The sequence below is a fragment of the Hoplias malabaricus genome, chromosome 17, assembly GCF_029633855.1.
Source record: "Hoplias malabaricus isolate fHopMal1 chromosome 17, fHopMal1.hap1, whole genome shotgun sequence".
NCBI classification, from domain to species: domain Eukaryota; kingdom Metazoa; phylum Chordata; class Actinopteri; order Characiformes; family Erythrinidae; genus Hoplias; species Hoplias malabaricus.
Window position 1 is genome coordinate 23,972,865 of NC_089816.1, and position 71,179 is coordinate 24,044,043.

A 71,179-nucleotide genomic window follows, 5' to 3' on the forward strand; every position below is an offset into this window, starting at 1 on the left:
GTCATTAGCCATGGCTTGGTTTTCCCAACATTTTGTAAAGATTAGGAGTAAACAATATCAGTGCAAATTTATTTATTTGTCAGTAATTTCAAAACTTTCAATTTCAACTTATACCTTTCCCAAAATTCTAGCTTTAGCTGGGGCTTCAGTTCGTAAAATTTTCAACAGAAAATAATCTAGTCAAGGTGTTTATCTCCATGGCATCAAAGTAGAAATAAGCAATCAAGCAAACTCTCCCATTGATTAGGACCTCAGGAGCTGAACTAAAGCCTAACACACATTAATGACCAGAATTAAAGGCCTTCCTTTAATAGCTATTATTTTCCAATGCTTTTAATTTTCTGAAATACCAATTCATGCTTGTAGTTTGTGAATATTTGTAACTTACTAGTTATCAATGATCGCAGTGTGGATGAAATGGCCATTTAAAATAATCAAAAGTTTGTAGAGAGACATGTGCTTGTAGCTCTCGGTCATAAAGGGAGATGAGCTCTGTTTCTGCTCAGCTCTGTGCTCAGAAGAGGAATAAAATGTTTGGGACAATGCTGGCTCTTGTTCAGAACGACTCTCAAAGAGGCCATGATTACCAGGCAACTGAGCAACACCATTCCAAGCACTCCGAGCACCTTGTTCACAACATTACATTTTGGGCCATCTTCCCAGATTAGGCCTGGGCAGAAAAAAGTAAGTTAACTGTAATACTTTCTAAAGAATACCAAGAGCCTACATCTATAAAAATAATAAAGTCTTAATTTATTCTTTAATAAATTCAGAAGTAAAAGGAATTTTAATTAACTAAGTACAAAGGGTAGGCACAATAAGCTTATGCTTCAGCCTATACATTTTCGGTTTGTTATTGTTTTGTTTTGACTGTCATGTCTATTAATTTAATATTTGTTACCATTATTATTGTTGTCTTCTTTTTAGGTAATTATTATTATTATTATTATTATTATTTATTATTATTTTTTTTTTGTATATACTGTATTCATTTTGAAAACCGAAATAAACACTAACTAAGAATGTACACATAGTTGTACATAACATATTAAACAGTTGTTGCCAAAGCACTATACATCATTAGCATCCAATAAACATGTAATGCAGTGTAATTCAAACATGGTTATAAATACATAGAAATAAAGCCATATGAATGTGCTATAGCATGTCACAAATGTATACACATATACTTATGTGGTATATTTAAAAGGTGTTCGTATATATAAAATTAAATGTCAAGTTTATGTGTCTCTAAGCTTTTCACCACTAAGTGCTCAAGGCTATAAAGCAAGTCTTTAAGACTCAGTTTTTCACTTATAGTGATCCAGTCATCTGTTGATAGAGTGCAAGAGAACAGCAGTGGCGGTCTGTTGAGCATTTCCTCTGATCTACGATCGCTGACAAGGTTGCCATTCCTCCACATTCTCATCCTCAATGCTCTGATTATAAATCCTCTCAGGCAGAGCATCCTGCACTACGGAGTTATGTTATAGCAGCAGTGATGTGGTAGATAAAAGAAGAAGAAGAAAAAAATGATAATTTTCTTTGCCCCACAGCTTCTGATGTGTGTCATTGCTGTAGGGATGCGGATGGAGTGTTTGCATGGACCCTTTAGCCTCGTATTCCCTCTCCTGAGCAATATTGCAAGCCGTAACCAATACGCTACTCCCAGGCAATGGGCAAACAAGGACTTATGAAAACATCAATGAAATAAATGAGGCAGAGGGGAGAAAAGAAATACCACCTGAGAAAAATGCTGTAATGACAAAGCAAGTGTGTGTGTTGGGGGGAGGGGCATAACCAGTCAGACTAAAAGATGGACAGATGTGAAAGAATGGTCCAAATGCAAATTCTAACATTATTTTGGACAACAATCTATTTAAGGTTTCCTCTGAAAAAAAAGGTCTCCATAAGGTCTAAGACCTAGATGTTCGAACAAATGTGTTATGAACTGATTATACCTATATACTTTACTGAGGGGCTTCATAACCTTATAGCTGACACTTGGCATTGGGCATTGTGATCACTACCCTTTTTTACTTACCCTCCTTCAGTAGACCCATTTGGAATATTCCTCATCTTCTGTTTTCCACCAGATCTCAGTCTGACTATTAATATCAGCACATTTATTAGCACTGTATTTATGTCAGTGTACTATTAAATCTAAAAGCAGATATGCTGCCCCACATAAACACATTTTAGAAACAAATGAGGCAATGTAGTAGGACAATCACAATAGCCATGGTATATATAAACAACAAAAGGTTTATGGGCTATGGCTTTAACTATGACTATGGAAGTATGCAAATGACTCATCAGAAGATCTAAAAGCAAACAGCTCCGATGTTGGAGAGAGAGCTTTACGTGAAGTGTGATAAATGAAAAGATATGAAATGACAAAATGTTCTCTCAAATTCATTACTAATTAAACACAGAACTGACATTTGTCTCAAGGCTCAATATCTACAGTGGGATGAATGTTATAATGAGGGAAAGTGAGTAAAAAGCAACCAGCTGCAGCTCTGAAGGCCTGGAGAACCTCCAATGTCCACATCTGAAGAGACTTGTGTCATGCTGGAACACTAAAACACTATCTTCATTCAGAATGACGTGATTAATCGTGAGCTCCTTTTTTGCAGCTAACTACAAATATAATATACTCTTAATTATAATGTATTTGAAACACCTGTTATAACACCTAAAGCATGTAATACACACTTGGAATGTCCAACGGTCTTGTTTTTGTAAAATGCATGTGCAAATACTATATTTGTAGTATAAATATAATATAAATATTTATGTATACCTATATCTGTATGATGTATGGTTACTGTTAAGGTTAGGACTGGGGTCTTGCCTTGTTTTAAAATTAGATTTATTGTTATTTCTAGTGTTAGAGTTAGGATGATGCCATTATTGTCAGGGGTTATGTGGGATTGGATTAGGATTAGGGCTTTATTTAAGTTATTTATGTTTAATTTGGCATTTACTTTAAGGCCTCTTACTTTTCAGGAACTATTTTGAGTTTCGGGCGGCACGGTGGCGCAGCAGGTGGTGACTCAAAAGTGTCTGTCCGTGTGAGTGAGTGAGTGAGTGTGTGTGTGTCTGTGTTGCCCTGTGGGGGACTGGCGCCCCCTCCGGGGTGTGTTCCTGCCTTGCGCCCGGTGGTTCCGGGTGGGCTCTGGACCCACCACGACCCTGAACTGGATAAGCGGTTACAGATAATGAATGAATGTCAATGAATCAATAATACAGATAATCAATGAATATTTTGAGATTCCAGCAGCTTTTAAAAACATATTCCGTTAGCTTTCCTCCTATGTTAGCTTTCTGTTACCATCTCTTATGCTAATGGGTCGGTTTTGACCGTGTTTTAAATCAGCTATAAGATACCGTAAAACAATTATTTATCAACCAATTTGTTTCTTACCTCTTGCTGACCTTGTTAGTCTTCCTTATCCATTGAAGGATTGGTTTTCATTGTTGCATACTTTAAACTGGAGATGTGCACTCTACAAAACACAAACTCTAAACTGACTGGGCCTTACATGTCTGGACATGTCTGTCTTTCCTTGTTTTGTGAAACAGACAAAGATAAAGGCCCCTATGAAGCTCAAGTGGTTGTAGGAGGAGCTAGTTGTAGGCTGTTGGTGTATAGTGTGTTTATGATTCCAGATTTGGCAGTTGTTTTTGTTTTCTGATTTAAAATTATACCTGGGTCGAAATTGACCCCACAACAGAAAAGCCATAATTTTAATAAGAGCATTTTATAATTTAGTAAAACAAAATAATAAAAAAATATTTTGTTGAAATTCCTAACAAAGTCAAATGTCTTGATGCAATAAACAAATTTGTTGAGTACTTGTATGCATTTAATCAATTTTGAGAGAAGACTGCTTCAGGTCAAATAAAAATTCACAGGTGTTTCAGGCAAAAATGTCACCATGAGAACAAAAAATATATAAGAAAATATATTCAAAAATTTTGAGTATCTGCAGAGTTCACTGGAAAAACAAAAAACAAAAACAAGTCTCATGAAATGAACAGTGTGATACAGATCGTGTGCATGAATACTGACTGAGTGTTTTGTTAGGTTTTTTAAACAAGCATCTGTGCTCATTTGCATGATTTGTAGAATCAAAAGCAAATTACACCCACCCAAATACTCATTTTCGAGCAGAGAGAACTTCCCTGATGGATCTGTTTTAGATTCTCTCAAAACATCAGGACTAAGGCCATGTTCACTAAGCAGTGTATTATTATCTCAGATTGGAGCTTTGTAAATAACTGCCAGAAGCAGAATATTGGAAACCATATTCTTTTACTGATCTTAAATTGTGAATCTGCACTTAGATGTGATGTGCATTTATACCACTGTTATATTAAAGACCACTCTTGGTTTTTGGTTCTCTCAGTAGTTTTCTTCATTTGAGACTAGCTTCCTGTCAGTGGATCTGCTGTGTATGTGACTGACAGTCATCTACCTTCCAAAACATCCAGACAAGAGTGGCTCTGTTGTCTTAGACTGAGCACTGATGAAGGGCTAGAAGATAGCAAGCAAAAAATACGCTTTAAGAGATCACCCCAAGTCTGTTAGTGCATAGCAGCATTAAGGAAACCCACTGATCAGGTCCAAAGCCTCAGCTTTCACACTGTGACTACTGCCAGCTTGATGACACTGGCCTTGATGCTAATAACCTAATGAACCAATAGCCCTTGTGCATAATGCTAATAGGCCTCTGTGTTTCAGACTGAGCGTGTTAGCCCACCGCATGCTAACCCCACAGACAGCTGCAGAGACAGATAGGGGATGTAATGAAACTATGATAAGTCTTAATCTTCCTCTGTTTCACTCTCGCTGGCCCAGCACACTCTCATAATGGAAGACTGAATACAGAGTGAGCGATATCAGATGGACTATTTTACAGTTTTGTAAATGGACCCCTAATATCTCATGACAGTGAGCCTCAATCAAGAGAGCAGAAAGAAATTCACTCAATCAGAAAAATTTAAAAATATGTATAATAAAATAGGACATCTCAATGTGGCGTACTGTTATTACTTTCACCAGACTCTCCTCGCACCCACTTTCCACTTGACTGATGATTAATACAATTATGATGTAAAGAGGAGGGAAATCTTGTCTACTTTTCAGAGGCTTTTGCCTACAAACGCAAGAAACACAACGGGCCAGTTTAAGCAATACTAGGTAGTGTTTTTCCTTAAAATTACAGCTTCAAAATACTTGTGATGCTTTACTGACCTGTCATACGGTGAACAAAGCCTTTGTTGTTGCTACCCCAAGCCAAGCACTGCAGAAACAGTACTATGTAACATCCGGAGGCAGGTATAAAACCAACCGCCTCTGTCTTCTTCCTCTTTAATTTTAAGACAATGCTGTAAAATTAAAATACATTCTGCAACTGTTGGGGGAGCTCAAGAGCAAAAATAGCTAATTTTACCTAGTGTTGCTTTAAGGAAAAACCATAGGCCTGCTATCTATAGAAAAGTAAATGTGGACAGCTGCAGCTCGTCATAATCACTGGACCAGTTTTCCAGAGCTGTTGCAATGTTCCCAAGTCGCCTTGGCCCCAGGGGCAGGGCTTGGAACCATGCCAGGCTGGTTACACTTATCCCGACACAGCAGGTGACATGGAAATGCCCCTTGAAGGAATGAGGGACTCCAAGCACTTTGATACAGAGGCATGTGTTTTCTTCCTCTCTGATAAAGAGCAACAGCATCGTACCTAAAGCATGAAATGCACACGCTGCTATGAAAGTAAGTGTAGGATCATGCCTAGTGTTAGTGTTAGGTTTATGGTAGGGTTAAGTTCCTGTGTACTGTTAGGGTTAGGTATAGGTTTAGCTGTATTGTAGTAGAACTAAAACGTTACACTGACATGTTGATGACCTAAAGTATGTATTACCGGCTTTGACGTGACACTGAGTTTTGTAGAAAACTGGCAAGCACATGCCACCCAGACACGACTGCTTTCAATACCAACCTTCCTCGCCTGGGTGAATCGGCCCTCCCTCAGGAGGCAGATGACTCTAAAGAAAGACACTCTGTTTTATCTGCTCTACATTTAGAGCTTGACAAGACTGTGAACAAATCCACCCCCATGCTGACCTTTTGAACTCACTTCTGTATCTGCTTGGTCTTTTGTGTCTTTCTCAAGCTGAGTGTGAACACTAATGTCACCATGCCATGACTTAAGTCTACATAAGCAGTTACGGAAGTGGACAAACGCTTCAGTCCTCCTGAAAATGTTTAAACGAAATGCAGTGTTCTCAGCATGACTTTGGTATGTAATAGCACAAAGTAAAGCAAGTGTGAAAAGAAATAAATCACTGCTTATTTTATAAAGATATTCTATAATGACATGGCCAGATTTGTTGGTACAACCAGGAGAGAGAGAGGAAAGGATTAACAAATATATAGTAATATTTAAAAGTATTTTCCTTAATTAGTATCACACCTATTCAGTCATTTCATCAGTCTCTGAAGATTAAAGTCTGAAAGATCATTAAAGGTAAAAGGCTATAAATCCATCGCCAAGAAGCTTGATGTTCCTCTGTCTACAGTTGCAAATGTTATTAAGAAGTATAAGGTTTACGGGACTGTAGATAACCTCCCTGGACACAGCTGCGAGAGGAAAACTGACCACAGCTTTAACAGAAGGACAATGCAAATGTTACACAAAGATCCAAGGAATACACAGAAAGAGATACAAGCTAAACTTCATGGTCAAGGTTCATCAGTGACTGATCAGACTATCTGTCGCTTTTTGAGTGACAGTGAGCTCCATGGAAGCCCCAGAAGGACTCCAAACTACAGACTGAGATTTGTTAAAATGCTTATTGACCAACCACAGTCTGGATGAATATTCTTTGGACAGCTGAGCTCTGTTCTTACAGACAAAAAAGAATTAAGCTTTCATAGTCACTTACCGTATAACACAAAGGGGGCTTGGTTATGCTTTGGGGCAGCTTTTGCGGGCTTTGAATCTGTGCACCAGGGAGCTTTGACTCAGTTACAGGTCATGGGTACTTCAACGGGATACCCAAGAAAACACTGTTAAAAAGCACTCACGAATGGCTAAGAAAAAACATTGGACTATTCTGAAATGGCCTTGTGAGCACTGATCTGAATCCTATCGAACCTGCATGAAAAATAACAATCATGCAGACTGGAGAAGACAGACTTCAAACCTTCACAGCTGGAGGAGTTTGCTCAAAAAGAGTTGGACAAACTATAGACAGTTGATTATTTTGAATGCTTCTAAAGATTGTGCAACAACATATAAAATTAATTCTCAGTTTTTTATTGTTTTCATTATTTAAAGTTATTTCTTTAATCAAAAACCAACAGCAAAGTCTGATTTGTATTAATTATGGAATAAACAACAATAGGCACCAATTTCTGAGTAAATGGAAGACTACCAATACATTTTGTATTTTATAAACGCTGTTCTTGGCAACTTTTAAGTCACATTTGGAGTTTAAATATCCCACTGGCTAATATTAGTGTTGCTATTTGTTGAATGTTAGTTGAGTGAAAATCTGGCTCCTGTTGTTTTAATCGTAATGTTCAAGGGGACAGTTCTACTGAACTCCTAGCATGTGGCAGTTTGCAGGTTGCTGAAACTGTGAGATATTGTGTGATATGTGGCTTGTTACAGCCCTCACACCCCTCCAGGCCTGTGGAGCCAGGTGCAGGTGACTGTTCCACACAGCTTCCCTCTGTCTGTACCCACTCCTGGCTCTGTTCTGTCACTCTCACACACACACACACACACAGGCTTTCACACACGCGGCCTTATCTCCACCGGAGGGGCCCTGGCGCTTGAAACACGCCTAATTGTCGGAAGAAATTCCTTCTCGGCTGTAAATTTGTATGAGGCTTTTCAAAAGGCATGCACACTGCGATCTGTGTTACGATCTGCCGGCCCTCAGGGCCCACTGCGATAACCGTAATCATTCATGACTGCCTGTCTTCACTATGCAATGAATACTGAAGCTGAATAAACATGCTGGAGTCGGAGTTGAGAAAGTGATGTATTGGGAATGCGTGCCCACAGCACTCCACTACCCACTGCACACACACACATACACATACACACACACAGCGAGCATCTGAGGACACCTTGCTTTTTATAATATTTTAATATGACTGAGCTGCTGGTTTGTGATAACATATTACACATAAAACTGATTGGACACTGGCATTTATCCTTACAGAAACTGGATCACAAACAGCACTTCTGCACATCCATCTGTCCAGAGAACGCGCTTCCCCTGCCCCAATGCGCAATGCTGGCGGGGTGCTTTATACCCCTATAGCTGATGTTGCCAATGGGCATGGTGACTTTAAGCTTTTTTGTGGACAATATACAATCAGTGTGTGAAACTGAACACTTGTGTCAGCAGAAGGTGCAACTTAAAGTAGCTGAGTTGACACAAGAATTAATCCATGATACATATAGTGTAATAACTTATACTGTAATAGAATATATATTTTATAGTTTATATTAGGGCTGTTAATTGATTAAACAAATGCAGTCACAATTATATCGGTAGTATGTATTATTTAAAAAGTTAATCACAAAAAATAACGCTAAAACGCTAGTACATTCTTGTATTTTAGGGTGATAGGCATGACAAACTTGAGAGGAAAACTTTCTTTAGTACTTTTCTCAGTGTAGTTTTGATGATTTTTGAATTAAATTATCTTAATTCGCTAAGTGACATTTCAAGGTGAGCTTTAATATAATTCATTCATTCATTCATTATCTGTAACCACTTATCCAATTCGCGGTGGGTCCAGAGCCTACCTGCAAGCATTGGGCGCAAGGCGGGAATACACCCTGGAGGGGGCGCCAGTCCTTCACAGGGCAACACAGACACACACACACACATATATGGACACTTTTGAGTCGCCAATCGACCTACCAACATGTGTTTTTAGACTGTGGGAGGAAACTGGAGCACCCGGAGGAAACCCACACAGACACGGGGAGAACATACCAACTCCTCACAGACAGTCACCCGGAGCGGGAATCGAACCCACAACCTCCAGGTCCCTGGAGCTGTGTGACTGCGACACTACCTGCTATGCCACCGTGCCGCCCGCTTTAATATCAGATAAAGAATATTTAATAGACATTAATTAACGTTTGTTTATTACTTATTAAATATCAATAATAAAATAATAAACACCTCCATGTTCCACCTTCAACAACTTTTATGGACATAAAGAAAGGGATTAAGCATGTTAGGAGGTGAAACAGGAGCTCTGCTTGACTGTGTGTGTCTAATATGTCACTAGGCTCTGTAAAATAAGTGCCTAAGTAATGGTCAAATTTTGTAAAATATTAAATTACCATTAATAAAACATGTTTTTGAGATTCCTTGTTGAAAAAAAATTGTAAGTCGTGTGTTTGCGGTGCATTAAATCCTCAAGATGTTCACCCTGTTGTTCAATGCTCTATACCACGATAATACAGATATCTACAGATTATCCCTTGCTCTATCTCTAATCAAACATAATGTGAAGGCAAATAGGGGGGCATCATATAACATTGTGACCCAGCTCAAGGCTACACATAAAGCTCTTATGATGCCATTTATAACACCGCCTTGTGCAATACGTCAGGGTCAAGGTCAAAGCCTTTGTGCCATGTCCTGGTCTTATTAGCACTTTTCAGTGATGGTGGAGTCATTTTATAGACACTAAGTACAATTCCCACCCACATCCCCTCCACCGCAATCAGTCCAGCCTGTCAGAGCTTGACATCATGCCGATACGTCACTAAACATGTCCCTTTAAGACATCATCTTACACGATATATGCTCAAAAACTTGTAGACACCTGCTCGTCTAACATTTCCACTGAAATCAAGAGTATTAATGGTAGTTTGTCCCATTTTTCCTGCAGTAAGAACTGTTCATCTGAAAAGAATTTACAGACGTAGTAAATGTAGGCATATTTCTATGAGCATTTGATGGCAATCAGCCATAAGGGCATTACTAAGGTCAAACACTGATCACAAAACCCACAAAAACTCATCCCAGGAATAAAGACAGTCTGGTGCTGGTACTTAATACCCCTCTAGGCAAAGCTAGAGCCATTTTTAACCCGATTTATTATTATTATTCATCCTTACTAATTTACTCTGTCACTGAGCCTCCCCTGATTATTACACAGAGGTGCCAGCAGTGGGAGGTGGGGTTGAACACATGCCTCCTCTGAGACATGTGTGGCTAACCCTCCCTGCAGTTAAAGCAACGTCGCTCAACAACGGTAAATCATCTGACCTGCGCCATGAGCAAAGAGAAGGCCATCCAGCCCACCTAGAGAGTGTGGCCAATTGTGTTGTCTAGGTCTCCTGGGCCCTGATGGCTAAGGTATCACTGGGGATCGAATCTGCAGTGTCCTAATGATAGTGCCAATGCTTAGAACGCTGCACAGCTCCGGAGCCCCCGGCAATGCTTTTCTCTAAAGATTTCACATGCTGTGCACAATTGACCCTGTGCATTCAATGGCTGTACCTTAAAGTAGCTGAAGTCACTCATTTGGAGGAGAATCTACAAACATTTATCCATGCATTCTTGCTACATTAACCTTGCAACTCCTAAGCGAAGCTAATAACGCAACACCCAAAAACTAAACATTTAGAGCACTGGGGAAACTGTACGATTTGTTTTTCAAAAATGATGACTGCAAACACATGATTCTGTTCCCTTAAGGGAAGATAGAGGGATCATTTCAAGCTTAGAACACAGCACCAGGCTTCACAGCCTTAGCCTCAATCAGAAGCCCAGTGAGAGAGGAGAGAGAGAGAGAGAGAGAGAGAGAGAGAGAGAGAGAGAGAGAGAGAGAGAGAGAGAGAATGGGATCCTGGGATCCATGTTAGGGAGTAACAAACCAGCAGGACACTGCAGACTGTGCAGTCAGGGGTATAGTCGTGTTGATTTAGATAAAGGAAGAGAGAGAGAGAGAGATGGAAGTCAAATTCTCTCTCTTCACAGGGGGCACGGAGGTGTCAGCAGTCTCTAATGAAGCGTGCTCACTGTAACCTGCACTGCAACGCAGAAAAGATGGCAGCCTCAACATAGCCCTTTCTCTCCTGTCCCTGTTTTAAACCATTCCTTAAAACGTATAGGTGTGCTTCCCCAGACAAGGATTAAGCCTAGTCTTGGGCTATATCCTCCTTTCAGTGGAAGATCACAATCCAAACCTAGTCCAAGAAACCACCCCATAGTGTCCCTCATTAAGCCAGCAGTGTACTTAAAATTGTATTTTAGGCCAAAATGTTGTGGTGGTTTCATCCCAGATTTCTCCCCAATTATTAGTAGTTTCCAATTTCATCCAATGGCTAACTAGGGCTCCCCCAATCCCCACACAATTCCACCAATTTTAGACCACTGCACCACTCAGGAGCCCCATGGCGACTGGAAGTTTGCTCAGCGTGATGTGAGCTGCTTGCTGGACAGAATTCCTAATTTGTTTGGGGTTCTGAGACTTTCCCCTGACTGTGACAGCTCCACTGCACAAACCAAGACTTTTATTATAATTATAATAACTAATTCATTAATTCATTGTCTGTAACCACTTCATGGTGGTTCCAGAGCCTACCCAGAATCTTTGGGCACAAAGTGGGAACTCACCTTGGAGGGGGCGCCAGTCCATCGCAGGTCGACACACACTCTCACATTCACTCAGACTAAAATCCATGGACACTTGAGTCACCAATCCACCTACGAACGTGTTTTTGGACTGTGGCCAAGTGCACCCAGAGGAAACCCATGTGGACACAGGGAGAATACACCAAACTCCTAACAGACAGTCACCCGGAGCCAGACTTGAACCCACAAACTCCAGGTTATATATAATAATATTAATAACGATTTATTGTTGAAAGAAGACAGTTACATAGTCAGGAAGACAAAAGTACCCATCTGTTTGGGGAAGGGGTCTGAAGTGCCAGAAAGCAAGGGGTGTGTGATGCTTTGCTATACAATCCTAAGTGCTGTAAACAGAAGCTCTTCAGATCTTCTCAAAACCAGTGAAGCAAAGTAAATATGTCTGCAGCTGATCATATTCTAGTGGGATAAAAGACATTTTGTGTGACGGTGGATTTTTGGCCAAATGCTTGCTGTGAAGAGGGGAGATCCCAGCGTAAATCATCAGCGGTGTCTCCAAGACAACAGGGATTTCCGGTTCCGGATATTTAAATCGCACGAGAAGACCGTTAAAGGTCGTTACATGTGACCAGTGATGATAAGTGGTGCATACTTTCTCCCTGCAGAGCGAGACTTTAAACTCAGATTAATGCATGGTGCTCTGAAAATGATTGTGTTCTATTGCCCTCTAGAGTACAAACTGAAGAATTGCATGTGGATATCATACATCAAACCTTTAAACTCGATTTATCAGTTGACTATCAAAGGTGTGCAAACAAAGAATAAGTGAAACATTTAATTAAACCCCAATTGCTGTGGCTGAGCATTAATTTAATTTCCCCAAAAAGTTGCGAGTCTCATGTTGGTTATGTACAGTATGCTAATGACCCATGAGCATTAGCACTTTTCAGAAAGCGGTGCACTTCATCTTACACTGACAGCTGTGAGAAAATTACCGTCTCAATTTATGGATCCCCATCCATGGGCCTGGAAGCATGGTTAATTGCGTCTAATGGCTCTGAAGTAATTTCTGTCATTACTGTCATTAACTCTGTGTTAAATCAAAATGAGTCCATTTATAGAACAAATTTTAATCTCCCCATTAAAGGTGCCTTTAACAACTTTGATGCTCCCTGTCGGCAACTTTGACAGGAAGTGACATTCATACCTGCTCTGTTGATTTTAGACTGAAGGGAGGATGTGCACCAGCCACAGTCATTTCATTCTATCAGCAGCATAAACATTTAGGGCCCCTGAGCCATTTGAGGGACATTAAGATATCAGTGATTATGTAGAATATTGCTTTCACAGTTTTCTAGTGTTGACTCAAATTAATCACAATCCCAGATATCAGCTTAAACATTCCTGATAGGTTCTAATTGAAGGCTTCAAGGCCAAGCAGCAAACCCTCGTGTTGTCACCAGGGGTCTGACGCTGAGGTGGAAGTTATGTTGATGTTCACTGAATTTCACAGTGCGACTGTTGTTCTTATTTTATCTTATAATCATTCAAATGAAGCCCTCTGTATTTCCACAAATATAGCTTCTTCTTGGCAATTCTACTTTGAAAAGGAGCAACAGGAACATTCTGGCACCTGTAAATTCACCATTTTAGGTGGAACGGAAAATCTGATAGTTGCAGTTCTTAATATTACCAACTATTTGGCAAAAGGGCCAAAAGCCATTTCCCACTAGTCATTTGGAATAGACAAAGATAGTAGACCACAGTGTTGACAAAAAACAAATAATAAGTGTCTCTTCTGGTGAATTTGCAACCATCAAATTCACACCCAATTCATATTAAACATTTTTTTATTAAAAGCTTAACAAAACAACAAGAAAACCTCCAAAAGTTACATTAAGAGACTAAAAGAGTACAGTACATCAGAAAAGAGCACAGGCACATAATTGTACAAAGCTCACAGGTGTGTAAACAGTTAATATCTCAAATACTAGACTTTTCAGGAGTTTTCATCGTGGTCCGTATCAGTAACAGATTTGGTCGACAAAACCAAACCAGGTGAAGGACGGGACATTTAAAACTATTCCCTTTCACAAATGCTTACAACTACAAAAAGAAATAAGAAGCTGTGTCAGATTCCTCTGGACAGTGAGCCTCTATCAAGATATAGGAAAGAAATGAGTGCAATTGGACAAATAGGCAATAAAAACAAAGGGATAATATGGCGTACCATTAACCGCTACTTTCCTTTAAATTTCCCCTCGCATCTGCTCTCCACTGGACCGATATGATTTAGATTCAAGGAGGAACTCACTGCTGACAAAAGGGGGGAAAAAAACATAGTTCCACTGTTTCACAGCCCAATGCTGGTGGGCTCATACAAGCTGTGCCCAATTGTGTGCCTCATAAGAGGCGTCTACAAACATCTGGACATACAGAGCTTCTGTCAGATGACCAATGGTGTTGTATCTATACATCTATCTATATTTTACCCCTATGCTACTTAACAGCACTAGGTACAGTTCATAAACCCTGGGGCATTCTGTGCCTTTATTGTTTGCGTAAATGGTCAAACACACCTGACTGAACTCAAGAAGGTGTTTACAGTCACCTGACGAGTCCAAACAGGTGCACTGGAGCAAACACAGCACTGAACAAACCCACGAGTCCCCAAAGCTGTGACTGGTAAGCATTGGCAAAAGCTCCGCAGCTGCCAAGCAAACAGCAGGGAGGATATGGAGGGGCATCTACAAATCTGTCCTGGCAGAGAGTGTGATTGGACACAGCCAGCATGGATTTACAAACAGATGTAGCAATGTGGGATCAGGCTGTGACGCATTATAAACCTGGGAAACTGGAGAAACAAAGGAACCACAGAAAGTGTTTTTTTGAACAGCTGCAGGGAGCTGTGACAAATCTCACAGTATGCGTGTTACGTTAGCGTAAAACAAAGCTGAAGATACTTAATGAACAAGGACACTGATGCAAAACAGCACTCCTGCAGACAAATCAAAAGCTATTTGACTTGCTTATGATGCCCCCTTGTGGAGAACTTTAAGCCTGCTAAGCATGAGTATGTCAATAGCTATCTGAGTGAATACAGGCTAAGATTGAGTTAAAGATTCTTAAGTGTCATTCCATTCAATTCAATTCAATGCTTTCATTTAACACTGAGAAACTGACCATAACAGATGACAAATTAATCAAGGAGCACATAAATAAGGAATGTAGTTCAGACAGCCAATCAGCAGTCTAGATTTTTACAGACTCTGATGAGACTGGCTAGTAAGCTACTGAAATCAAAGCAAGGACGTCTTGGTATTAAAGCAACTTTGATAATAACTTTGACACACAGTCCTATTAAAGAACAATTTCTTTAGTTTTGAACGCTTAAATAAATCACATTTTGGGTGAACTACAGCTTTTACAAATAAGCAACTCACAATTTAAAGCATAAAAATATGCACTGTGTTTATATGCCAGCACTAACAACTGCAAATGTGCCTTTAGACAAATGTTATAAATGGCACTCTATGAAGCTGGAAGGTTAAGCTGTAATAATGCTTGTGTAATGGTGCATTGGTGCAGTTATTGTGGTTTAAATCCCTTCTTTCTTAAAGACAATCAAAAAAGTCCAAGACCTCCTGGAATACCTTTAGAAACAAAGAAAAAAATAGTGCATTTTAACTAAAAGTGGACAGTGTTGGAAATATCACAATAATTTATGCTTTTGTGGTTTGTGAATAAGTTGGAATAATAAAAAAGATTCAGCACCGAAAAACATCACCATATTTTAATTAAATGGTATATGAAACACTGTGGGTAAAAATCAAACAACTCATTTATCACTATCAGATTTCAGTCTGACTTTGGAGAGATATTTGACTGGCAAATGCAAACGCATGTGGTTAAATTCTTATCAGGAACCAATCCAGACAACAAGTCACCTAAAATTATCAGGTGCACACCACACCCACACGTTTAACATGACACTTACTTGAAAGTTTGTGAAGAAGTATGAAAGTGTGATGACAAGTTTCCTGTCCATTTTGCTGTACCTCCAGCAGTGGATAGTTTGACCTGTTTCAAAGAGGCAGCGTCATATACTGAATTAGACCTAAACCTAAACTATGGTATGAACCAGATTCTTTAAAAAGAATGTGTTATTTTATTTTATGCCATGTTTCCTGAACTTTAAACTCTAACTAAAACGTGTCAATGAATACAAGTTGCCTGAAAACCCACATGTCCTCACTTTTAACATGACACCTAAGGTACTTACACAAATGTGAACAGGTGTGTATCTACAGGTGAAAAATGCTCTACTTTGCCCCAAGAGGCTGAATTCGGTACAGCACCGATTGACTAAATAAGGTACATAGAATATTTAGTTGAACATTGAAAGTTTTATGTACAGGGGTTAGACAATAAAAAAAATGATATATATATACAGGGGTTGTACAATGAAACTGAAACACCTGTCATTTTAGTGTGGGAGGTTTCATGGCTAAATTGGAGCAGCCTGGTGGCCAATCTTCATTAATTGCATATTGCACCAGTAAGAGCAGAGTGTGAAGGGTTAATTAGCAGAGGGTAAGAGCACAGTTTTGCTCAAAATATCGAAATGCACACAACATTATGGGTGACATACCAGAGTTCTAAAGAGGACGCATTGTTGGTGCACGTCTTGCTGGCGCATCTGTGACCAAGACATCAAGTCTTTGTGATGTATCAAGAGCCACGGTATCCAGGGTAATGTCAGGATACCACCAAGAAGGACGAAACACGTCCAACAGAATTAACTGTGGACGCAAGAGGAAGCTGTCTGAAAGGGACATTCGGGTGCTGACCCGGATTGTATCCAAAAACACAAAACCACGGCTGCCCAAATCACGGCAGAATTAAATGTGCACCTCAACTCTCCTGTTTCCACCAGAACTGTCCGTCGGGAGCTCCACAGGGTCTTTATACACGGCCGGGCTGCTATAGTCAAACCTTTGGTCACTCACGCCAATGCCAAACGTCGATTTCAATGATGCAAGGAGTGCCAATCTTGGGCTGTGAACAATGTGAAACATGTATTGTTCTCTGATGAGTCCACCTTTACTGTTTTCCCCACATCCGGGAGAGTTACGGTGTGGAGAAGCCCCAAAGAAGCATACCACCCAGACTGTTGCCACTTTGGGGTGTTTTGGAGGAGCGAGTCAGGAAACGTTTTCCTCCACCAGCATCACGTAGTGACCTGGCCACTGTCCTGCAAGAAGAATGGCTTAAAATCCTTCTGACCACTGTGCAGGACTTGTATATGTCATTCCCAAGACGAACTGATGCTGTATTGGCCGCAAAAGGAGGCCCTAGACCATACTAATAAATTATTATGGTCTATAACCAGGTGTTTTAGTTTCATTGTCCAACCTCTGTAGGTCAGAGTAAGTTAATCTGTGCACTAAACCACTTCAATATCAGTAAGTGCCCCTAAAGTTGAAGTTTAAGTGAATTGAAAAAGTGAGTACATGTTTTGACAGAACACTCTGTACCTTGAGCTTTCTGCTGGAATCTCCCCGTCTCATCTCCTAAGCCGAAGCAACCCTGCTCAAAGCTGATCTGGTCATATTTGTCCATATTGGCCAGAACACTGCCACTGACAGGCAAATAGAGCGTGCTTCCATTAGGCTTCCAGTTCTCAGAGTAATACACCCCTTTCTGGCCATCAATTCTCACAAAGCCACCTACAAAAATATATACGTATATACAAATTCAAGATGTTAGAGGACAGCGTTTAGAGAATGTGTTTATGTGTAATTTTGCAAGTGCAATGGATGTAAAAAGCCTCTGAACTTTCCTTCCTCTGTCAGTTCGAACTCTTCCAAACAAACCTGCCGTGAGGGTGATGGAGGGAGTAAATCCAGTTAGCCCACCCTATTGGTGCCTACATGAGTTGGACATGGGTTAGCTGGGTTCAAGTGGCCCAGCTTCTAGTTGGGCTGCCTATATAAAATGGCACCCTAGTAAACGTAGGCTGGGAATTAGATTAAATTACTACACAAAGAAGCAGAAAATCTGACCTAACTGAAATGTTAAGGGAAGTATCAACTATAAATAAGGAAGGCTGGATTTTCATAGAAATGTAGTCTTGTGTTTTATGACCCATGCGGGTGTATTTCTCACAATTAAAATTTACAAATCAAGCAGGGTAAGTTTAGGTTTGAAAGTAGCATGCAGCTATTTAATATGCTCCAAATGTACCTGACAATTTATTGAATACACCAACTATTTTTACGTTGCAACTCTATCAGCACCCACAGAGGCATGTGTTGCACCTACTATGTTTTCTGGCTGGTGTTTGGAAGGAGAATAAAGCTCCAGCTCCATTTTGTCCATCTTCTGTGGCTCCATTCATGCTCATGTTGTTCAGTTCACTTCGTTTTCGTTTGCTAGGCATAAACACCGCAGATCCCCATCTCTCCTCCTGAGACCGGACACTGCAGGACTGGTCCATCCACTGAGATTAGCGGTTTGTAATAGCTCACTGTAGATTGCGAAAGAAGTCAACTGCGGGAAAAAAAGCAAACGTCTGTGATGAAGTGCAGGTTAAAAGAGCTCGTAGTAGTAGTAATAATAATAATAATAATAATACATTCACTCACGTTGACAACTTCTTTATCTTCTGCTGCTTTCTGTCCTACAGGGTTTTTAACGTTTGTAATAAATAAAATGTAAAATCTTTCCAAAAATGAAGTGCTTCTGAGGCAGGCGCAACAGCAGGCTGCTTCCCAAATGGCTCCCTCCTCCCTACGAAGTGCACACTTTTAGGAAACAATATAGATATAACTGCTTCTAGTCCATAACCGCATTTGTGGCGAGTAAGGCCTTTCACCTTACTATGAGCTGACTCATGCCTGTATAACATTGAAGTGAAATATTTGGGCATAGACGCCTTAGCTCTTGACCTACGAAGTACACTCTATAGGGCGTAAGACGTTATTTGGACTTCAGCCGACATTCCCTACTATGTGTAGCCCTGTGATTACGCCTGATTAAAATGTGTAAAATGTTATGTTAATAACGGATAAAACATGTTAACATTGCAACAACATGGGCTCATTTCACTTCCAATACTACTGTGCGTGACGCAGAATAATTACATTAATGCGTCCAATATAAAATCCCGTTTTTATCTGAGCCCTGTAGCCGTGTGTGAGTGCTCAGGGTCCGGCCGAGCCCACGTGCTCCTCTCCCTGGTTAATGGTGTCCTGTTGGAGAGGCTTTGGAGCTTCGCTGACCTTCCCTTGCTTTATCCAGCGCCAAAATGTTTAAAATCGAAGGGTTGGGGCCGAAGATGGACCCTGAGGAGATGAGGAGGAAGATGCGGGAGGATGTGATCTCCTCCCTTAGAAACTTTCTAATTTACGTGGCGGTGCTCAGAGTCAGTGAGTATCTCTCTCGTACATCATAATAACAATCATGTTTTCCATATTTATGATTGGCTGTCTCATCATAATGACTTGACATCACGTATATTCTTCATAATTAGCATCTAGGTCGGACTTAGTACCTCAGATGATTTAACCTTTCATAACGGCTTCACCTATGGCTAACTGTCTAAGGTGACCAGACATCCTCTTTTACCCGGACATGTCCTCTTTTTTAGACTTAAAAAAATGTCCGGGCGGAATTTCACAAAGGTCCGGGATGTTGTTTTTCTAGAGTTTATATAGAACTTGGAGAAGCTTTTCGTTCGCAAACTAGTCCCGCCCTCCCCTACTCCGATTGGTTCGCTTGAGTGAGAATGGAGCGTGGTGAAGTAGCATAAAATCTTCTGATTGGACGGTCTGACTATAGAGCTACCGTTATTGGTCGCTATTGAAAAACAATGTCGTTAGGATACAGTAGGTTATAAAAATGAGAAATCATTATAATAATGAATTATCATTGAGATTATTTATCTAACGTTTTTATATAATTGTGAAAAATCATTGGATAGTGTGTTTTGTCATTTGTAAGTTATCTTTGTCTCTTCTAAAGCTCAGCTGAACAGGATTTACTAAATGCTTATTTATGCTAGCTGGTAACATGAAATTAATTTGTTGTTTCAGCACCCTATGTTTTGAAGAAGTTGGACAGCATATGAGAGAGAACACTGAGCACCATGTTGGACTTTCATCTGAACACGAGCGCATCCTGAAACATTCAGTTCATATCCATGAAAATTATCAGTCAAATGTCAGCTGTGTTGCTTTTTTACTTTCCTGGATGAAGATGAATGTACTTTATTTTGAGTCTGAGTTTTGCACTGGTGTTGTCCTTTGTGTGTGTAAAGTCATCCGTCTGCAGGGATGTCATGGACCATTCTGTGTTGATCACTGGACATGGACTAAGCAATAAACCCTTGGTGAACTAAGCTTCCATCATCACACATCTTTGGTTTCTTATAAGATCAAGTTTGATGCCACACAAAATCCTGAGAGTTGGAGTTCTTGTACTACATTGCAATTTATTATTAATTTATTACCTGACAACATTTCTAATAATATAAATTGTTACAATCCCCCCATTTTCAGCTGAAATAAGTATCAACAATTGTCTAACTCTTTATGAAAGCAGTTTCAAAGGAAATGTGTGAAACAATTGGCAAACAATGGACACATGTCTGAAATGTCTAAAGAATTCCTTTAGCACCTTAAACATACATTTTTACTCAGTGAAAACCGTAGTGAATCAGTGGGATATTACCAGATAAATATTCTTTTTGTAAATAATCTTAGGGAAAACACCTCAACAATGTACAGCTCTCATAAATCTAACTTAAGTTCTGACAGTAAAATGATGGGATAATTCACACTAATCTTAACAAAATTAACATTTGGAGGGACCAAAAAATAATAATAATCACAGGAAGCTCCCACCCAAAGCCATAAAAAAATATGACTTTTCATATTAGAATATACTCCTAACTCTCTCTTATAGCATTTGATTATAGTATCTCAAAAATGATCCCAAACATTTAATGCCATAGTATTTAAATTATGAGAAACGTATGCCATATAAACTTGATGCTACAATTACTAAGCCACAATTTGAAAATACTAGCAATTATGGATTATGCCATAATTAATTGAGATCATTTACTAAAAGGCTACTAAGTGGTAACAAGCCTTAGATAAACATCAACCCAGACATACTCCAGTCCAATCAAATTTAATGTGCAGCATCATCTGAGATGATTTTATTAAGACATTTATCAAGTAGTGAATAGTGGAGTGCACCTAGAGCTTCTCCGCTCTACATTACCACCAACTGTTATACACATGAAGGCCGTGGAGTGCTGGTGTTTATATTATGTCCCACTAGGGGGCGCTACAGCTTTAGCTCACTGGGCATCGTATCACCGCTCAATCCGGCCAGCAGGTTGTTAGCGGTGAGCTGAGCCATTATGCCTCGTGTGGAGTATGTTGCACTGCCAATATGGGGAAGAACCACTGCAAAACAATAAAAAATATATATAAAAAGAGTTAAACACTATCATGAGCAGAATTTTCCTACGTGAAGGTTTTTGCATGCTTCAATGTATTTTATCAGTCAATGCAAATTTGTAATTTGCTTATAAACAACCTGTCACACATCGCTCACCACAGTTTTTGAGGGTCAACAGCGGATGGTCGGTGGGCAGCGGCTCTGGTGTTGTCACATCTAGCCCAGCTGCAGCAATCTGACCGGCAGAAAGGGCTTCAAACAGGTCCTCCTGATTCACAACAGCTCCTCTATAGGAATGTCAGTGCAAATTTGAACCTAGTTTTAGTAAAAATTTTAACTTGGTCACTAAAGCTGAACTGTTTCCAGTGTGCGCTGTGAAGTACAATGAGCATTTCACACACCTGCTAGTATTGATGAAGACTGCTGTATTCTTCATCTTGTTGAAAAAGGCTTTATTACACAGTCCCTGAGTCTCGGGGGTCAAAGCACATGACACGACGACAAAGTCACTTTCACACAAGAGTGTGTCCAATGGCACTGTTCAGAAAAAGAAATATTCTAAATGGCACAGTGACTCTTCATGCATATCATTTTATTTGGTTTGATTGGTTTAATGTGGAGCAATGTATAAGGAGCTCCAAACTATACACATTCATTACTTTGATAGGTCAAGCATGTGGAAAATACCACATACATCAGATATGTTCATAGTAAAGAGAAAGGAATAAAAAGAGCAACAGTAGAAAAAAGAAAAAATGGAGGAATGGAGAAAGAGAGAGAGAAAAAGAGAGAAATAACACACAAAGTGTCGAAGCCAGACTTTACACTGCTACTTTTAGTCTGTGTTCATTTCCTCTTTTTCTATTCATTTCTGTACCGTCAACATCTCTTTCTGTCTCAATCGCACATACATTAAAGTCCTTCTCTGTGGCAGTCCCACAGCAGCCACTGCCCTGAACATTTTAATCTGTAACATGACGAATCAAAATGTTAAAAAAAAAATATATATATCTGTGTTCTCCCTCTCACCATATTCTCCATTCACTTCTTGGGCCTGTGGTTTTGGTTGCCGTCCTGAGTAAAGCAGCCTCTTCACTCCAAATGGTTTCAGCCTCTGTGCAATGGCAAGCCCTGTAAACAAATACATAACTGTCACTGGTCAACTACTCCAAGCAAGTACTTCTTATAGTTCTTAAAGTTAGTGTTTAACCACTCAAGGACCTGGGTGTGATACCCCTGTATTATGTATTTGTGTGTGTGCATGTACCTATACGTCCCAGACCAATGACTCCAACTGTGCTGCCAGAAAGGCCATAACCACAGAGCCACAGGGGCTTCCATGTGCTCCAGCCACCACTGGGTGAATATCCAGAATAATGAAATTAGAAGGAATTTGGGGATGAAATTGGAAATTTGCTCATATGAACAACAGATTAAGGCAATAATAGACTGACTTTTTGACCTCCTGTATGCCCTCAGGGATTCGTCGAGCTGTAGCCAACAGAAGAGCTACTGTCAACTCAGCTGTAGCATCAGTCAGCACATCTGGAGTGTAGCCAACCCTTATTTCTCTGAGAAAGAATGATTGCATTACTTTTAAATGTTATACAGGAGGCATAATGTGTGCAGCATATACACGGGTGAATAATAAACAGTACACATTATGGGATTTTGCATATGAGTATTGCATATGAGTATTTTTCATACTCACCGTTTCTTTATCTCATCAATGGCAAGGTGATCAAATCCCACGGACAGAGTGCTGATCACTTTCAGATTCGGACCTAAATAACAAAAATTCACATACACAAATTTCATGCAAATCTTACTGCTCTGAGGGTGCAGAGTCCTAGAACACAATCTGTTTAAAGTTTTAAAAAATCTTTCTTCTGGATTTCCCTCCATTTTAAGTGACCTTGCATCTTTTTTTTTTTTCTGGACAGGATGCCAAAAGAATAATTTATATTGAGTTCAGGTAATGAATGTGGATATCAGCCACTCAGACTGATCCCAAAGGTACTTAAATGGTGCTTCTTCATTGCAATGAATGCAGCCCTGCTGCTGTACAGTCCGGTGCTGGGAGCATTATACACCACACTTGGCAACAGTCTTTGGAAACAACTAATGTGGCTAAAGTGACGGGAACCTTTCTAAAGTTAGTACTTTCGATATGATATACACATTTGGATCACTTTGACTTGAAGTGTTAATGGGCCTTAGATTGACAGCCCATTTCTTACACACATATCCAGTCACACCTTGTTAGCAGCTTCCTGTACTTAGCCACGGTACCAGCCTTGCAACTGCTGCATGTGGGCACCAGCAAAAACTGGGCATAAATGAGGAAGCAAAATTTAGCATGTCACAGCCTAACTTCCTGTTCCTCTTGAAGGTCAGATCAGCATGTTCACTGTTATCTCACCCAGCAGTGAGCATCATTCACTCATGCTCAGATCCTCCTTGGAGATTCAATCTTACACAGGCTTCTCAGTGGGCCTACTGAGCCAGAGGCAGAAGCAAGTATTTAATTAGGCATGAACTTCAGATCAGAATAAAAATCAGTTTCATTTCACAAAGTATGTTATGCAAACAATGAACCAGTCTTGGTGACTGCATACATGCATGATATAAACAGGCAAGCTATTGCTTCTAAGAACATTGGCACATTTAATATAATGATGCTATATCACCAGTCTGTGCAGAGCAGAGCTTACACACTGTAATATAACAGTGAGTAGTGTGGGCAACCTGGGTGAAGTCAGAGGAGCTACGACTCTCCCAAGAGCAGTCGATATTCTCAGTAGTTTGGGCTGCAAGCTGCACTCAATGTTCTTCAAATCTTAATGTTTCTACTACTGTGAGAATTTGTGGCCACATTCTGAGCTCTTGTTATAGATTAGATAAAACCTAGGATGGTTTATCTAGGAAGCTCAAGTGAGGAAAGTCACAGAGCTCTTCAGTACAACTCATTCTACTGTCAGTGTTCATGAATGGACATTGGAGAGCTGCATTCTGAAAAACTGGAATTAGTTTTCAAGGACAGTGAATATGGATTTAATGCCAGCCATAGTATAAATCCAACTAAACCACAAGTTGTTTTTGATGGCTCATGCATGTAGTTCAAGCTCTAAAAGCAGAACCATACCAGCTGCATCCAGCACCTCAGCATCAATACGGTCAGACAGCAGGCAGAGAAGACCATGAGCTCCTTCTACCCCCTTGAGGAGCTCAGCTTGAGGAACAGGCTCATCGGAGTCCCACACAGACACAGTACATCTGGACACAACAGGAAACTTGACAGGTTAAATAAGACCTGGATACATATTACATGTCAATAGCCTAAAAGCTGTGTATAACATGAGAAAAAAAATGCATTTAGATACAGAACAGTTTATTTTTTCAGGATACAAATAAATATTTAATAGAAATTAAGTTAATTAATTGTACTAAAGAACTTCAAATGATTTGCCCACATTCCCTCTGTGGTACATTATGTTTGCACTGAAATAAATGTTTATATTTATATTCATAAGCTGCACAACTCCCAATCTAACACGTAGGGAACTATGTGGGTATGACCTCCTGCACTAAGATAGGGTTAAGTGCACAAAGGAACATTAGACTCAATAACTTGGTATAGTCCCCCCAAAAAAATAAATTAAATTCTCCTCTACCTGGCGGGAAAGGGCTTTAATGGCTATTCAGAGGGAATACAGCTGACAATAACGGTGATAAACACGGCTAATGGGTAATACTAGAGGAGTTTGACGGTTTATAAACGATTTCTAACGTTACCTGCCTGTAGTTCAAGATGAACCTTAGCAAAGGTCATAGAGGAAATAAACTTGACCCTAACTTTGCCAGTCAAGAAGAGCAGGAGTATTAACTTATAAGTGAACCTTGCTTAGCTGCTCCGGTTTTAAAGTATTTTCTGTTTCACGTCGGACCTCCGTGTAGGCTATCTCTTCTGTTTTAGATAAACCTGCGTACATTGCAGCTTTCTGTAGGAGCTCCATTCCTTCTGGAGGAATACGTCTCGTCACGAACACTTTCAGTGGAGATTGGGCGCTCATGGCGAAATGCAGAGCTCCCAAATAAACTGAAGATACCTTAGAATATTGATGTTATTATGTGTAATGCAACAAAAGGATTTAAAATCCCTCTAAAGCCTCACAGCGCTGAGCTACTTGGCTCTAACTACTTTGTAGCAGCGTGGTGAAAGCATAAGTCTCTCACTGCGCATGCGCAGCGTATGGTCAGGCGGCTAAAGTAATATCATGTGGCTCTAAGCAGTTAAAGTTACACTGCAAGTTGAAAAATTTGTAGTCACTCCTTCAGAGTTATATATATATATATATTTATAAATGCTGCAGTAACTGTCTCTTTTCTTCAAGCATTTCTGACATTAGATGTTTGAATATTTCAGAGGATATTTGTTTGCATCAATCAGTCATCAGCTGCTCCAACAACCTTAAAGTTATATCATATGCCATTTTCCAAATCTCTTTAATTTGCTTGGTAAAGTATGAATGATTACATCAGTAACAGTTTATGTGAAGAGCTATGTAGGATGTAAATGTCTGTGATTTGGCTATCAGTGTCAGCCTCTCTGCTTTCCGTTCAGGTGTAGGCAGCAGATGGTCAGCTATTTCTTTCATTACAGATAGCATTGGAATAGCATTTCTTTTCTTTGCAGAGTAAATATAAATATCAGCTAAAAATGTATTTGGATGAATCTGATTAAAAGTGCACTATTCAATTCACTAAGTAACTGTCCATGTTAACTACCTCTTCCACCTGGCCCTCAGAGGTTGGGCATCCCAAATCGCACTAGTGCCAAGGCAACCTCCAGCGACCAAACAAGCAAACCACCACAACAGCCACATATCCATTCCCTCCGGGAGTGCCATTTTCCCAGGTTTTCTCAGACTCAAAATACACTTGTGCTGATGTTGTTGCTAAAATAACTTTTTAATCATGTTCTACATATTTAACTCTCAATTTGCTCAAGATAGAAAATGAGGTTAAATAGCATAGTGCACCTTTAAAGACCAGTGAGGCTGGTCCGCCTCTTCCATTTAAGGGCATGTTGACTTATCTCGGCCGAGCTTTTCTTCCTGGTTCCCTCAGAACGAGCTGCACTCCCCTTTAAATGGCTGCTTCAGCCTCGGACAGAAGTTTGAACAGAAGGATTAAAATAACTTGGCGAGGAAGAGGAGAGGAGAGGAGGAATATCAAATAAGCTTTAAGGAGAAAGAGGAGGAAGAAGACGAGGGGGCTTTGGGAGGATTTTCTGGAGAAGGTAAGCGTCACTGTTTTCATTCCTCTGCGTTATTCCCTGTGAGGAACTGGCTCCTTACACTTCTGCTCGTCTGCGACAGAAACAAGAATAAACTGCTGCGTTGACCGTCGTTTAAATGACGATTTTATTTTTATTCATTATCTCTACAAACACAAAACGTTGTATCGGGTGCAGTCCTGGCTTATTGGCTGAATGAACGAGATAATTTTCTGCGTGTCGTTCCCGTCTGTTATTGCTTCGCCTCAGACACACTGGGCTTTTTCTTTGAGGAAATACAGCAAAGCTATAAGAAGCCAGTAGTTCTGAGCCCATAACCACGGAGCCCTGCTGGTGACATTGCTACAGTGTAAATTAAAACACGAACCACTCAGGCCGGGGGAATAATAGTGATATTTTTGTTGCCTGGGAACGACTTCATGAGCCGTGGGAAATATGTTTTTAAATATCACGCCTTATGGAGTACAGCGATTGGTGACATCCCTTCATGATAATATTAAGTTTGGGGAACAAGATATTTCATCACCCTGTTAAGACATCCCTTGCAGTATATCGTTTTCACACATTACTAAGTCATTCTCACGTATTAGGATCTTGTTCCCACAAATTAGTAGTCGTTTGCATGCCTCGGTGTGATCATGAAGAGCTACAGTAACTGTTACCCCCATCATGTTACCACGCATTATTTAGTTGTTGACTTTCCATAATTTACTTAGAAGGGGTTTCATCAGTGAGGCTCTGTACATATTAGGCACAAGACAGAAGGAATGAATGGCATGTGGCAGCCCGCTCTGAGCAGTACTGCACTGTAATAACTATGATTTCATTCTAGGTGTCCAGTGTATTCATATTTCCACCACATTGTTAATAATAAATATTACATCACCACAGTCATTTGTAAAGCTTTTGCAATAATATTAGATAAAAAGAAAAGAAAATATGCATTCATCCCAAGGGCAATTGCTGTGTTATAAAAAGGGCCTTAAAAGACTAGACGTATGCAACATAACTGAATTTATATTTAAAATGTGTAAAGGATATGTTCCTTATCTCCAATAAAATATGTTTTGTGACTGTGGGGTATATCAGCATTGCTACCTCCATCTCCTTCATTCCACATTCATCAATCGAAGAACACTGAGCCACTCTTGGTCCAAAGTTATTTAGGTAGTGAACAGTTCTCAACACCCAAGTGACCCTGACATGGCAGTGACACGTTTCAGGAACACTGCGTGTTTGAAAGTAAGATGTGTCAGAGGTTCTGACTTCTGCCCTTGTGTTATAACTCATTTTGAGGGCAGTGGTGAGAAGTTCTCGTTCACTTGAGCTCTGGTTAGCTACTCAGCAAATTTGGACACTTTTTAGGGTTTAAATAAAATAATATATATATATATATAAATATGAAGTGGTCTAACTGGTCGGTGCAGTGGCAAAGCCTGGCAAAATCCAAACATTAGCCTTCTCCTGTTACTACACCTGTTTTAGTGCAAACAGCTTATTACACATAGTATTGTGTCTTACATCATGTGTTGACCAAGTCTCTTGCAGTAGTCACTGACTGTTTCATCTCCACTGTCTCTAAACAGAACCTGAAAATTGTTCATAAGTCTGACCACCCCGGAGCCCACTTCTGTGAGCTTTTCTGTTAAATCTGCTGGGATCGAGGAGGGAAGACGGCTGCGGGATGGCTCTGTTGACCCTGCATAGAACACCGTCTGTTTGCACCCCAACAGTGAGTATTTTATGATCATTTTGCACATTTCAAAATATAAATTAAATGTTTTCCGGTGTGTCTATTATAAACTAATGTTGGGGAACAAAATTATAATACATTTAATAAAATGCTCCAGTCTTTGTCTCCTAGATCTGTAACATATGGTCAATTACCAAACTCGGTTTTCTGGAAAGAGTTCTATACCCTCGACTTCAAAAAGAACTGAAAAGCTATTAATTCAAAACATACCCCTGCTAGAAGTCTTTAAACAACCATGTCAGCACCTGCCTGATGCCTGCTTTTATAAATCTGATTAGGGTAAATGCTTTTTTCTCTCTCGTGTCTTAACTTTAAGGAAATCATTGTGTGTAACAGATGCAGCAGATAGAGAATGGCGTTATTCTTCAGAGGCCTGTGAATGCTATATCATGTTAATATGCATGGTATGCAGTGTTTGTTGATAAGCTTTGCCAACTGACTGTTATGTTCCCTATTAAGATGTGCTAGACTGATGTGGTTGGTATTCATGTTGGAAATATAAACGAAGCAGGGTTATTACAAACAGCATCATATCTACAGTCTCTTAATCACCGCAAACAGTATAAAAGTGTATCCATTTTACCCTTTCACAAAAATTGAAGTTGACCAGCCAGGACTTGTTTGGTGTCTGAAGTTTGCTACGAGCTGATGACAAGAACAAATAATGAAAGATTATGTTCACCAATTATCATTGTGCAAATTGCATCCCTGAGTCATGACACTTGCCTGAAACTAGTTGTTAAGTAATCATTAATAGACATCCTTACAAAATGTCTCACAATTTATGACATAATTTTTAATAAACATGGACATGACTATGTTGCCTAGCCCAAAACAATATGTCATAATGATACAAATTGTGTTTAAAGCTAATTATTTTATAATCATCTTGGTTATTAAAAACTTCCAAGCCCACAATATGGTGTGTGTGGGGCCTGTTGTTTGTCTGCTTGGTTGTCATTGATCATGGAATTAATCCCATCATTCCTGACCATCCTGACAAAAAAATAAATAAATAAATAAAAATAATAATAATTATATATATATATATATATATATATATAGAGTAATATATTTTAATCCCTTCAATGAATGTAAACATCCTGGTTCATCCTGATCAGGGTCATGGTGAGTTCAGAGCCTGCCCAGAATCACTGGATGCAAGGCAAGAACACAAGCTGGACAGGCACCAGTCCATCACTGGCTTATTTTTTCTTCTTCTTCTTCTTCTTGTTTCATTTTATTAGTTTATAATGTCAGGAAACACACAAAGTTGTGTGCTCAGGATGACTTAACAACTCAACACACCCTGAGGCCTCTAAGGATTTGGATATTCAGTTAGCTCCATGCTAATTGTTATGCTAGTCAGCCTCAGCGCAAAACTAAGAAGCAGATTTCGGACACCAGAGAAGTCTTGGCTGAATAATTATGTTTGGAGTAAGGGTGGTAAAGTGTAAACTAGACATTTTCCTGAACTACTTTAATCAACGACATCTGCTTGAAGACAGCCATTCAACAAAATATTTGTACACACTTTCCTTCCTCCCTTTCTCTCTTTCCTCTGTTCTCTTCCTCTGTGTACATTTTCTAGTTGTGCTTCTTTTCTTTCTTCACACTTTGTACAATGTGATTATGTCCCACTTCTCTTTGATTTGTGCCTGCTTTACCCCAAACATCAGGCCTCACTATTCTCCTTCAAATGGCTATTTAAAACCAGCTAGGTTTGTTGTTTCCCTTCCATGCACGCTTGCTTCTCTGTGGAGAGAACGTAGGTGTTTTTTGTGAGACAAAAATCTATTCCAAAGTTTCTGTTAGATGATAGGGTCAGAAACGGTTTCTAAGAGATGTAAACAACACTTCTTACATGGAAGTCCACCCTACTACAGCTGTATTGTTTTGTAAGGATAAAAAAAATCCTCTTCATCGGGGAAAAACTAAAAAAATGTGTGGAATCATAACACACACCACTGGGTCATTGTAACATATGTTTTGTTTTATTTATTTATTTATTTATTTATTTATTTATTTATATATTTATATATATTGTCACTGTCCAATGAAAACATGTTTCTTTGATTTTGTCGATTTTTATTTGATTTTTTTTACTTATTTTTATTTTCAGTTTACTACATCATTTCAACACAGCAATGGTATGAAAATTTGATGAATGTATGAATATAAATGCTCCAAAATAACTTGAAATAAAATATTCTTACATAGGCTTCCACTGAAAATGAAGTCCCCCTCCATTTTATATAAAAAAAATGCTTTGTTAGCATGTCTGTATGATGTTGTTCACACTCTGGAAGATATATCATGAGTAAAATCAGCAGTCACACGCACTTCTGTTTTGAAACTACAGTGTCCAAAGATGTGAAAACACAGATTCTCACAGCCAGGGTTTCATACATCACAAATCTATGGAATCTATCCCATCAGTATGTAAGGCAGGGCTCTTGAGCTGCAGGAGGAGTGGGGAATTTCATAGACATAAATTTGATATTGTTGCGGTGCAAAGAAAAACATGTTGATTTTTAGTTTACTACATCTTTTGAACACAGCTGCTTGTAGTTAAGGAGCTGATGTTGTAGAATTAAAGCTAAGTCACTTCCAAGGCATTAGGGGCTTTTTTTCATGGAAATAACTTCTCTGTTCATCATAATGATATATTTATTTGTGTTTTCAGTGGTCAGAGTTGGGTTTTAGTTACACAGACTATAAAACCATTGTTGTACTATTGATGGTACTTTGAAGTTGTTTGTACCTGCGTGAGCAAAAATGCACTCATACAGAGCCCTGTTTGTTTGGCCGTGTAGAGGTCAAAGCAGTTGCTTAGGGCTTATAGTAATAAACTCTATGTCCACACAAGATATTTTATTTAATTAAATTTTTACTTTGTTTGTTTGTTTTTCTTTATTTTCTACTGGATTTACTGAGAGTAACAGTAAGACATTTTGGCATGAAGTTCTCCTGCTCTCTCTCTTTCTTGCTCTCTCATTTCCATTGCTCTGTCTCGACATGTCAGTTGCGAAACAGGTAATGTTACTATCTCCAGTTTCTCTTTCTCTCTTGTCTTTCCCCTCTCTCTCTCTCTCGCTTCCTGCTCTCCACTATCTCCTTTCACACAAGGTTCCTTTGAGTCACATCAGTGTCCTTCAGCAATTCACTGCTGGGTAACGATGGCTAAAAGTTGATGTGCAGCTGCTCCAGACCTTTTTCAGTGTATGCGCTTCTGTGGAAGTTATGCAAGCTTTGTGTGCACATCTTGATCAAAACTGAATGAGGGCACCTTTTAAAAAGATGAATTCCCTTGTTCTGTGAGATCTGTATATATGCTGTAGATATTATCAATAGAAAGGAAAGATAAAAAAAATATAAGCTTTTGAATCCTCTTCATATTTTAAGAGATCTGAATTTTTTTGTCAGTAATATCAAGCAAATATCAGCAACGTCAGTTGTCAAACGCCTTAGCTGCAGGTCAATTTAACAGGTTTTGTGGATCTGAAACTTAGTCAGCAACTCTGTTAAACTTGCTTTTGGGAGACTGCCCCCAGGTTCTATTTATCATCCCATCCATCCATCCATTATCTGTAACCGCTTATCCAATTTAGGGTCGCGGGGGGTCCAGAGCCTACCTGGAATCATCGGGCGCAAGGCGGGAATACACCCTGGAGGGGACGCCAGTCCTTCACAGGGCAACACAGACACACGCACATTCACTCACACACTCACACCTACGGACACTTTTGAGTCGCCAATCCACCTGCAACGTGTGTTTTTGGACTGTGGGAGGAAACCGGAGCACCCGGAGGAAACCCACGCGGACACGGGGAGAACACACCAACTCCTCACAGACAGTCACCCGGAGCGGGAATCGAACCCACAACCTCCAGGCCCCTGGAGCTGTGTGACTGCGACACTACCTGCTGCGCCACCGTGCCACCCCTTTATCATCCCATGTATCATTTAAAATATAAAAAAAAAAATAAATAAATATCAGTTTTTAAAAATTCTTTTTCTTTTTTTTTCTTTTTTTTTAAATAACTGAAGCTAAAACGTTTGCTGCTGATGATGCCTCAGTGTCTTTAGTGTACAGGAATAGAACAGGGAAGTATGTCTTTATGCCTTTAAATGCTGTCTATTTGTTCATTTCAGTTGACTCAGTTTGAGTATCTAGGAGTGGGTTTACAACTAATTAACGTACAAAATAAACACCCCAAGCACAAAATTCAAACTCCGTTTGTGAGTATGAAGGAAGCAGAAGCAGATTTGCCCAAGCTTGTCCACTTACTCAACCCTCAAGCTAAATTACACCAAGCAGGCTACTGAACAACTGAACAGTCTCTCTCTCTCTCTCTCTCTCTCTCTCTCAACTGTCACATTTACATATTACACTTAAGATATTTTGATAATATAATAATAATATATATTATTATTTTTTCTATTTTTTTTCCTTTTTCATTTTTTTTTCTTAAAGGATGAAGGCATTCCAAGAAGAGGGAGGCTTCAGAAGAGGTGAATAAACAAACACCATATGTACAAAATATGAAGGGATGATCTCAGTGCTGCTGTTGGATTTATAAGTGTAAAGTTGAACCCTATAGTCTTTTTTAGACCTCCAACAGTGAGACTAGTTTTAACAGTGATTCTGTTTTAACACATTTATGCCAATTAGTCTAAGAAAACAGATAAATATATGAATGCCTAAATTTTTGTTCTGTATAGTTCTCTCACTAATAATTCCACTGCTCACACAGGTCAACTTGTGTAAAACTATGTGAAAGTGACAGATAATTTTCACACAGTTGCCACAGTGTTCCACATTTATTTTGTGTTTGTCACTTTCTACCCATCAGAGAAAGTTTTGCCCTCGTTAAAGGGGCGGTGCTTCTTCTAGAGGAAGGAGCTGATGTAAACCCACTCGTTCCAATTCCAAGTGCCAGGCTCGGGGGTGGAGCCTCTGACACTCAGCATCGCCATTTACATGCCATGATCTCATTACTAAGGCCAGAAGACACAGTCAAACTGGTGAGTCTCCCATATGCAGTGGTGTATGGAATAAGTTATAACATTGACAGCACACTCACATTGACATGTTTGAACATGTAGTCACTTTTACCACATTCTCCATCCTAGATGTTGTCAAAAGTGAGTTTTACTATATTGACCTACAAAATTAAATGTGTGTGGGTATATATTTCCTCACTTTAAGCACCTTAAAATGATTCGGGTTTATGTATTCACACATAATACAAGGGAATAATCCTGTTAAAAACACATTAGGTTATTAGTTAAAGAAAGAGTAGTTTCAGTGCTGTGTAAGTGTATTTGCCTTGTATCTGGCTCGGTGAATCTCACTCAGTGGATATGTCCCTTGCTTTGGGAGACTGGCTTTAAAAGCTATATTGACACAATGTAATTACTGTGCTATGCTGGCCTTACTTTAATCAAAAATGAATGAACATTGCATGTGACAGTAACTGGATAAAGTGCTCACTCTTTGTCTCTCTCAGGCTGTGCGGCTAGAATCCATAAGTAAAGTCCGGGTGAGATATTTGCTTATAGTTGCAACTTTCACTCGCAGACAGGAGAGTCTACTGCTCGGCATGGACTTCCCAAATATAAACAGGTTGGAAATTATGATTATTATTATTAGTAGTAGTAGTAGTAATACTAGTTGTAGTAATAGTAGTAGTTGTAGTAGTAGCAGTACTAATAGTAGTAGTAGTAATATTAGTAATTGTTGTAGTAGTAGTTGTAGTAATAGTAGTAAAAGAAGTAGTTGTAATAATAGTAGTAATAGAAGTAGTTGTAGAAATAGTAGTACTTGTAGTAGTCGCAGTAGTAGTAGCAGTACTAATGGTAGTAGTATTAGTAGTAATAGTAGTTGTTGTAGAAATAGTAATAGTTGTTGTAGTAATAGTAGTTGTAGTAGTACTAATAGAAGTAGTTGTTGTATTAATAGTTGCAGTAGCAGTAGTAGTAATAGTAGTAGTAGTTGTAGTAGCAGTAGTAGTAAAAGAAGTAGTTGTAGTAATAGTAGTAAAAAGTAGTTGTAATAGTAGTAATAGAAGTAGTTGTAGAAATAGTAGTAGTTGTTGTAGTTATAGTAGTTGTAGTAATATTAGTAGTTGTAGTAGTACTAATAGAAGTAGTTGTTGTATTAATAGTTGTAGTAGCAGTAGTAGTAATAGTAGTAGTTGTTGTAGTAATAGTAGCAGTAGTAGTAAAATAAGTAGTTGTAGTAATAGTAGTAGTTGTTGTAGTAATAGTAGCAGTAGTAGTAAAAGAAGTAGTTGTAGTAATAGTAGTAATAGAAGTAGTAGTACTAATTGAAGTAGTTTTCGTAGTAATATTTGTAGTAGTAGTAGCAGTAGTAGTATTAGTAGTAGTTGTAGTAATAGTAGTAGTAGCTGTAGTAGCAGTAGTAGTAAAAGAAGTAGTTGTAGTAATAGTAGTAATAGAAGTAGTTGTAGAAATAGTAGTAGTTGTAGTAGTAGTAATAGAAGTAGTTGTAGTAATAGTAGTAATAGTAGTAGTTGTTGTAGAAATAGTAGTAGTTGTAGTAGTAATAGAAGTAGTTGTTGTAGTAATAATAGTAGTAGTAGTATTAGCAGTTGTAGTAATAGTAGCAGCAGTAGTAGTATTAGTAGTAATAGTAGTTGTAGTAGTAGCAGTAGTAGTAGTATTAGTAGTAATAGTAGTTGTAGTAATAGTAGCAGCAGTAGTAGTATTAGTAGTAATAGTAGTTGTAGAAATAGTAATAATTGTAGTAGTTGTTGTAGTAATAGTAGTTGTAGTAGCAGTAGTAGTAGTATTAGTAGTAATAGTAGTAGTTGTAGTAATAGTAGTAGTAGTAATTGTAATAGTAGAACTATATAGAGACGTTTTAATTATTTTATTCATTAACTATAAACACAATTAATGTGTTATGAATTTAGTTTTTCTTGGGTTTGTATGTATGGGGTTGTTATTATAGTTAATAGTTTCATAAATGTTTTAATTTTTTTAAGTTTTAAAACTGTCTCTCCTTGCATTTCTTTTAATTTACTCCTCCTTCATGTGTTTTGTAAACTGTATCTAAAGCTTCATTCTGCAGTTATTGTATTCTCTTGTGTGTGCCATAAGGAGTTTAAGTCTCGTGTTTAAAATGTATATTTCTTCACAGCACACACGTATTTGCTGTTTAGTTCTTGACTGTGGTTGCTATTTATCTTGCAGTATACTTCCTGCAGTGTGGCTGTAAAGTGAGAAAACTGGCAGTATAAGAAAGATTAGTCTCATTTCTGTCAAACACATATTTAAGGCTTAATATCATCAAGTGTCATGCTATAATCAAACCATTGTAACTTTCATAAACTTTTAAAAATTTTATTATTATTAAAATAGTCTTATTACTTTCATAAGGCATAGACCAGTAGAAATTATTCAAAAAAGACCAATGTAATAAATCTTGAACCCAACAGTTTGATGCTGTTACCCAGTGTTAGGTCTAGGGTACATTACAGTATTATTATTATTATTTTTTTTTTTCTGATTATTTAAATACACTATAAACAAAAGTGTGTTATCGCCCTAAAGCCTGGGGAAGTTTTAGACGATTTCAGATTATTTTAGTGAAACCCTTATTATCCACAACAGCTCAAACAAAAATACTTAAATATTTAAAATGTTGATATTTATGATTTTCTATTTCTGCTAAAACAGCGTGATGTGAACAGGACAGTAAATGTGTACAGGACACTGAAAACATAATATGTCACACACATGTTTTGTGTTAAATTAGGATGAATCATTAAATTTGAAGCAAAGAAAACAATGCTAGTCATTTATTAACTGATGTTAAACATAATAATGTTATAGTATTCATCTCGCATTATCTCTCTCTCTCTCCATTTCTTAGTGATCAGTGCACCATTGGTCTTGTCTTGCCTATATGGAGTGACACACAGGTGTATCTAGATGGTGATGGGTAAGACCATGCAAGATGTTTAAATATAAAAAGAACTGATAAAGTGTTATTTTTCAATTTTTTTTCAATTATTTTGCTGTTCTCTATCTATCTCTCTTTCTTTCTTTTCTTTCTTTCTCTCAGGGGGTTCAGTATAACGTCAGCCGAAGTCACTCGGACATTCAAACCTGTGTCCATTCAGACAATGTGGTGAGTTCACCAAACTATTACATCAGAGCCAGACTGGACTAAATCATCAATATGTAATAGCTGCAATAATGTAATAACTCTCTTTCTAACTTGTCTAATAATAATATTAATAATTATAATAATTATGTGCTGCGATGTATCTGCCTGTGTGTATTTCCTCAAACAAACCCGATGAAGCTGCCAGCCCTAATTAATCCGACTTTTTTCTGAAATGTGTCAGGTCTGTGCTGCAGGCTCTGCATGGATGCTGTGAGCGTGCAGTTCGGGGGGCTGTTATTCCAGGCAGTGGTCTGGACTGGGCACATCACTACAGGCAGCAAGTGGAGTCTGACCAGCATTGCCTCAATGAATGGATGGTTATGAGAGGTCTGGAGTCCGTCCGAAAGGACAGCAAAGGCAACTCCACTGAGAGAGAGTCTGTAGAGAAAGAGATCAAAGCTCAACTCAGGGACATCATGAGAACTGAAGACTTAGAAAACATCACTTCTAAACAGGTAGAAACAGAGAGAGAGAAACAAATGAAATACAGTAATGCCCCCCCCCCCCCACACACACTATCTTACACATTTGTTTTTACTACCTGCAACTTGGGGTTTGGCAAGGCCTTAAAAAACTTAAATGTAAAACACACTTTGTGTGTGTGTGTGTGTGTGTAGGTTCGATCTGCTCTGGAGGCAAGGATAGGCATTGATATGAAGAACTACAAGGAATACATCGACAATGAAATGATGGTCACCATGGCGCAGATGGACAAACCATCTAAAATTTTAGACTACCTTTATCTGGTAACTAGCAAAACCACACTCCTCCATAATAGTGATGAAAATGAGCATCCTGTAACTTGTTAAGTAACTAATCAACTAGTAAACAATACTGCACTGCATGTGAAATGGAAATTCTATCAAAGCTGTAGCTGAATGCATATGATGGCACACTGCTGGACTATATTCACTAGTACAACAATTAGTAACGCCTTCCTGATTGTGTAGGTAATAGGTACCTCTTGAGACATTGTCAAAAATTATAGTTTGTAATTTTGATGTTTCTTGCTTTTCATAAGGGCTCCGAATGGAACGCGGCTAACTTTGATGAACTTCAGAAAAACAAGTATGCTTACTGTTTATATTTACTGTCCTTTAATGGAAGGAAAACAAAGCATGAGTTAAAACTGGATAAGTATATTGTGATGAAAGTCTAAACTAAATGTTGTTGTTTTTTACACATTTGCAGTGTGGGCTATATCCTAAACGTCACCAGGGAAATTGATAACTTTTTTCCAGAATCTTTTACATACATGAACATCAGAGTTTATGATGTAGAGGCAACGGATCTACTCTCACACTGGAATAACACATACATGTTCATCAATGAAGCCAGGTAATGCACAAAACACAAATTTAGTGTGGTAATACTGGCCAAGTCTCTAAAGGCCTGTTAGATTTAGTACAGAATCTCAAACGACCAGGCTACTGCCACCCACTGGAACAACGGAGACATTTTGTTTGTTTTTTTATTATATTAAAATCGTATTAGTTATTTATGCTATTCAAACCCATGCAGGTTTTAGGTTAAGGTTCTCGTAAGACTGGTGATTTGGTGCTTTTAACGACATTTTGTTTTTGTCATAGATCTGAATTATAATAAAGCCAGCTGCGTGTGTATGATGCAAGATGTTTCTTGTTTATAATGCAGGAAGAGTGGGCAGACGGTACTGGTACATTGTAAAATGGGTGTGTCTCGTTCTGCCTCCACGGTGATCGCATTCCTGATGAAACAGCAGGGCTGGCCTTTAGAACATGCCCTCAACCACGTCCGAGAACGGCGGCCTATTGTACAGCCAAATGAAGGCTTTCTCAAACAGCTACAGACATATAGTGGGATTCTAAGTGCCAGGTTATACACACACACAGACACACACACACACACACACACACATATACACACACACACACACTGGTGGGTTCAATCCCTGTTTTTCCATGAAGCTCTTTTTGCTGATTTTTAAGGGTCTTTTTCTTTAAGGTGCAAGAAGATACTTTACACTGTTTGTGTCCCTTCACATAAAATTAAATGCAGAATAAAAGCTGTATCAGAAATTAAAACTGATATTAGTAGTGGGGGGAGGGGGGGAGGGAGGCAATCATGTGATCAGCACAAATTTCTAGAGAACCTTGTCTGCTTTTATGGGCATCACAATTCTGAAGAATCTGGACACAAATATTCAAGGTATTCTGTTGTGTGCTCTGCAGTAAACAGCGCCATAGCGCCCTCTGGAGGCGGAGGTCCAGATCAGAATCTCAGCAAACAGACGCCAAGAAAAAGAACCAACAGGCAGAGAGCGAGGGAGAGCAAGGAGATGACGAGGAGGAGGAGGAGGAGGAGGAAGAGGAAGTAGAGAGCCCAGAGGAAGACGACAGCTTTGAGGAGGAATCAAAAGATGTAAGGATGCATATATAATAGAACATAGCTCACATTGTTATTGCTTTTGACACTATATAGTTATTTCTCATTGTACTGAGTTCCTTCTCTCTATTTCTCTCTCAGGTATTTGAAGAGTCACTGCCTATTAGTATTCCAGAAGTGGTGGAAGAGGTGGTCCCACCAAATCCTTTAATTACTGTCCAGGAGAGTGACAAGGTCAGAATTATTCAAACATTATAAATAAATAAATATTATTCAATATGCAGTTAATTTTGGCTTGAAGGTCCTGTATCCTGTAAAGCTACTGAATTTACTAAATTTTAAGAATTAAAAAACATCAGTTGTTGTAGGTAAACCGTTCATACAGTAAAAAAAATAACTTATCTGCATAAAATATCCAGTTATATACCTATTTTTTAATAACACATTTACATATGCAGTCTACAGGAGTGCACTGACGCATGTACTATATATATACCTCTGTCTCACACAGGTGTGTCCGAGTCCCAGCAGAAGTGGAAGAATGGACCTGTTTTCTCTCATGCAGTCCATCCAGCTGGATGATGAGGAAAGACTTAGCGATATAGAAGTAAGAAAACGACAATAATCTTAAAATAAGAGAGGCAAAAATGGACTGTAAAACTAAATCAATACTTTCTCCAAATGTAGTCCATCAGCAAAGACATTTGGTGACTGAATATTCTAGTATGTAGTGTGTGTGTGTGTGTGTGTGTGGTATGAAGAAAACCTTTATCAGAAATACATGCTTTCATGCTTAGATTCTAAAGCAGATGTGTAGTCTTTTTTCATTTCTACTCCATTTTCTCCCACTTTGGAAGGCTCTCTAGCACCCTCTAGTGATTATGGGGAGGAGTAGAATCAGCAGAGTGTTCAGGTTCTTTCTGTGTTGGCTCTGATGGACGTTTAAAAAAAATGACTTTATTGTTGATACAGAATGCCGCAGCCCAGAGGATATCGCCAGGACAACGAAGAAGGAGCCACAAAAGAAGAGCTTTAACACACCAGAGAGCTCATGTGGACGTTTCTCCGGATCCAAGCAGTCTGAATAAAAATAAGGCAGACGCTCAAGAGAAGGCACAGCAATCTGGAGAAACTAACAGTGGTTAACAAATAACCGTAGGAAGAGCTGAAGAACAGAGACAATGAAAGAAGAGCGGGCAAGATACTCCTCATGGTGCACATTTTATTTATCCATAATTATCAGTCCTGTTTTAATGATTTAGTATGGAATAATGGTGGTGAATTATTTTTATTTTTGTTTTGTTTTAAGTTTATGCGTTGAGATCTAGAGAAAATGGGCAACACAAACACACACTCACACACACACACACACACAGTTAAATTCACTGCATTCACTACTTAGCAAGGTTTCCATCCAGTTTTAACAAAAATCAAATGATTCTAATATAATGAATAATTACTATTTTTCACATACTGAGGAATATAGACAGAAAACATGTTGACCAGCTTCTCATTGCTGTATTTTTTTTTTTATTTAATATATTAACAATAACACATTTACATATGCAGTCTACAGGAGTGTACTGACGCATGTAGAATATATATATATCCCTGTCTCACACAGGTGTGTCTGAGTCCCAGCAGAAGTGGAAGTTCTCTGTGTTATTTGACAAGGGCATTGGTTGTTAAAAAGAAATCTTTCCTGGCTCCATTGTAAAATCAAGAAAGGCAGGGAACAATGGAAGATTCGTTTAACTATTCAGAACAGATCTTTATGACTGTTGCCAAGCCATAGACAGTTCTCAAGACATACCATCATTCTGTAGTTGGCATATTAGAACCATATGTATGTAGAGTTTGAAATGTTTTTATACACCACATGACACAGTGAATCTCCTTAATGCACAAATGCATAGCTCTGTTACTTGGATGGAAACCTAGCTGCTGTCTTTGCAGGCACATTGAATATGACTACATTATCAGCACAAAGAAGAACACATGCGCACACACACACACACACACACACACTTTATATCACTGGGCCTATATGTACTTTATTTTTATTTGGTTTAAAGTGTGCAATTATAGCAGAGCTTCAATCCCAACAGCAAAGCTTGGAAACACCTGGAAACATTCTGTGCCTTTCGGTGGATGTCTCTGTTATTTGTACACGCGCACACTGTTTGTTTTAACAAGCACTTGCCCACTCCACCTGACCACTATTTCACATTGAGGGAATCCCCAGTATCATCATAATTCCCTGTTTACGTTTGGCAGTTAACATAATTCCATAATTCTGTCCTGCCCTTACTGCAGGAACGGCAGATGCAGGTTTATTACGTTAAAACACACAAGTTAAAACAGAGATTATAAGAAATAAAGTAGGATAATATACAGGGGTTGAACAATGAAACTGAAACCACAATAGACCACAATAATTTATTAATATGGTGTAGGGCCTCTTTTTGCGGCCAATACAGCGTCAATTCGTCTTGGGAATGACATATACAAGTCCTGCACAGTGGTCAGAGGGATTTTAAGCCATTCTTCTTGCAGGATAGTGGCCAGGTCACTACGTGATGCTGGTGGAGGAAAACGTTCCTGAACCATTGGATGCACATGGTCCTCCAGAATGATTCGGTAGTCCTTGGCAGTGACGCGCCCATCTAGCACAAGTATTGGGCCAAGGGATGGCCATGATATGGCAGCCCAAACCACCCCCATCATCACTGATCCACCCCCATGCTTCACTCTGGGCATGCAGCAGTCTGGGTGGTATGCTTCTTTGGGGCTTCTCCACACCGTAACTCTCCCGGATGTTGGGAAAACAGTAAAGGTGGACTCATCAGAGAACAATACATGTTTCACATTGTCCACAGCCCAAGATTTGTGCTCCTTGCGCCATTGAAACCGACGTTTGGCATTGGCATGATCTACCAAAGGTTTGGCTGTAGCAGCCCGGCCGTGTATATTGACCCTGTGGAGCTCCCGATGGACAGTTCTGGTGGAAACAGGAGAGCTGAGGTGCACATTTAATTCTGCCGTGATTTGGGCAGCCGTGGTTTTGTGTTTTTGGATACAATCCGGGTTACCACACGAACATCCCTTTCAGACAGCTTCCTCTTGCGTCCACAGTTAATCCTGTTGGATGTGTTTCGTCCTTCTTGGTGGTATGCTGACATTACCCTGGATACATCACAAAGACTTCCTGTCTTGGTCACAGATGCACCAGCAAGGACAACAATTTGTCCTCTTTAGAACTCTGGTATGTCACCCATAATGTTGTGTGCATTGCAGTATTTTGAGCAAAACTGTGCTCTTACCCTCTGCTAATTGAACCTTCACACTCTGCTTTTACTGGTGCAATGTGCAGTTAATGAAGATTGGCCACCAGGCTGCTCCAATTTAGCCATGAAACCTCCCACTAAAATGACAGGTGTTTCAGTTTCATTGTCCAACCCCTGTAGTTCAAAGCATAAATTTGGTTAAACCCCTCAGTGTATTCAGGTACATTTAATGTTCAGTCTTTTAATATAAAATATTTATTTAAAACATCTTGGTTACATAGCTGATAGCCAAGGGCAAGTGCAATCTATCCCCCCCACTTCCTATGAGTAGCCAATTCTGAGACGGTGAGTCATAGTTGACAAAAGCATGTTTGAAAGTATTGAAACAGGATCACAACCTGAGCCATATATTAACCCACACCTCACAGATGTTCGTGCAGTATTAGAGAATGCTTAGTCAAAGGCATAATTTCCTAGAAATACCTGTTTTATTTGTTTATTATTATTATTATTATTATTATTATTATTTGTATTAGTTTTTCCCAGCATATATTATTTAAAAAGAAAATCACATAGTGTTTTTAAATCTATAAATTCTATGCAATTAGTCTACTACAGTTTAGTTTTGCCTGTAACTGTGAAGCTTAGTGCTGCCACTTTTGGGATTATAACTACATGATTTCTTTCTCTTTATCCCTTTCTTTCTGAATGGTATGTAAAGTTATGTAATGACAGGCCCTTAAATTGATCATGTTTTACATTTATGTGCAACTCCTCTGAGCATTACTGCAACAGCTGTACATTAGAATCTTTCTCTGATATCTTCACACTGATCTTTGTGTCTGAGGAAATGAACTGTGTATATATGAGTACTTCACAACCTCTATCCTGAGAGATCTAGCCTTCTGTACTTTGGGAGGTAGCCCTGAGAATGGTCTGCATGATGGTCCGGGACTTTCCATATGTGCCATAAGTCAAACTTACTGGATGAATGAATTCTGATTTCTATCCCACAATCCTACGGTACCAGTGCCTTTTGGTTTAAGAGGGTGGACTCACCTGCCATGGTTTTAATGTATGTTTATATCAGTTTAACAGTTGTCTTTGACACTTGCATGTTTCAGTTCCAGCCAAATGTTTGGATGCAGAAACGTGCAGAAAGGTTTTCCTTTATTTCCAATATGTTTAATGTATTATATTAATCAGAAATCTGTTAAAATCAGTATTAATGCGTAATTTGTTCCATTTCGCAGTAGTAAGTGTGCATTCCCTAAGGAAGATGTTTGACTTCATATACACACAGTACATTGCAAAAGACTGAGAACACACTTTTTTTTATTCGATTTCCAGCCAAAAATGCCACGAAATGCTGGTGATTCATTTTTCAGTGTCAGGGGAAAAAAAAACAATCATTACACAGAAGCCTAAAAAAGCCTGGTGGTGTTAAATATATCCACCTTTTGCATTTTGTAAGACTTTTGTCCTTTATTTGTATAAATTTACAAATAAATATGCAGGGATTATTTTTTTCAATATTATGCAAGTGGATTAGTTTACATCTGATCTAATACATAATGGGTTTGGACTGGAAAGTGAATAAATGAAATGTGGTCTCTGGTTTTGCACAGTAGTGTATTTGTCCTGGATACAAATTTGTGAATATCTGAGCATGATCCTCGTGATATTTTGAAGAGTATGAAAAACGGCATCCAAACAATGGACTGGTACAGTATGACTTTTTGACTGAGGGAGTTTTATTTGCAAGGAACTGTGTGTGTGTGTGTGGACAGTGTCCCAGCTTAAGTATTGGACCATGTGCATGCTTTCTGTACTGTTTCCCTGCCCTTAAGGTGAAGCATGTCACCCGTGGGTGTGAGAGAGACAGTGTGTGTGTGTGTGTACTTTTGGCAATACAGTGTTTCTGCCGTGATCTGTATATTCATGCTATTCAAAGTGAGTCTTTGTTACAGATTCTGAGGCAGAGAGATTGCCCTGGTTGCCAGATTGAAACCAAAACCAAAGTGAACCCATGCCGTGTCTAATGTATCACAACAGGTCTTTTGTAAAAGAGAACTAAACCGCTGGTTAAAAGTAAATACATCAGTATGTTTGTGTGAAAATCACCTGTTGGGCCTTTTAGCCTTCACACAGGTGCAATTCCAGGTTTAAACAATGCTGAAAGTGTGCCATATTAATTGACTGTAGTTTAAAATCAACATATCCTGATGCTGTTTTATGAGCGTTATTGGTATCACACCTTTGGAGTGTGCCTTTTAAAGTTTAATTACTGGTTGCTGTTTCCTTTTTTCTAATTTATCTTCCAGATCTGGAAATGTATTATTGCTCCAATTATATCTAAGATATATCTATTGCCTTTATTGCTGTACAAAGTAAAAATAAAAATGAATTTATTGAAAAAGTATAAGCTGTGATGACTTGAGTAGATGTTCTGAAAGTTTAAACCTACTTCATCCATTGATTTTTTTAAGCCTAGTGCTGGATTGAATTATTCAGTCAGTAAAGAGATATAGAATTTGGAGAGTAGACTAAATAAATGACTCTAATTAGGGTACAACTGATGTTTAAACAACATGCGATCTTTCATTCATTCATTGACTGTAACTGCTTATCCAATTCAGGGTCATGGTTTGGCTGGAGCCCGCCCGGAATTACTGGGTGCAAGGCAGGAATACACCCTGGAGGGGGCACCAGTCCTTCACAGGGCAACACACACACTCATACATTCACTCTCACACTCACACATATAGACACTTGAGCAGCCAAGCCACCTACAAACATGCATATTTGGACCGTGGGAGGAAACCGGAGCACCTGGAGGAAACCCACGCGGACAAAGGGAGAACACAAACTCCTCACAGACATCCAGAGTGAGGCTCAACCATAATTCAAACACTTCTTAAAGAATATATCTCACAAACACCAAGAAAATAAAAAATACTAAACTGTTTGTGGTTACACAGATTTATTTGGATCTTCAGTTGAGTTAGAAAATGGACAAAAAAAAGAAATTACAAATTTTAAATATATTTTCGCCGTGGTTCATTGAGTACTACACCCCCTTCTTTCATGGCTGTCCAAAATGTCTGGACCTGAAACAGGAATGCACAAGTATAACAAATAAGAATTTAAATTTAAATATAACCAGCTAATTTCATGTAGTGCAGTGCCATTTAAGTGGACCACTCCGTCCTGCATTAAACTCACCGCCTCTGTGCGAAAGGACCATGGTATTTCTTTGTAAACCATGTGTGTGATCCCAGCCTCATTGCAGCGCTGAGCCAGAATCTCTCCCACAGCACGGCAGGCCGATACAGAGTGAGTGGAGTACAGCTCCTTCTTCACAGCCCACTCCTGTGTGGAGCATGTGAGCACGGGCACAGAGGATTCATGTGAGAAAACCTCAGCGTATACGTGATGCTGAGAGCGCCGGAACACCAGCCTGAGGACAAGGGGGTATAATGTGGTCATCTTATTCAAAGAGATTTCCATTTGTGGTCATTTCACAAATGATTTTAAAGATTTCTCTCCTTTTACAAGTAGGATTTTATTTATTTTTTTATTATTTATGTTCCATCACACACAGTTCTGCAGAATAAGCTAATGATTTTTGACTTCTGCAACAATAATATTTTTTTCTCACCACATTATTTGTGTATGATGTAATATAATTTCTAAAATAACACATTTAAAAAAAATGTCAGATGAGCTGCTTTTGATTTAGGATCACTGTCTTTCACTATTTGTACTTGTAACACAGACAAACACAGACACACCTGTGGTAGTAATGTTTGGAGGGCCAGAGTGTGGCCCACCCCCTGTCCTTCACCGCAAGAGCCAACTGTTCCAAGTTCCTGGGGTTTCGGTTGACAAATTTCTTACTGATATCTTCATTATCGTTCACTCCTGGCTTAGGGGCTGCCTGAGTCAAACCCCGAGCTGTGGATAGAGAAGGGTGAAAGAAAGAGAAAGATAAGTGCACTGGCCTCTAAATGTGCTTATATTTTAAAGATACAATCAAGCATCTCAGTGAAATCACTGAATTTTTGTGCCTTTGTCAGTTTAATAAACCTTCAAGTGAATGTGATATTATTACATTTTCTGTAAAGGAGCTGAAGATGCATTTATGACACATTATGTATCTCCAAAAAGCATTCTTTCTCGTATGTATCTGTAAAACTTACGTCCATGTTTCCCCACAATGGCAGTGGTTTATAAATCACCCTTAGGTTTTTGACTTCTGTTTCCAATGCAAGTGAGTTTATAAGTAGGGTGACCAGACGTACTCTTTTACCCGGACATGTCCTCTTTTTTAGACTTAAAAAAATGTCCGGGGGGAATTTCACAAACGTCCGTGATGTTGTTTTTCTAGAGTTTACATAGAACTTCGAGAAGCGCTTCGTTCACAAACTAGTCCCGCCCCCCCCTACTCCGATTGGTTCGCTTGAGTGAGAAGGGGCAGTGGTGAAGTAGCCTAAAATCTTCTGATTGGACGGTCTGACTGTAGAGCTACCGTTATTGGTCGATAACCTCCTCTGTAAACATTTAATTGCTCAGTCTGCACGTCAGTAGTCCTTGTTTACGTCAGGCAAAGCTCATGTACCTACCCTCATCTCGAGCAGCTGTGCCGAAACGTAAATGTAAGTTCTCGGATGAATTAAAAAAGAAATTCCCATGTTTTGTGTAGCATGGGAGGTGTAAAAGGTGTAAAGGACCTAAGAGCACATATAAGTTCAGTTAAGCATACAACGGCAGCGAGACCCCCCACCACCACCCTGAGACGCGTCACATTTTTCACCATCTCAGATCTCAGAGTCTATTATTCTCAGCTTGTATATCACAACAGTACAGATACACATACACATACAGCAAGGAGTGGTGTAAATCTACCACTTGAATGAATATGAATATATATATATATAAAGATGGAAATAACTATGGTTAATATCTGAGCTCCCACTCTCTACATTGGGTCGTCATTAGCTAATTGCAGTAAACGACACTTTTATGCCACTGATATAAAGGAAACAAAAAAGCATAATTAAATTTCACTCCTTTAAAGAGCAATGCACTTTTTATATTTAGACCTAGGAACAGGAATATAACGATGTTTAAATATCAAACAAATCGATATAATGACCACAGATTGTTTATTCTAATGCTAAAAAGAGCAACTAGTTATTATGTCAGTCCTATGAACTAACCCATGAACTAAAGTGTAAAAAAACAAAGGCAGAAAACACTAATAAGTACGAGTAAGTGAATGTCAGTAAGTCAGTGGTGTGATCACAGGGCTGTGTTCTCTCACCTCTAACGTTTCTCCAGCCGCACTCCACTGAGCCTCTCCGCAGCAGCGCACACACCAGCGCCATAACACGCCCTCGGTCTAATGCCTGTTTATTAATAACTATATCAACATTAATGTGTTGCTGTTTTTTACGTTGAAACAGAGTTAAACTGACCCGAGACACAGCTCAGGACAGAACGCAGCCATTACACTGCTACTACACACCAAAGCAGTCCGTGTGGGAGCGCTGCTGGTGAAACAACAGTTCCGCCCTGGCGTCACAACACACGTTAATTCCTTTATAAATGTTCAGAAAATGAAACACCCCCTTTCACTTAAAATTCGACTGAATGTCGGTGTGTGGTTTTATTTATACGCTGGAATACATATCATGCTTCTAATATCCCATGAATATGCCAGCTTTTAAACCGCCTTCCCTTTACACGCTACCTCTAAAGTGCAAATCCAGACAGCTGGAGATTCTGATGTCATTATTTAAGAATCCAAACGCAACAAATTTCCATCTGCTTGCGGAGAGTACTGAACGAAGCTGAAGGTGTAAATTATCATATGTAAGGAATAAGGGATTAATATATATATATTTCCCTTGGCAATGCATTATTGGAGGGGACTCTATTTTTCGTTTTAAACAAGTTATTTGTCAGTGTTATAGCAAAGGAGATAAAATAGGGTGACCAGACGTCCTCTTTTACCCGGACATGTCCTCTTTTTTAGACTTAAAAAAATGTCCGGGCGGAATTTCACTAACGTCCGGGATTTAGTTTTTCTAGAGTTTACATAGAATTTCGAGAAACCTTTCATTCAGAAACTAGTCCCGCCCTCCCCTACTCCGATTGGTTCGCTTGAGCGAGAAGGGGGCGTGGTGAAGTAGCCTAAGATCTTCTGATTGGACGGTCTGACTGTAGAGCTACCGTTATTGGTCGATAACCTTCTCTGTAAACATTTAATTGGTCAGTTCACCCCCCCCCCTTTTCCCCTCTTTTTCACCATCTCAGATCTGGTCACCCTGGATAAAATAACCAGTGTAAAAGGATCACAGACAATTTCAAAGACACATTGCACTTGCCTTCACCAAATTAATTTCTTTGTTTTGTAATGTAAAATTGCTTTATTTATTGTTGGTGTGTAGGTCTATTTCTTGCTCTCATTGATTTATACAGAAATAAATAAAAAAATCCATTTAAATTTGGTTACATTTTCTGTCTGGAATGGACCTAGTAATAACAGCAGTGTGAAGCTTGTGCTCACAGATAAATGCCCTCTCTCTCGTCAAATGAAAGCAGCTTTTATCAAGGTTTAACGCGCAGCATCTAAACGGAGACACACATTGACAATGCCCATCATCAAGGCCATTCAAAAAATATGATAAAGATGGATTCCTCATGTCTGTATTTCCTCATGTCTGTATGCATGCCTGTATTTCTAGAAAGACCACTGCTGTTCTATATTGTCACTCTCTAATATAGCACTCTCAAAAAACAAGTGAGATCATTTTTATAGATTTGCATCTCCACTGAAAACATTGTGAAATTTTAATTCAAAAACTTAGTTTGAACCCTAAATGGTAAAGACCCTAAATGTTTATATATGCATGACTGACAGAGTTCCTTTTTCTGAGTGGGTTACGAGCCACTTCCATGAGCTGCTTTATGTCTAAAAATTGTTTCCCTTAATTATACACATATTTAGTGACAGAGGATCAGAGAGAGAGAGAGAGAGAGAGAGAGAGAGAGAGAGAGAGAGAGAGAGAGGAGAGAGAGAGAGAGAGAGAGAGAGAGAGAGAGGGAGAGAGATGTCAAAGAGAGCATAAACAACATCTGGCGTGAATACAAAGTGTCTAGTAACCACTGATCAAAGACAAAAAGGAAAAAGACAAGAGGGAAAGATAGAGAGAGATAAAATGGCAGGAATAGAAATGGACAGTGATGGAGAAAGGGAGACAGAAAAAGTGAAAGAGAAGGTGTGAAGAGAGAGAGAGAGAGAGAGAGAGAGAGAGAGAGAGAGAGAGAGCAATTTAGAAAGCAACATCCAAGGGATGTTGGAGAAAGAGAAATGAACAGAGAGAGAGAGAGGGGGAGAGATGTGGGCGAAGCTGCTTAGTGCCAGTGGTTGTGGTGGAGTGCTGTGGAATGTGCCAGAGATGTGTTGCTATGCAACAGTGATTCCAGGACGGTTGCCGAGACACCGGAGAGGAGGATGTAGACGGCAGCGGGGGCGAGAAAGAGACAAAAACACTGCAGCACTGCTGCCCACCACATGCACCTCTGTGTCAAGCTGAAATGTCAAGCTTTGACAGAATGGAATATCAGTTCTGATTTACCCCTGATATCAGTTAACACCAAACACAGGTTTATCACTCTCTAAAGCAACAGACTTACCATCAGCATAACACAAACATTATGCTCTCTCTGAAAATTCATTTAGCTGTAGTTAGGCTTACGTTTAATTTTGCATCACTGAAATTAACAAAAATATTAAATTAAAAATTAGAACTACAATTAGAGCTCTATCTCTCTCACACACTCACTAACACACACACACATACACAGACACACAGTTTTCTTGGTCATGCCTCATTTACCACGCCAAATAGCTCCCCACTCTTCACGCACTGTCTCAGAGAGTCCAGTAGCTATGTGGTCATTAAATCTTAAAGTGCTTAATGAGCAGCAATAGTGCTGTTGTACTAAACTCTTTTCCTCAAGCAGAAAATGGCTCTGGCTGATTTCAAAAGGAGGTATTTCACACTCCTTCCCCAGGGGAACATACAGTGACACTTCAGCATGACCCTGACATACATACACACCTATGACACACACACAGAGTGAGTGAATGAGTGAGTGAGAGAGAGAGAGAGAGAGAGAGAGAGAGAGAGAGAGAGAGAGAGAGAGAGAGAGAGAGAGCGCAGAGCTCTTTCTAAATGAGCAGCCAGAGTTAAAATGCTGTTCCACACAAGACCTCTGGGTGGCAGTGTGGTCCAGCTTATTGCTCCCCCAGCTTCTAAGTTTGTGAGAAAAGAAGTGCCGGGTTTAAAGTTGATATTTTTAGAACCAGCATTGTGAAAGCATCACTTACTTTAGTTGGTCTAAATGATCGTATTTAATAAAAACTGAGCTTTAATTGTTTTAGGATGCTGCAAAAATAATAATAATAAAAAAGGCGCTTGAAGAGAAATGTGTAATGTCAAAACATCATTTAAATCCAAATGAAAAATCCCACTCCCTACATTCAGCTCTTCTTTCAAAGCCACTGATCTAAAACCCAGGGACACCATGGTTTGATTCGTCACACAGAGGGAGGTGTGCCTCAGCTAGTCTCACCTTTTAACACCATTCACCTACTTCTTGTCTCATTCACATGTCAGAAAACACCCAGCAGCTACAATATTCACTCTGCTTGTCCTCTGGCTTCATCCAGCCCATTTTTTATTGGAAACCTTTTCTTTCCATCCTTGTTTACTTTGTTTAGCTGCACACTTCTCTGCCTCCAGCCTTCAGTGGCGAAAAGGTCAGTTTCTGACCACAGAGCTGCTCTTGTCTTAATATTTTTTGGGTGATGTACATCTCTCTGATTAGTGATAAACATTTACCACACACACACACACCACAACACAGTAAAGTCAGTGTGTTTAGAAACACATACTAATTCTGTAGTGAGTGCAAGCACAAGGTAGTGACTAGAGAATGGATGAATATTGTAGGAGTTTCCAATATAGTGGCCAGTCTGTGTATGTACAGTCTGAGTCAATGCTCCAGTGCGCTACTGCTAATATGGCACATTTTAATAGGCTCCTCTCTGGAATCAATTACTGATGAAGAGTGAGACTGCAGTGCTTCATCATTATTGTGTGAGTGGATCTGCAGACGTCCTGCTGTACTGATAGCTCACCAGTTTTTAATCAGACAGATATATGATGATGTCATGGCGTAGGTGGTAGAAACAGTCCGCTGACGCATCACAGCGCCTGGCAGGAGAGATTTAACTCGCTGACGCATGATAGAAGTATTCAAGGACCTTTCTCTAGAAATATCATTTTTGTCGAGCCTGTTAAAGGCAAAAGTAACTGAAAATGTCACTTTCATTAGCTTTGTTCATATATTTTATCTGGTTTTGCTGGGTTTAGATTAACTCGAGAGGTAAAGAAGGTTTTCTTGTTGCACACAAAGGGCCTATAATGTAATCTGTAACTTGTAGTTGGGTCTTAGCCAAAGGTTCATTTACATTTACCAGAGAAACTTACAGTTGTTTGTCTTGTTTACTTGATTAGCATTGAAATGTAGCATTAGGATTCATGCCCAAGAATTCTTCTACGTGTAGCATTGTGTGCTTTCCCACACAGTCTGTCATGTGGATGGCATCAGTGTTACCCACTGCACTATACTAAACCTTGTGTTAATCATAAATAAAATAGACAATATTTAAAAATCCCAGGTTGGGCAAATATTAGCTAACTAGCTTGTTACTGACCTGAGTGTCAGTGGGGTACTTCACCGTAATGTTCAGTAAATGCTAGAGGTTAGGGTTTATTGAGTATAACTTCAGCCAAGTATGTCAGCAAGATTGTTAACTGAGATATATAAGGTGTTAAAATAGTTTTAAAGCATTTTGTGTAACGTATTTTAAATTTAACATTCTCTTATTTTACTGTAATTGTTGCATAGAATTAAAAAAGTCAATTGTCATTTTGTGTAACAAATAATATCCTAATGCATGATAAGTTCACAGACGCAAATATTCTTTCACTTTCAGTTTAAATCTAAACCTAAACCTTTTTCCTTGATGGAGCAGTTACAAATATACATGTCTCTCTGGATATTTTCAAACTGCTTAATATTTAGGCTATTTTTGTATCATAAAACAGAATGTGATTTTTAATTCTATGCAGACGTTACAGTAAAATGACAAAAAAGTGAGAGAATGTTTGAGTTCTGAATAACATTAATATGTTACACAAAAAAATGTTTAAATCTTAAGCTGAGTCTGCTCAGGAGATGATCTATTCTTGCCACAGTCCTCTTGGCTGGAAACTTTGAGGTTAATGTCTGTAATTGCACACTTATATAGTGGACTTTTATAAGGTAGCTGGTGCTCATAAAGTGACCAGAGCATGGAAGTACAAGGAAGGGTTTTCTAATAAAGTGGACAAACGAGGGTGTAACCTTAATACAGGCCAGCATTCAACATTTAGACCTCAATATCTAGCACCATACCAGACCCGAAAGACATGCCAAAGAATTAAAGGAAAGAAACTATTTAGTAGAAATAATAAAAGGAAAAACAGAGATCATGTGGTACATCCAAAGGCTGAAATGATTATTACAGTTTGAGCTTCTCTCATTTTCCCACGACCTCTTTCACTTCTTTGCAGTAAACGAGGGCGTGATCAAATCCATGATAGCTTCGCTGGTAATTACAGAACAGAAACCTGGCGTGGAATTTAGAATATGAATTGTCTTTTCATGCAGACACAGACAAAAGCAGTTATATAACATATGATAGAAGAAAGTCCTATAATGGCTTAGTATACAGCCACAATAGCTGATCAGTTTGGACTGTACTGACTGCATGGTTATTCCAACAGTCGTTCCACTCTAAAAAATGGCACAATTTATGTGAGATTTTACTTTAAATTCAGGGTTTGAATATTGAAATGAAAGCTTTGGAGTATTGTTTGTCATGGGTCTGAAAATCTAGCCCCCTGTCAAGAGGTAAACTGCTTTCACAATTTTGCAGAATTGCTAAAAGACAGTGGGTATATCAGAGAATGGGTATCAAAGGGAAAATCCTCATCTTGTACTGGGAACATCTGGAGACAACCATATAATATTTTGGGCTAAATGCTGGTGGGAACAAAGACCAATCCAGCACCTTGTGATGGTGTTCTTTTCAACTCTGTCCGATAGACAACAAAACTGTTGGTAGGTGAATGGAACATAAATCAGCATGGTTAAAAAGTCAATCCCAAAGATATACAGAATAAACACCACTAAGAAAAGTGATGTTTCATTGTCTGTAACCAGTTCAGGGTCGCAGTAGGTCCGGAGCCTACCCAGAATCACTGGGCGCAAGGCAGGAACACATCCTGGAGGGGGCGCCAGTCCTTCACAGGGCGACACAACTCATGCATTCACTCACACCTAGGTGGATTGGGACCTGAGCTGCCAATCCCTCTACCAACCTGTGATTTTCAACCGTGGGAGGAAACCAAAGCACCCGGAGGAAACCTACACAGACACAGGGAGAGCACACCACACTCCTCACAGACAGTCACCCGGAGGAAACCCACGCAGACACAGGGAGAACACAATACACTGCTCACAGACAGTCACCCGGAGGAAACCTACGCAGACACAGGGAGAGCACACCACACTCCTCACAGACAGTCACCCGGAGGAAACCCACGCAGACACAGGGAGAACACAATACACTGCTCACAGACAGTCACCCGGAGGAAACCTACGCAGAAATAGGGACACACCACACTCCACACGACACCACCGTGCCACCCCCAACACTACAATACTATGCTTGCTTTAGTAGATGTTAAATATATTAATTACTAAAATATTAAAAAACTAAAAGGTTGTAGCAGATCTTTAATAAAATTAATAAAGTTCTTGACAAAATGTTAAACAAGTTACCCCCAGATGTGTATCCTTATCTCTCATCTGGCCTAGTGATACTAACAGCAGAGCTAAAACACTTTTATAAACACAGTACATAAACTGCTAAAGTGCAATAAATGTCACTTAAAATATAAAAATACCCAAAAGGACCTGAAAAGACCCGAGAATGATCTCAATCCTACCTCATAAAAACAGAGGTTACAAGTAAGTTGTTAGTAGATAATTTTGGGAAATACATACGTCATAACTATGTGATAACACAAAAACACACATACACACAGAATCATGCATTTTTCATGGTCTAAAGCATGGTTGCTTTTCAACATTTTTAATCATTTGATCTTAGATCCATGATTTTTATTTTTTTTTTATATTTGTACACAGCCTCAGGCGCCATATGACTTTCATTATTTATCATATACGGTAGAGAGAGAGAGAGAGAGAGAGAGAGAGAGAGAAAGAGAGAAAGAGAGGGAGAGAGAGAGAGAGAGAGAGAGAGAGAGAGAGAGAGAGAAAGAGAGAAAGAGAGAAAGAGAGAGAGAGAGAGAGAGAGAGAGAGAAGACAAATACAGCCTATGCATTGCTACTCAGCTTTCCAAGTCTTTGATCCCCTTTCAGTGATCTCAGGCATTAAACACAGCGAGAGTGTGTTCTGGATTGCGGCCCACTTGCACAGCCCCTCTCATAAACCTGCTTCACAACACACTGCTTCATGGCTAAGCCATACTTCAGCCCTGCAGAATTATTCTCTTCTGCAAAGATAAGGGTCACTAAGGTACTTTATTATAACATTAACCCAGTGGAACTAAGTGTCTCGCTGGTTATTCCTTCTGAGAATTTGGCAGCGGTCAAGTTATGGAGGAGTTATGGTGCATGCTTTTCCACAGTGGCCAATGTTTGAATGTCAGTTCTGAGCTTTATTTATTATAGAGGTTTATATCACTGCATGAACGATGCAAGAGGCTTCCATTATTGTTGGATGCACTGTGGGGTTTTTATTTTCCCCAGTCACTGTCCAAGCTCATCCTGAGTGCAGTTCAATCCAGGAAGCAACTATTGTTTCCAGTTGTATGTGCAAATCCAGCAGTGCTTGGTCCCATTCCTCAGGTCACTACACAGTATTTATTAAGCGATTGTGTAGATTTGGCATAAATGCCTCTCCAGGCTAACGAAGCTTTGTTGTAGTTTTGCCTACAGGGGCAATTAACATAATGAAGGCTAAGATTGCCCCTCATTAGATGATATTAAAATTTTTCTCTCATTAATCAGATATTTCCCCTTCATTCCTTAGTCCCCACAGTCCCCTACTCGAACATAGATAGATATATAGATTGATAATGTAATGAGGAAAGTAGCCACTTGTGCTACTCCCCATGGAGTCGGCCCAGTTAAGAGTTTGTTCGTCCAGGTGTGAACTGTACTGGCAGAATTAGCCGGGAGGAAAAAGGTACTTCATCACTGTCCACCCCCCAATTCACACACTTCTTTAATCAGTAGGGAGCTTCTCTAAGACATCACCATATCTCTCTCTCACACACACACACACACACACTGAGCTGGACTACCAAACTTTTGGGTACTTGAAGATTTCCAAGTAAGTTTTGACTTGTCATTTCTACTATATCTCCCTAAACAATAAGGGTCTTTCAATGGAGGCTTTACTGGTAACCACGGCAACAAGGATTTACATAGAAGGCAAGAAATAAGAGCGCAATATTTGCCAGCGAAATTTATGTTTTTGGCACTGATAACTGTCTGTATCAAAGCAAACAGGTAAAATGTGTGGATTTTGATGTTAATCCCAACAACAGTCAGCAAGCTATAAACAGCTTTCTGCTTCTTACTTTCAGTTTTTAAAGCTAATATAGAAAACATTTATTAAAAAAAGAAAAAAAGAAAAATATTAGCTTCTCCTCTTTGATCAGTGATGTGTACGTGAACTTTCGTCTGAAAGAACCTGAGGAGATCCGAGTCCAGGACAGTTACTCTGAGAAATGAAGCTTTTCTGAAACCCAGCTTAAGGTGTGTTTATCAGTGGGAAACACCAGAGGAAATCCTTAGCACAACTGCTTTGTTCATATTTTACTTAATCATTGCTGGAAATCATGAAGGTGTTATCTGATGGGTTTATAATGATGGTTGTTGCGGTTCAGCAAACGGTCAGAAAGGGCCAAGACAAACTCTGGCTTAGAGCCAGTGAGGTACAGCAAGTAGTTCAAAAGTTCATACAATAATTAAACTCAACACAATGGGCCATTGGAGTCCACTCACAACAAATGACTTTTTGTTCCTGCCTTTTTTTTGGGGGGGAGGGGGGTGGGTTGTTTTCTTTTTTTTTTTTTTAATTGCAGTCAAATGATCATTTGTTTTCTGCTTGTGACACGTTGTGTGAACAAACCGTGCTTCAGGCCTTTATCCCTTGTGTTTGACTAATGAACTAGAGGCCAGAGCAGTGCACTGTAATTTAGCCGCAATGAAATAGAGCAGCTCACAGAGGACACGCAGCTGCTCTTTAAATGGGAAATACCTGAGGCAGCTTTATAGGCTATTTTCCAGCTGCTATGTTTTGTCAGAGAGAAAGAGTGAAACGACGAGGGAGAGGAAGAGAAAGACAGATGATGCTAACCTTCAGGTGCATCTGAGGGTTTCTAAATATCCACAGGTCACTCAGTTCTGCTTTGCCCATCAGCTGCAAACAGTTTTGGATTTGCGTCTGAGGTTAGTGATCTTTTCTCATGCTCCATTTTATAATGACACCTGACCCTCAGATTGTACACAACATTTGCACAGCTGATTGAGGAAATTAGGGCTATTTGCTTGTTTTTTTATGGGAAAACGTCTTGGAAGAGATGATTTTTTTAAATGGAACAATTTATAAACACGAGCTACAAGACAAGGAGTTAGGGTTAGGGTTATAATACACTACGTTCTTACTGTAAATGAATTGGCCCTTGTGTCCTTTGCAAAGATTCTGAGAGACTTGGTTCCAAATCATTACTGAGTAAATGAAGCATAGGGAGAAAAAAGATTCAGACAAAAATAAAAAAAACATTCATTCATTCATTATCTGTAACCACTTATCCAATTCAGGGTCGCGGTGGGTCCAGAGCCTACCTGGAATCATTGGGCACAAGGTGGGAATACACCCTGGAAGGGGCGCCAGTCCTTCACAGGGCAACACAGACACACACCTACGGACACTTTTGAGTCGCCAATCCACCTGTAATGTGTGTTTTTGGACTGTGGGGGGAAACCGGAGCACCCGGAGGAAACCCACGCGGACACGGGGAGAACACACCAACTCCTCACAGACAGTCACCCAGAGCGGGAATCGAACCCACAACCTCCAGGCCCCTGGAGCTGTGTGACTATGACACTACCTGCTGCGCCACCGTGCCGCCCCAATAAAAAACATAAAAGTAGTAATTAAAGATCCAACTGATGTCCTCAGAACAATGGACTGACCACGTCAGAGCTCAGACCTCAGAATCACCTTGTGTTTGGAAACATTTGGATCATGAGTGAAGACGTCTAAGACTGAACTTTGGAGGTGTGGAAGATTTGTGCAGATTTCACTGGAAGCAAGTTTCCCGAGGAGTAAGAAAATGCTGTAAAATGCTGCAATGTGTGGATGCATTAAGTATTAAAATATGATATTAAGTTGTTCAGGCTTTGCTGTAGTTAAAGGTCAGTAATATACCCTCGCGACTATTAGTCATGGCAGAAGTATTAATGTGAAGAATAATGAATAACACTGAGAAAAATCTTAGGCCATGTTTCTTCTCAGAAGTCATTGATGATGCAGTGTATTTTGCTGCTCTTTAACCCCAGTCAAAGCCGACTGGAGCTGGTGTATATCTCCACTGAAGCTTGTGTAACTTGACTGCAGCGGAAGGAGCGAGTAGCTGTAAAGAATGGCTGACACTCGCCTGATAGAAGGATGCCTTTGGCTGGAGAGGAGAAATAAAAGTCCTTCATTTTAAGACTCTATTACCCAGCTGACCCAATCAATCTGATCCAAACCCAGGCCTATGGACAGCAAGCTTGATTCATACAGCCACAGAAACGAGACACATAAGATATGTTCATCGCCTTTCACAGTCATTTCCAGCCTTTTCCTGAGCTGTTGATTGATAAATCTGAGAAGAAAAAGCCCAGGTCCAGTAATGAGATCACAGGGACAGAACATATATTTTTACGTTTCCTTCTTTCTTTACACATTATTCTCAGGGTTTCAGAGGTTTCTAACTGAATACGTGGAAGCTTCTTCAAATTATGTGAAATCAAAGGCCACTGCTTTTGTTAATCTCAGTTTATTAATGAGTTTGATAAATGACTGATACTCCACAGATTTGCTGAGTCACTTTAGCAAATGGCTTTGGAAGGAATGGTATAGATATTCAGACTCATTTAATAATTAATTTATTGATTCATCTTCTGTAACCGTCCACAGGTGTGTGACTGGGTGAGTGTGTGTTCTGCTTAGCACTCAACACTTCCTTGAAGCAATTGTAGAAGATGAATGAACAAGCTTGCTCGATGAGCTATGAGTGAGAAATAACTCTTAGAGAATGATTATTTTTTTGTTGTTATCCCAGCTATAATGGTCATTTCTAAGGGTTAACTGCTCAGTGACTGTTTTTCCTTTCCTTAATCAGGACATTTCCAGGGGCCTGGCATCAATTCACAAAAATACCATCAGACGAGGAAGCTATCAGAGGAGGGCGGCTAACACTGGTGACCTTACTTCAGCTCATCTAACCTTTAAAAGTAATTACTGAAAAGAGAAAAAGCAGTGTCTGTTCTGACCCTCTGTCTGGCCCCCACTGCCCAGTTCATTAACCTGCAGCACACAGCTCCCACACAAAGGTATATTGGGCTTGAGGTGCCAGTCTAAACAAATCAATGCTCTGATTATTCTGTTCAAACACAGCCCGGGCCAGTGTGAGCAGCACACAGTGGAAAAACTAACCAAAGGCCTGCAGTTCTACTAGAGCAGAGAGACAAGCTTCTATGAATGTCATATTATGTTCATGTATGCCTCACACTGAACTCATTTACATGAGCTTTTATTTATTTAGTGTTTTCAAAGTTGGCACAATACATTTTCCATTAATACAATTTTCTGTAACCACTAATTCATTTGATTTTGCCCATCAAAGCTCACAAATGTGCAGCTGTTCCTGTAATGGCTTTGGAGGGCGTTCTGGACTCTGTACGGGTTTTATCTTAAAAATGATTTGTTTTGCTGTTTTTTTATTCCGTTCTTCTCCAACAAACTTGCCACTGGGGAATACAAGGTGATGTTCAGAAAAGTGGCATTAGATGCATTTTGGAACAAATCCCCTCATCTATAAAAACACCTTGCTTTGGCTGGTCCTCGCACTGTGGTTGCCAGGCAACCCGGCCAGTTGTTTCAGACAACTGAAAAAAAAATGTGAACTGAAAATACACAGCTCACTGCAAGAATCCAGTGCACTGCTGTTTCAACGGTTTCTCCGCTTCATGAGCTCAACACAAATGGCCTGAAACATCTCCTCAGCATGGCCCTGCATTAATCTCATGCTCAAAATGTGACAGCATGTACTGTACGCACATTCAGAATAAATAGTATGTATGCAATGATGTTTGGGATTACATGCATATTAATGTGCTGTTGCACTGCATGCATAATGGACTGTGTTTATGCAAATCCCTTTGGGGAAAGGAAAAAAAAACTTGTCGGAACAGCCTCACTCATAAGGATTACCTCACTCTGCCTGCTAGAGAGAGAGAGAGAGAGAGAGAGAGAGAGAGAGTCTATGTATATACACAATGTATCAAGCATACACTATATGTAAATATTCACCCATGTGTGCTTCTGTGTCAGAACAAAAAAGTGCATTTACTGCATGTGTGTGTGTGTGTGTGTGTGTGTGTGTGTGTATGTGTTTATGCATTTACTACCATGAAGTATAATGAAGAGTTATTCAAAGTGCAAAAGTACCAGATAATGCGTGTGAGGAAATATGGACATAACAGACTGAACACACCATATTTAAATAGGATATGGTCAAATCAGGATTAGAGACAGCAATTCAATCTCTCTCATGTTCTATCTCACTCTGTCAGTTCCACAATAACAGAAATAGTGAATAGAAATTGTCTATTGAATGAACTGCATGAAAAACGTATTTCCACAATGTTTCTTTTACCACTGACATAACGTAATAAACCTAGTCAGGTTTGGTGTCCATATTTAAGTCTAATGTTATTGTAATTACAATATTAATTGGTTAGTGAGGATTAAGCGCAACCAGCTTTTAAAACTGAACTTTGGACATGGAAAAATGTGTTGTTTTTGTTGCTGAATGCTGAGGACTGTATTTGAAGGGTTGTTAAGAGTCCCATGCAGGTGTTCTGTATATACTTTAGTGATTATTTCAATTCATGCACATCAAATATTTTTGCTCTAAATGATTCTACATATTAAAGCTGCTGGATCTTGGAACACACACACACACACACACACACACACACACAGGTTGAAAATGAGGCAGGGAAAATTATAAGAGATGACAGACCACTCTCACACTGATTAATCTGTGAGGGCATAGTTGATAAAGTGCCCAGTGCCTTGATTAAACTCTAGACTCGCAGGGTGGTTGTGTACAGGGGCATGAGAAAAAGCTGGAAGCGTTTAGTTGGAAAACTGTATAAACATCATGCAGAAAGAGGCCATAAAGTCACTGATATTTTAATTATTTATCCATATATGGATTTACTGTAATGTGTTTACCAAGTGATATTCAGCAGATGATGTGTTTGTGTGTAACTTTTGTACTCAGCAGTGAACAGTAGACAGGTCAGGTGTGTAGGCTGCAGATGACGCTCATGGAAAAAAGCAAACAAAAAAAACTCTCAGGAACAAAACCAGACACTCATTTCCTCCACCATCTAGAAAATTATAGATTTGTACAGCTCACACTGGCTTATGTAAGCCTCAAGAAGTCCTGTAAAAACAAGCATAAAAATGGTTAAGAGCAGTTACAGAGCATGCTAACACAGGACTCTTATTCTATCATTTTTTTTTGCTTGTTTACAAAAATATTTATTCTTTTTCTCTAATCACTCTATTCTGTTCAGGGTCATGATGTGTTCAGAACCTGCCCAGAATCATTGTAGGAATACACCCTGGACAGGGCATTAGCCCATCACAGGTTGTAACACACTCACCCATAACTTTGGACACTTTTGAGCAGCTAATGTACCTAACAACATGCATTTTGGGACTGTGGGAGGAACTGGGAGTACCCGAAGGAATCCTACGCTGATACAGAGAGAACACACTGAACTCATCACAGGTCTTAGAACACCCACAACCCCAGGACTCTGGAGTTGTGTGGCAGCATTACTACACCTGTTGTGCCAAAACAGCTTAATTTCCAGCTTCTTTATTGCTTACCATTAAATTGGAAGTCTTTGTACCGAAGTCTTTGAATATATGTTAATTACCTCCTCTCTGATTGGCTGTCCTACACTGTGCCTTGATCAAAAAGCAGTCAAAGTAAAAATGTAGAAGAAAAAAAATGTTCTGTTGGCTGTGTTTCTGTTGAACGTGTGGATCTTTCGAAAGCCAGCAGTGATCTAGTTGCTTCACGACAGACAGGAGCAGTACAACATTTAATCTTTTTATGACATCATTCACAACAGCATATTAATTTAATTAATTATAATTTGAACCATCTGCAGGATCGAAATGTGGAAAAATATCATTATAAATGTGCTTTAAAAAGTCACACATTAACCTTACGTCAACACGTAAACATTAACTTTTAATATTTTACAAGTTAAAAGTCCTGTCTTTGAGGAGATTGGTGTGTTCTCCCTGTGTCTGCGTGGGATTCCTCCGGGTGACCGTCTGTGAGGAGTTTGGTGTGTTCTTCCTGTGTCTGCGTGGGTTTCCTCTGGCTGACCGTCTGTGAGGAGTGTGGTGTGTTTTCCCTGTGTCCGGTGGGCTTCCCCTGGATGACTGTCTGTGAGGCGTTTGGTGTGCTCTCCCTGTGTCTGCGTGGGTTTCCTCCGGGTGACCATCTGTGAGAAGTGTGGTGTGTTCTCCCTGTGTCTGTGTGGGTTTCCTCTGGCTGACCATCTGTGAGGAGTGTGGTGTGTTCTCCCTGTGTCTGCGTGGGTTTCCTCTGGGTGACCGTCTGTGAGGAGTGTGGTGTGTACTCCCTGTGTCCGGTGGGCTTCCTCCGGGTGACTGTCTGTGAGGAGTTTGGTGTGTTCTCCCTGTGTCTGCGTGGGTTTCCTCCGGGTGCTCCGGTTTCCTTCCACAGTCCACACGTTGGTATGTGGATTGGTGTCTCAAAAGTGTCCATAGGTGTGAGTGAGTGAGTGAGTGAATGTGAGTGTGAGTGTGTGTTGCCCTGTGAAGGACTGGCACCCCCTCCAGGGTGTATTCCCGCCTTGCGCCCAATGATTCCAGGTAGACTCTGGACCCACCGCGACCCTGAACTGGATAAGCGATTACAGATAATGAATGAATGAATGAAAGTTAAAAGTCTCAATATGTATCTATATGTGGTTTGTGTGATGATGCAGAGGCATGCTCATGTGTTTTTATACCTGAAATATCACTGACAACATGGTCTTAAATAATATTTGAATTAGCCTTAATTTTTATGTCATTTGACTTGAGGACACCTGTAAACTCCATCTATGTCACTTCAAAAATAAAAAATTCAAGGACAAATCAGTTTCAATGCTATGTCTCCTGAAAAAGTACTTACTGTTACAGCTGTACAGTGCTGTGGATTGGCAGAGGTGAGGGTCATGCTGAAAAGAAATCATCCTCCCTCCTCCCAGGCAGAGAGGAGCGCCAAGAACCGCAGGCGCTTAAAACCACTTCTCAGAAGTTAATAACACAGCTGAGGTTTGAGCTGCAGTGTTATAGGGGGGAACGAAGTCATTAAGAGTTTCTCAGCGACCCACAGAGGGTGATTATCAATAATCACAGTTCAGCGGTTTAGTGCTGTATTGACTGTCTCTGACATCACATGCATTGGAACATACAGCACAACTGTGATTATCGAAAAAAATCATATGCATGTTTAAATAAACGAGTGAAGGCAACGTGACAGAAATCGTATGAGACAGTGGTCACCTGCAGGTCAAACTGGCCTGACCTGACTTCTGATATCAGGGGTATTAATTGAAATTTGTTTTCCAATGTTTTTAGCAGTAACAACCTCCACTCTTCTGGGAAGGCCTTACACTAGGTGAAACATCGCTGTCTGAATTCGATTCAGTGCATTCAGTCCTCCATTTTGAATGTATCTGGAAAGTCAAAGCACAAGTGTTCATCGTTCTTGAGTCAATCTGCATATGTCTTTCATTCTTTCACCCGTCTTAGTCTTTATTTATTTCCCTCCACTGTCTCTGCTCTTCACCCTGTGCTTTGACAGCCACACCCGCATAACTGGGATGTTATGACAGCTTTCATCAAAGCTTCCGTCCAGACAATCAGATGAGCTGGTGGTCAGAGCTGCCCGCTGCTTCACACCGAGCCGCTGCAGTTCAACAGAGACGTCTTTCCATCTGCGTCACTCCTTTAAAGCCTCAAGACGTTCTGGAACAAGCTTATGTACACATCGACTTCCTCAGGCCATCACCCACACTCTCCTCACAGGAACAGTTCACGCAGACATTCATTTTATTTGAAAAAGTCAGCCAAGACATGTTTGGTTTGAAAGTTTGCTTCTTTAGTTTTGCAAAAGGCTATTATGGATATAACGGTATACCTTATTATTGGTTTGTGGAACAGTGAAATTGCCTTTCTTGGAGTGATGGAGCTTCATCCATTACATTTGCAATGAGATGGAGTGGTTTTCGTGATCCAAAACTAATTATCCCACAATACGACCAGACATCGCTTATGTTTTCATGGCTGTAACCACTCAAATCCTCCCTGAACTCTTCCAATATCTCATTTCATTCCAGAAAAGTGTGGGATGTTGCTGCTTCAATTAAGAACACTTTGAATCTACATACTCTGAATGGACTGGACAGGTGTTAACACTTGTCCAGTCCATCCAGAGTATGACAATGTAGTGCTGCTTGTAGCAACACACTAATGTTGTAGGCTACGATACTTAATTCCCAGCTACTGTTAATTCCCACATATGGCTTTAATCTCAAAGCTGTCGCAGCTGCATTTTCATTATGTTTTTAAATATCGATCTTGTTTTTTATGTCGTCAGAATTTTTCTGACATCACTTCTGATAAAGCCAGATGGTACCCCAAGGGTGCCGTGGCCCCTGACTATAGCACAAAACAGAGTGCATCTGTGGGCAGGCAATGCACAGTGCAGTTGTTTAGACTTTAATATTTTTTTCAGTCAGACTTTTCCTTTAATGGTCAAAGCAATCTGAAACAAGTCCAGTAGTGCTGAGTGTCCAGCTGTGCTGTTCTGAGGTGTGGACAGTGGAGGTTATTTGGATGTGTTCACCTCAAAGTCCACACAGGAATATGTCTGGTATTCTGGAGCAGATGTTTTTTTTGGGGTTTGGCTCCTTTGATCAAAATGAAAATCACAGGGGAATGGTATTAGATGCAGTGCAGGTCTATTGTACTGAATTCAAAGGAATCAGTCAGCATACACACACACACACACACACACACAATTCACTACATGTGGGACCCTTTTAAGATGTCTGGGTTGATAATATACAGAACTGTGCAAATATCTAAGAATATATTTATTCATTTAATGTATTTCCAAAGAAAATATCAATTTAGTTATTTACAAAATGTACACTGATCAGCCTCAGCATTAACTTTACTGACCTTAGTACAGTTTCTAGGTCTACAACTTTCAGCCCCCGTTCAAGCTGTTACTTAAGGCTCAGGACCACCACAGGACCACAGTGGCATGGACAGGGTTTTGGTGTGCTTTGTGTGTTGTGCTGAAACTTGTGGATCAGACACAGCAGTGCTCCTGGAATGTAAGACCTCAGTGTCACTGCTGGACTGAGAACAGCCCACCAGCCAAAAATATCCAGCCAACAATGTCCTGTGGGTAGCATTCCATTTCCAATAATCGAAGGAATGAACAGAGGATGACCAACACAAACTGTGCAGACCTCTAAATTTCAGCCTTTAAAGTTAAAAGTGTGAATTCTGAGTCAAGTAATGCCAGACACACTGTGTGATTTTGAGGTCTGGGCCTTGGGGTTGGAAGAACATTCCTCTGAGATCACCAGCAGTTTCTTCATTTATTTTAATGTTTTTGTTAATGTTTTCCTTTTCTGTGTAGCATCCTTTTCATAGCTCCTCATCTTTTCAAACCCATAGCATTGAGTCTTCTTGCAGTGAAATTATGGACACAAACATCTGTGGAGCCTGCTGTCTCTCAAAGAAATATCTGAAGTGAGGGACAGTTTATCTGATACGTGCTGTTTAACCCAGGGGCACAGATCTGGGGTTTAATAAGTCTTACATATTTGACAGAAGTCCCATTTTCCCTCTAAAATGTAATCACTTTTTAAGCTCTAGTTTTCAAACACACACATACACACACACACACACACACATCAATGTATTCTCAGCAGTGCTTTCAGCAGGTGACCTGTGCAGTGGGAGTGTGTATTCTTTGATCTTTTATAGCTTTGGCAGCAGTGGGCTGTGGTTGGCACCACTGGTGGAAACACACACACACACACAAAACCTCAAGTGCAGGATCCTGCAGGCTGGCAGAGGCATGCCCGGTCCAGAGCAGGCAAACATGCCTGGCACACTGCACACAGGGAGAACAGAGACTAGTGACCCTCAGGAAAACTCATTGTAGCAAAGAGGTAGAACAGGACGAACCGATCTGAGCCTTTTGTAAAGAAGTGACATTAAAGAATTGATCTCTGCCTGAAATAAATCAACCATCTGTGATGGAAAATGCACCAGAATTTATGATGATGAAATAATTTTGATTCATTATTGTAGAACCAGTGAATGTGTGTCTAATATAATGAACAGTGAGTGAGCGCAATGTTTAAAAACTCTGACAGAACTGCTGTGCCTGAGCCACTCTTACCAGCACACCATACACTTAAAGATCAACATCACATCAGTGTCACTACAGGCATGAGAATGATTTATCTATTTGTGTTAGTCGTCCTTTTCCTGTGGTCACAGAAAGCTGCCCTCAGGACACGGCTGGGTATTTTTTTAGCGCAGATGAAAGGACAGTGTGTGCAGAAACAAAGAGGTCATTGACTGGTCAGTACGGTTTTGACTCACCTGTGTAGAACCATACACCACATGTCCAAACATTTGCACACAAGCATTATGAACAGTGAATTCAGCGATTTTATCATTCACTTGTTATGCACACATATTTTACGTTATGCAAATGAGCATGCAGTAAAATGTGACACTGCTACACTTGAGCCTTAGGTTACTGAGTCCATTGACAAGCAATGGAAAATGGGTATAACACCCCCTAGCACATCCTTACAGCAATATCTCCATGTCTACACTTCCTAAAGTGGCAACTGATGAAAAAGTAAATATCATGGACATGCTGGGTTTCATTTATTTCTGCTCTTATATTTCCCTGAATTGTTGCTCCCTGGGAAACAACTTGCTGTTCAGTGTGATGCTGCTTGTAGCCAAATAATCCTCATGCAAAAAAAAAAAAAAAAAAAAATAGAGAAAAGAAGGGATGGAAAACAAACGCTGCTAGCATTGCAGCCACATGTTGTTTCTGTTCTTTCATCCCTCTGTCTGTAAAGTGAAATTGCTGGAAAGAAGCAGCAGTCACTGTAACAAGTTCAGGCTAAACCCCAGGAGAAGAGAGGTGAGGAGAAAGAAGAGGAGATGAGTGAAAGAATGAAGTGAGGAACAGAGAGAGAGAGAGAAAGAGCCTGTGACAAATCAACAGCATATCTGCAGACCACCAGGCTGACCACTGCTTCCTTCCACCATGCTCTGGGCTCAGCTGGCCCACGCTGGATCACAGGCAGCGGTAGGTTGGTGAATAAACAGGAACACAATGCTATTTTAAATCCAGCAAAACCTCCACTTACTCATATTGGATGCTTTATTGTCCAACAGCTCATGAGTTCAAGATTCGACATGGAAAACACTTTCTGAGTAGCTTCAAACAGACCCTAACGCTTTGTAAAAACCATGAGGGTTTCAAAAACTACAAAGTATTAAATGTATGCAAAAAGCCTGCAGTTACTTTATGCACTGTTTGAATGACCACAGAAACTCATTTGTAACTCGAGCTGTTTAGTTTTGTAACACTTTCAGTCTCTGTTTATTTTCATGCGGTTAGCTCTGTCCTGAATTTGGAGTCTTTTCTGCCTTAAGGGGGATATTTACAATGCTGTTCTCACTGATTTGTTTGTGTTCAGAAGCTCTGCATCTTTTAATATGGAACGGTGTGTTTGAGGGGGAGAAAACGACTGTTGTTTGTACTTGTCTGTAATTTAAATTCACTGTTTGATTTATCACAGAAACTTGTAGGTAACTGTAATAAGTAAATTTTACCAACCTATAGAGCAGTATCCTCATCTCGGTTCATGCTTTTCAATGTTTGGAGTTCTATTGTCTAAAGAATCTCCAGATGCTTTTGAGAGAGACAAAGCCTAGCATACTGGACTGAGACTGTTTGTTTTTTTTAAACCTATTTACTCACATCAGGACTTTGTAAACACATTACAAATGAACACTAGGTTTCAAGCACACAAACAGATTGTAGAGCTAGCAAATGGTAAGGAAATATATATATATATATATTTTTTTTTTTTTTTTTTTTTTTAAAAAAGAGCAGGAATAGGGCCAACAACGTCATCTCTTTTCCCGCTTTTCAACATTTAGTCTCTCTACCATCCAAATGCCTCCAGATTTCTCAGGATGGAGGCAATGGAAGGAGAGAGCTCCTGAGCCAGTTCAGAGCCAGGGCTGTGTACAGAGCTAAAAGACTGGAGAGTATTAGCTATTATTTATAGTTTTAAAACATGTGTTTGTTTAAAATGAAGAACATCGCCTTTAACAAGTTGTTCTTCCGTTGGCTGCATTACAGTTTACTCTTCTGGGCAAGGTTTAGAGAGGAAGGATTTGATGGCATTCAGCCATGAGATTATTAGTAAAGTCATGTACTGATGTTGGATGATTAGCTGTAGATCCAACTCGTCCCAGAACACAGTTCCACGGTACCAGAGGTCGAGGTAGATACCCCACTAGTGGATGCTTGCCACTGAGCATGGTGACCTTACAATCATGTGCAGCTGCTCCAGAGCATCCCATTTCATCTCATGCTTTTCTGTGAAGATCATACCAGCTGTGTGTGCATGTGTTTTCAGTGTTTCCAAGTGACTTTAATAATTTTAATTAAATTGTGATTTTCCATGCAGCTTCAACAGAAATGACAGCAGCAAAGGAGCTTTGAGTTTCTTGAAAGTTTTGGCACCTGTAGCCAGACTTACAGTAGTCTGCAAAAGTTTATGCTACACTCATTCATTTATTCATTCATTATCTGTAACCGCTTTCCAGTTCAGGGTCGCAGTGGGTCCAGAGCCTACCTCGAATCATTGGGCGCAAGGCGGGAATACACCCTGGAGGGGGTGCCAGTCCTTCACAGGGCAACACACACACACACACACTTTTGAGTTGCCAATCCACCTACCAACGTGTGGTTTTGGACTGTGGGAGGAAACCGACGCACCCGGAGGAAACCCACGCAGACACAGGGAGAACACACCAACTCCTCACAGACAGTCACCTGGAGCGGGAATTGAACCCACAACCTCCAGGCCCCTGGAGCTGTGTGACTGCGACACCTACCTGCTGCACCACCGTGCCACCCGTATGTTATGCTCATAATCATAAATATAATTTTATAATCAAAAATATGTTTATCCGAGCAGTGAGATGTTTGTTGTTAAATATGAAAAAAACAATTAAAGAAATATTACTACAGTTTATTATTATTATTATTATTATTATTTTTGCAGCTATCATCAATTTCCAAGATTTACCTGTTAATAAATACTCCATTATCAAGTGTGTTGTTGATTTAACAAATCCATACAATGAAGGAGAACACCTGATACCAAACTTGGATCTTCACATTCGCTCACAACCCAGCTATTTCTTTTTGGGAAAAAATAAATATTTAACTTTAACTATATTTATATTTTTGTATTTACTGTAATTATATAGGATTTTTACAAGCAAGTCATTTTAAAGACATCTGGACAGTGCTGTACAATAAAGCACATAAATGATTGACACCTTTCAATCAACTTCACCCAGCTCCTGCTAAATCCTGCTAAATCCCGCTAGCATGCTAGCACCCTGCTGTTGTGTGTGTAGTATCGCTGCAGCTGAGTGCTAGGTGAGCTGAAGTGAAGTGACGTGTGTTTGTCTTTGATCACCCTCTCTCACCGAGCTTTCAGAAAAGAACAAGGCTGAGAAACAGCTCCCTGTGCTCTTCGAGTCACACGGAATGAGTGTCAGTGTGACACTCTCATCTCTCTCTGACAGTGGCCTGATCTTTATCTCTCTCTCTCTCCTGACTCTCTGCCCTCGGTGTACACCACAGTGCTTTCAGAGTTGTCCTCGGGAGGAAACCCTCACTGAGACTCACTGCTGAATAAGAAGTCGATGCAGATAAAAAAGACATAAAAGACAAACAAGAGATCAAGTTATTTTGCGATTCAAAGCAGGGCAACACTTTTATGGTTTTAGTCCAATGCATGAGTCTCTTAAGAATGTTCAGGCAAACTCTGCAGATTCAAAATATCATTCATTTTTGAATGAATGAAACATATTTCTTCACATGAATCTTTTGTAACTTGACATCATTACAGTGCATTCAACAACAAAGGCAGCATAGGGTTTCATTTATATTGTAGATGTTGCCTCAGACTGGGTGGGTTGGGGCTCATGGAGGAGCCCCTGGCATACACCACAGCTCCCCCTGTCAAGTGTTTTGGGGTTTATTTGGGGGCTTATGTTTTTTTTAGGGGTTGTTCATATTGGAAAGGGAACTATTTAGGTTTTAGGGTGTTTGTGTGTGGGTGTGTGTCTGGTGTGTGACAAATGACATGAGCCGAGCATTGTCCACTCACAATGAGACTTGTGTGGCAGTGGATAAAGCTCTGCTGGTCATCATCATACATCAAGCACCAATGCTGTCTGTCCCCTTACTTCCTTTCTGAACTTGTGCCCTTTTGAGGGCATAAATAAAGGCTGCTTTTCTGCAGCATGACTGTGTTTCAATACCAATCTACCAAGGACATTACAATATAGTTGAAAACTCCACTTCTTCAAGCTGATACGTCGTACTATGACCGCAGAAGACATGCGCACACATGGACATGTTCAGCTGCAAATAACAATGATCCATCACCGATGTATTTCTTTAATCAGTTTCTATTCCATTTGCTTTTTCAATTTAGAAATGAGTTCTCTTGGTTTAGAAGAACTCCCGAAGTGCGGCGAGGCCTCCAGGAGAGATTTCCTAATGAAGCCGTCTTCACCTGCTCCAGAGACATGAGTCAGTAGCAGTGTGACTCTGTTTCGAGAAATGAGCTCATTTCAGTCGTAATGATCTGCAATCATGTTCGGCACACCGTCGCTTGTCCGTCTCATCCATTTTTTTCATCGGAATTCATACAGTTCCGACATTTCGCTTTGCCTCGCTCCCAGCAGTCTCCATAAATCCTGTTCAAATGAGCCCATTTTCCTTCTTGGAATAAATGTCTGCCATTAGACTCGCCCACTGCTCCGAGCTGACATGAGATATTGCCTTTTCTCAGCTCTTGCGGGACATTGTTTGCCTCGGAAGGACGCCGACAGCTTCAGAAAGGTCAGAGCACCAAGCTTCTTTCTCTGGAGGATTGTTTGCAAACGACTACTATTTTTTTCCCCTGCCACTTGATCTTAGATAGCACTCCGATAGATGTCCAGAAAGAACAAAAGGCCTTAGGAAAAACCAGACCACGTCTTTTTGAAGGAATTTATTCATGCACCTATTGTTATGGAGGGAGTCAAGGGACCAGACTGATCTTAACACCGAAACATCTCTGGAACTACAGAAACATCAGGACAGGACAGATGTAAACCTGCAGGGAAAGCTTAAATAACACTCTGGACCCACAGCAGTGTGAATGCCCCCTTAAATATACAGCAGTGGTCTTAAAGGAAGGCTAGATTG

At 39.7% G+C, this 71,179-nt stretch overlaps 5 protein-coding genes across 6 annotated transcripts; 2 read left to right on the plus strand and 3 right to left on the minus strand.

Annotated features, from left to right (window-relative positions):
- Positions 1–13,511: 13,511 nt before the first annotated feature.
- On the minus strand, positions 13,512–18,884 carry si:dkey-109l4.3 (uncharacterized protein LOC559137 homolog). The gene is made up of 5 exons (XM_066648969.1): positions 18,294–18,884; positions 17,971–18,198; positions 17,184–17,375; positions 15,644–15,726; positions 13,512–15,299 (listed from the first exon to the last, which is right to left on the minus strand). The coding sequence occupies exons 2-5, from the start codon at positions 18,143–18,145 to the stop codon at positions 15,261–15,263; spliced, it is 489 nt and encodes a 162-aa protein (XP_066505066.1). The 5' UTR covers positions 18,146–18,198; positions 18,294–18,884; the 3' UTR covers positions 13,512–15,260.
- On the plus strand, positions 18,835–20,151 carry tomm5 (translocase of outer mitochondrial membrane 5 homolog (yeast)). Its single transcript, XM_066648970.1, has 2 exons — positions 18,835–19,076; positions 19,743–20,151. Exons 1-2 carry the CDS (start codon positions 18,956–18,958, stop codon positions 19,775–19,777), a joined length of 156 nt encoding a protein of 51 aa, XP_066505067.1. The 5' UTR covers positions 18,835–18,955; the 3' UTR covers positions 19,778–20,151.
- A 52-nt stretch (positions 20,152–20,203) lies between these two features.
- On the minus strand, positions 20,204–25,352 carry grhpra (glyoxylate reductase/hydroxypyruvate reductase a). Its single transcript, XM_066648968.1, has 9 exons — positions 25,111–25,352; positions 24,266–24,396; positions 22,832–22,904; positions 22,575–22,691; positions 22,388–22,476; positions 22,150–22,251; positions 21,522–21,657; positions 21,277–21,407; positions 20,204–21,125 (listed from the first exon to the last, which is right to left on the minus strand). Exons 1-9 carry the CDS (start codon positions 25,191–25,193, stop codon positions 21,004–21,006), a joined length of 984 nt encoding a protein of 327 aa, XP_066505065.1. The 5' UTR covers positions 25,194–25,352; the 3' UTR covers positions 20,204–21,003.
- A 901-nt stretch (positions 25,353–26,253) lies between these two features.
- si:ch211-203d1.3 (protein phosphatase Slingshot homolog 3) lies at positions 26,254–44,409 on the plus strand. 2 transcript variants are annotated; one of them, XM_066649451.1, is made up of 16 exons: positions 26,254–26,422; positions 28,006–28,151; positions 32,650–32,687; positions 33,029–33,200; positions 33,686–33,801; positions 36,076–36,144; positions 36,268–36,333; positions 36,554–36,827; positions 36,990–37,118; positions 37,394–37,440; positions 37,564–37,710; positions 38,026–38,226; positions 38,583–38,772; positions 38,878–38,970; positions 39,248–39,343; positions 39,709–44,409. In XM_066649451.1, exons 2-16 carry the CDS (start codon positions 28,104–28,106, stop codon positions 39,880–39,882), a joined length of 1,860 nt encoding a protein of 619 aa, XP_066505548.1. In that variant the 5' UTR covers positions 26,254–26,422; positions 28,006–28,103; the 3' UTR covers positions 39,883–44,409. The 2 variants fall into 2 exon arrangements, with proteins under 2 accessions (XP_066505548.1, XP_066505549.1); XM_066649452.1 differs by lacking the exons at positions 33,029–33,200; positions 33,686–33,801.
- Positions 44,410–44,998: 589 nt separating this feature from the next.
- mrpl18 (mitochondrial ribosomal protein L18) lies at positions 44,999–47,617 on the minus strand. The gene is made up of 4 exons (XM_066649940.1): positions 47,350–47,617; positions 45,818–45,980; positions 45,249–45,483; positions 44,999–45,133 (listed from the first exon to the last, which is right to left on the minus strand). The coding sequence occupies exons 1-4, from the start codon at positions 47,411–47,413 to the stop codon at positions 45,062–45,064; spliced, it is 534 nt and encodes a 177-aa protein (XP_066506037.1). The 5' UTR covers positions 47,414–47,617; the 3' UTR covers positions 44,999–45,061.
- Positions 47,618–71,179: the final 23,562 nt, after the last annotated feature.

Bases quoted from the DNA above. Each gene is read 5' to 3' on its own strand.
- si:ch211-203d1.3 (XM_066649451.1), top strand. From the start codon at position 28,104: ATGGCTCTGTTGACCCTGCATAGAACACCGTCTGTTTGCACCCCAACA. The intron at 37,119-37,393 runs GTAACTAGCAAA...GCTTTTCATAAG, and splicing joins TTTTAGACTACCTTTATCTG to GGCTCCGAATGGAACGCGGC. The intron at 37,441-37,563 runs GTATGCTTACTG...ACACATTTGCAG, and splicing joins GATGAACTTCAGAAAAACAA to TGTGGGCTATATCCTAAACG.
- mrpl18 (XM_066649940.1), bottom strand. From the start codon at position 47,413: ATGGCGCTGGTGTGTGCGCTGCTGCGGAGAGGCTCAGTGGAGTGCGGC. The intron at 45,981-47,349 runs GTGAGAGAACAC...CTCTATCCACAG, and splicing joins CGGCTGGAGAAACGTTAGAG to CTCGGGGTTTGACTCAGGCA. The intron at 45,484-45,817 runs GTGTGTCTGTGT...CCTTGTCCTCAG, and splicing joins TCCAAACATTACTACCACAG to GCTGGTGTTCCGGCGCTCTC.
- si:dkey-109l4.3 (XM_066648969.1), bottom strand. From the start codon at position 18,145: ATGGACCAGTCCTGCAGTGTCCGGTCTCAGGAGGAGAGATGGGGATCT. The intron at 15,727-17,183 runs GTACAGAGTGTT...TCTTTGAAACAG, and splicing joins ATTCCAGCAGAAAGCTCAAG to GTCAAACTATCCACTGCTGG. The intron at 15,300-15,643 runs GTAAGTGTCATG...TTGTTTCTAAAG, and splicing joins ACTTCTTCACAAACTTTCAA to GTATTCCAGGAGGTCTTGGA.
- tomm5 (XM_066648970.1), top strand. From the start codon at position 18,956: ATGTTTAAAATCGAAGGGTTGGGGCCGAAGATGGACCCTGAGGAGATG. The intron at 19,077-19,742 runs GTGAGTATCTCT...TTGTTGTTTCAG, and splicing joins CGTGGCGGTGCTCAGAGTCA to CACCCTATGTTTTGAAGAAG.
- grhpra (XM_066648968.1), bottom strand. From the start codon at position 25,193: ATGAGCGCCCAATCTCCACTGAAAGTGTTCGTGACGAGACGTATTCCT. The intron at 22,905-24,265 runs GTATGGTTCTGC...TTTGTTATTTAG, and splicing joins TGAGGTGCTGGATGCAGCTG to GTCCGAATCTGAAAGTGATC. The intron at 21,658-22,149 runs GTGAGAGGGAGA...TTTTCTGAACAG, and splicing joins AGAAGTGAATGGAGAATATG to TGCCATTGGACACACTCTTG.